The 70882-nt window shown below is 49.9% G+C and overlaps 1 protein-coding gene across 6 annotated transcripts; it reads right to left on the reverse strand.

Annotated features, from left to right (window-relative positions):
* Positions 1-12280: 12280 nt before the first annotated feature.
* Positions 12281-52230, reverse strand: SIRPA (signal regulatory protein alpha). 6 transcript variants are annotated; one of them, XM_084777260.1, is made up of 9 exons: positions 51609-51908; positions 50904-50994; positions 33314-33670; positions 29143-29460; positions 28381-28713; positions 26230-26343; positions 23386-23410; positions 16591-16642; positions 12281-14631 (listed from the first exon to the last, which is right to left on the reverse strand). In XM_084777260.1, the coding sequence occupies exons 2-9, from the start codon at positions 50983-50985 to the stop codon at positions 14383-14385; spliced, it is 1530 nt and encodes a 509-aa protein (XP_084633386.1). In that variant the 5' UTR covers positions 50986-50994; positions 51609-51908; the 3' UTR covers positions 12281-14382. The 6 variants fall into 6 exon arrangements, with proteins under 6 accessions (XP_084633386.1, XP_084633385.1, XP_084633387.1 ...); XM_084777259.1 differs by having other exon boundaries at positions 51536-51907; XM_084777261.1 differs by having other exon boundaries at positions 16603-16642; positions 51536-51903.
* Positions 52231-70882: the final 18652 nt, after the last annotated feature.

The following is a 70882-nucleotide window of genomic DNA, read 5'->3' on the forward strand; positions in this document are numbered from 1 at the left end:
ATGTCTCTAGACCCTATTTCTGAAGCACGTGGTGTCTTCTGCGATAGGGACTTACCTTCTACCTCTGGAGGGCAACTAAGGTTATTAGCAATAGGCTGACTGTTTTGGGAATCCTTTGGTGAGCCCTGATGAGTATCTCAAACAAGAGCTTCCCATGTCTGTTACTGGGGACTTACTTAGCAGTCTTCATTTTGCCTTTGGAGGGAGTATTGCCAAGGCAGATAAGAAAAGTTTAGTTGAATTATATATTTATATTCACACACAGACTTATGGATATTGTAGGGTCTTGTTTTAGATAGTTAATAATGATTCCTCGTGACCTTTTAAGACAGACATCCTTAATGTTATTTCTCCCTCTTCCCTTCCTAAAGAGCCTGCCCTTGTCCCATTTCCGCCATCAGATGGCTCTGTCCAGATGTTTCTCTTTACAGTCCTGCTTTCTGCTGTATTTACCTCATCCACCTCTCTCACTGAAGAGCCCTCCCTTCCATCCACCCGAGCAGATCATGTGCACCCTGATGGTCCCCTCTCTACTGTTTCCCAACCTCCTCCAAGCCTAGGAATGCCCCCCCTTTCACTCTCCTGCTTTCTTCAGTTACTCTAAACATGTACTCACATCTGAGGATTGGGAACAAGGAGCCTCCAACAAAAGGGAGCGTGTGATGCTTGTCTGTCTGACCTTTTCCAGTTCCATCCCTTTATCTGCAAAGTCCGCGTGACTTTAGTTTTCTTTATGGCTGAATAATATTTCATACTGTGTATTATCACGTTACATCGTCAATTCATAGGTTGTAGGACATTTACTTTGTTTCTATTTTTTCCTATTGCAAACAGAGCAAGAGTGGACATGACTAAGCAAGTATGCGTCCGACAGGATGTGAAGTATTTTGGGCATATGCCAAGGAGTGACATAGCGGTGCGATATGGTAGGTTTATTTTAGCCCTTTGAGAATTCTCACCACCGATTTCCACAGTGGCTGTATCAGCTTGCAATCCCATCGACAGTGAATAAAGATTCTCTTTCCCCCCTCCCCCCCACATTCCCTCCCAGTACTTGTTGCAAGTGGTTTTGTTGATCTCCATTCTGACTGGGATGAGATGAAATCTCAAAACTTGCATTGCCCCAATTGCTAAGAATGATGAGGGTTTTTTATTTGTTTGTTTTTGTTTGCTTGGTTTTTAGCTATTCCTTAGCTTTTTTTTTTTTTCCTTTTGACAAGTCTTGTTCAGATTACAGGCCCATTTTTGGAATAGGTCCTTTTTCCTGATTCTTTGTTGTTTGGTTGGTTTCTTTTTGAGTCCATTATGTATTCTGGATACTAACCCTCTGTCAGATGTACAGCTGGCAAAGATTGTCTCCTATTCTGTGGGGTTTCTCTTTGCCCAATCGATTGGTGTTTTGTTGCTGTTGTTGTTGTTTATTTGTTTGTTTTGTTTTGTTTAGCTATGAAGAAGCTTTTTAGTTTTAGGAAGTTCTACTTGTCAACTGCTGGCCTTAATCTTGGGCAAATGGAGTCTTATTCAGAAAACCATTTCCCACACCTCTGTCACACACAGTGCCATCTATGTTTTCTTCTAGCATTTTTCAGTGTTTTAGGAATGCGAACCTGTACAACCACTATGGAAATCAATATTGCGTTTTCTCAAAAACTGGGAATAGTTCTACTTCAAGACCCAGCTAATCCACTTCTGGGAATAAACCCAAAAGATGCTCCACCATACCACAAGGACACTTGATCAACTATGCTCATAGGAACTTTATTTGTAATAGCCAGAACCTGGCAATAGCCTAGATGTCCCGCGACCACTGGAATACTATTCAGCTATTAACAACCAAGACATATGCAACTTACAGGAAAATGGGTGAAACCAGAAAAGATCATTCTGAGCGAGGTAACCCAGACCCAGAAAGACATGCATAGTATGTCTTTATAAGTGGATAGCCATGCTACAATCCACAGACCCAAAGAAGCTAAGGAGGGCGCAAGGGAGGATGCTTGAATCTCATTTAGAACAGGAAATAAAAAAGACATCTGAAGTAAATGGAGGGAGGGAACTATGTGGGAGAGGGAATAGGCAGAGTAATGGGGTCGGGGTGGGGATCAGGTGTGGGGAGAGCAGGGTGGGGCTTGGGGAAGGACTGGACCTGGAAAGAAAACAGTGGTTGTGGGGATCATCTCTGGGGCAGGGGAGGTTCCTGGGAGTCCCTGGGGGTGATCCTTGCTGAGACACCTAGCAGCAGGGGATATGGGGCCTGAAGTTGCCACCTCCCTGTAGGGTGGATTTCCAATGGAGGGAGTGGAGACACCAACCCACCCATAAAACCTTCAACCCAAACTTCATGTTGGCTACAAGGAATGTAGGGATAAAGATGGAGCAGAGATTGAGAGAATGGCAACCCAATGACTGGCCCAACTTGAGACATGTCACATGAGAGAGAGCTAACCCCTAACACTATTAATGAAACTCTGCTATGCTTGCAGTCTGGAACCTAACACAATTCCTCTGAGAGGCTTCATCCAGAAGCTGATGGAAACAGATGCAGAGACCCACAGTCAAACAATAGGCTGAGCTCAGGGAGTTTTGTGGAAGAGTGGGAAAAGGCTAGAGGGAGCCGGAGGGGTCAAGGTCACCACAAGATGACCAACAGAGTAAACTAACCTGGGCCTATGAGAGCCCACAGAGAATCAATCATCAACCAAAGAGCATGCAGTGGCTGGACCTAGACCCTCTACACATATGTAGCATATATGCAGCTTGGTCATCATGTGGATCCCCTAACAATGGGAGTAGGAGCTGTCTCTGACTCTGTTGTCTGCCTTTGCATTCCTTTTCCCTAGCTGGGCTGACTTATCTGGCCTCAGAGGGAGAGGATGCACTTGCTTCCGCTGTGACTTGAGGTGCCAGGGTGGGTTGGTAGCCCTTGAGGGCCTCCCCTTCTGTGAGGAGAGGAGAAATGGGGAAAGGGGGCATGAGGGTGGAGCTGGGAGGAGAAGAGGGAGGGGATGGGGATCAGGCTTTAAAGTGGTTAAATAAATAAATGGGAAAAGATTCAAATTTAGAACTTTGATCCATTAGTCTTCACGCAAGGTGATAAATACGGGTCTTATTTCATTCTCCTATTTGTACACATCCCATTTCCCCAGGACCATTTGTTTATGGTGTTTATTTATACCGGCGTGTGTTTTTGGCATCTTTATCAAATATTAAGTGGGTGAAGTTACTTGTACTTCTGTTGGGTCTTTGATGTTGTCCCATTGGTCTACATGTCTGTCTTTGTACCAGTACCAAAGTGCTTTTCTTACTATAGCTCTTTAATACACCTCAAGTCCCAGGATGCTCACCCCTTCAACACTGCTTTTTTTCCTCAGGATCATTTCAGCTCTCCGTGGTGTTTTGTTGTTCCATTTGAACTTTAGAATATTTTTTTCCTGTTTCTGTGGGGAATGAGATGGGGCTTGGGATTGTGTTGAGCTCTTCACTAGCTTTTGTCAAGATGGCCACTTTTCACAATGCTTCTACCAATCCCTGAGCATGGAGGGCTTTCCCTTCCTGGTGGCCTTCTCTCTCTGTGCAGAGGTGTCAAGTTTCTGTTGTAGATGTCCTTGCCTTCCTCAGTGGGGGTGTATGCCTAGGTAGTTGATTTTCTTAGAGGCTGTTGTGAAAGGGAGTGTGCCCGTGATCTCCTTCTCTGTATGTCTGTTGTTGGTGTATAGAAAAGCTATGGATTTGTGCAAGTTGCTTCTTTCTATTATATCACATTGCTAAATTGGCTCATCCTTTCTAGAAGTTTTCTGGTAGAATTTCAGGGCTCTCTAATGCTAGGATCATGCCGTCTGCAAATAGGGATACTTTGACTTTTTATTTCCCCTTTTCTCTCCCTTTTCTTTTCTTTGGCTTTATTGTTCCAGTACAATATTGGAAAAGAATGGAGACTGGACATTTCTATCTCATTCCAACTTCAAGGGTTTTTCCTTTAGGATGACACTGCCCGTAGGTGTCTAGTATAGAACTTTTGTTGGGTTGGGGCCCTTTAGCTCCACATTCCCTATGGTTTTCAATATGAAAGCATGGTGGATCTTATCACAAGATTCTTCTGCAGCTATTGAAATGATCATGTGTTTCCTGTCTTTAAGTTCATTTTATTTTATTTATTTACTTTTTATTTTGTTTTGTTTTGTTTTGAGACAGGGTTTCTCTGTGTAGTCTTGGCTGTCCTAGACTCTCTTTGTAGACCAGGCTGGCCTGGAACTCACGGTCAAGTTCATTTTATATGGCTTATAACATTTGTTGATTTATATATTTTTGCCCTGAATTTCAAGGATAAAGCCAACTTGGTCATGATGGATAATCTTTTTGAGGTTTGTCTGTATTCTATTTGCAAGTATTTTATTGAGGATTTTTGAGTCTGTGTTCATCAGGGCTCTTGGTCTGTAGGGGTGTGTGTGTGTGTGTGTGTGTGTGTGTGTGTGTGTGTGTGTCTTTAATTGGGTTGAGCACTAGAGTGGTAGTAGTTTGGGAATGTTCCTTTTGTTCCTACTTTTTTTTTCCCTGAAGAGTTTGATGTAGATCTGCTTTGGATGTATTTTAAAATTTTTCTGTGAATTCATCTGGTCTTGGGCTTTTGAAAGGATTTTTTAAAATTATTATTTCAATATCCTCAGTAGTTTTGGGTCTGTTCTGGTTGTTGGCTTCTTTTTGGTTTAATTTTGGTTGTTTGGCTGAATCTAGAAATCATCCATTTCTTTTAGATTTTCCAGCTTAATGGAGTACTGATTTTGAAAATATCACTTTGTAACATTATTAATTATTGTGTGTGTGTCTTTGTTGTAATGACTCCCTGATTATTTCTGACTCTACTAATTTGGATCCTTTCTTTCTTTTGTTAGTTGGGCCAATGGTCTGTCAATCTTGTTCATCTTCTCAAAAAAAAGTGCTCTTAGATTAGTTGATACTTTATAGTGTTTTCTTGTTTCTATTTTTTTATTTTTTTTCTATTTTATTATTTCTTACCATCAATTGGGCTTGAATTTATTTTCTCTAACTTTTGACTTGTGTCATAAAGACATTTACTAGTGCTCTTTCATTATTATTATTATTATTATTATTATTATTATTATCACTATTATTATTACCTTTGTTTTTGAGATAGGGTTTCTCTGCATAACCCTAGCTGTCCTGAACTCACTCTGTAGACCAGGCTGGCTTCGAATTCAGAGATCTGCCTAGCTCTGCCTCCTCAGTGCTGGGTTAAAGTCATGTGCCACCACCAAGTGTCTTTTTGTTTGTTTGTTTGTTTGCTTGTTTGTTTTTTATTTTAATGTAGGCACTTAGAGGTATACATTTACCTCCTAGAACTGCTTTCAGTGTGTTTCAGAGGTTTTGTTGTGTTGTGTTCTTACTTTCATTTAGTTGCAGAAATTTTCTTATTTCTTTCTTGATTTCTTCTTTGACCCGTTCATCATTCAGCCATGAGTTATCCCATTCCCATGAGCTGGTGTATATTACTGTTCTCTCTCTCTCTCTCTCTCTCTCTCTCTCTCTCTCTCTCTCTCTCTCTCTCTCTTGCTGTCAGTTTTATTGTACTGTGGTCAGATAGTATACAAGGAGTGGTAACGATCTTTTTGAATTTGTAAATATTTGCTTTGTGTTCCAGGATGCGGTCCATTTTTAGAAAAGCTTCTCTGTAGTGAGTAGAACGTGTGTCCTTCCATGTTTGGGTGGACCACTCTATAGATACCTGTTAAGTCCACTGATGCTTCATGGAGAACACTTCTTATGCTTCGCTAGTGTTTTTGTTCGGATGACTCTCGTATTAGAGAAAATGGGGTGTTATATCACCTACTATTAATGGATCGATGTTAATTTGTGTTTTTAAATCCAGTACCAGATTTCCTTATGAAACTACGTGCCCTAGAACCTGGTACATATATGTTTAGGCCTTTGTGGTTAACTGGTCCCTTGATTAAAACAGTGCCCCTCTTTATCTCTTTTTATTAGTTTTATTTTAAACTCTACTTTGGCAGATGCTGGGATAGCAATGCCTACTTGATTCCTGGACCCATTTGACTAGAGTGATTTTCCTCCATCCTTTGATGCTAAGGCAGTGCTTAGCTTTAAAATGAAGACATGTTTCCTTTAGATAACGGATAGATGGATTTTGTTTCTTGATCCATTCAAGTCAGCTTGTGTCTTTTGATAGGAAAATTGAGGGCATTGATATCTAAAGTTATTATTGAAGTGTGTGTGTATGTGTGTTATTATGATCATTATGTCATTGACTTTGGTCTTGTTTGTTTTCTCAATGATATTTTGTGTTTTACTAATTATGGCTTCATATTTCTTTCTGTGATTTCTTTGCTATCCTCATTTATCTCTTCAAACTGAATCAGTGTTTCCTGTATTTTCTGTAGGTATTGTTGACTATACATTTTGTTTATGTAGAAGTTTTTCTCTTCTCTTCAATCATGGCAGACAGTTTTTCTGGATGTATTAATGCATGTTGGCCACCATAGTTTTACAACTTGGAATTCATCCTCTAGGCTCTTCTAGTTTTCAAAGTATCCAATTGAGAGGTTGTTCTTATGGGTTTTCCTTTATATGTGACTTGTGCTTTTCTTCATAGCTTTAAATACAGTTTCTTTGTTATGTATTCTTATATTTTCAGGATGATATGCTGATAGGATTTTCTTTTCTGGTCTTGTCTATTTGGTGTTCTGGGCTTCTTGTATCTGCGCAAGTGTGACTTTCCTTAGTTTCGGGAGTTTTCTTCTATGATCTTGTTGAGTCTTGTCTACGGCACTGACTTGGGATCCTTCTCTTTACCTACTATTCAAAAGTTTGATTTGTTTTTCATGGTGTCTCTCATTTCCTGTATGTTCATTTCCTATGATTTAATTTTTTTCATATTCCTCATTAACTCTGTCTAGACCCTTTACTTATCTTTAAGTCCTAGTAGTTTATAATGTTTGATTCTTTCTACTTGTAAGACTTTCAGTTAAATCATTGGGTTTTTCAATTCCACCTTCATTTCAGATCAATTTTCCTTCCACATTACCATTTTTTGGTTGGTTGGTTGGTTGGTTTGGTGTGTGTGTGTGTGTGTGTGTGTGTGTGTGTGTGTGTGTGTGTGTACACATATGAAGGCAAACTCAGAGAGTCTAGTGATATTTATACAAAAGATTATGTATCTTAAGACATTACTGCCTCTGACATGAACTCGTTCCTGAGATTCAATCTCTCCCCCTTGGCGGGGCAGCCTTGCAGGAACACAGAGGAAGGGGATGCAGGGCAACCTGATGAGTCCTGATATACATGATCAGACAGAGGTCTAGGGGAGGGGAATAGGGTGGAAGAGGGAGGGAGGATGAGAACTGGAAGATAAGAGAGAGGGGATAGCAAATGGTATATAATGTGAATAAATCATAATTTCTTCAAAAAGCAACACTGTTTTAAAAAAAAAGGAAAAAAATTACTCCCCTACAACATATTGGCTTCATATGTACTTTTTTTTTTGTTGGTTGTTTTGTGTTTTGTGAGACAGGGTTTCTCTGTGTAGCCTTGGCTATCATGACTTGCTTTGTAGACCAGGCTGGCCTCGAACTCACAGCGATCCACCTGCCTCTGCCTCCCAAGTGCTGGGATTAAAGGTGTGTGCCACCACTGTGCCTGGCTCAACATTACTACCTAACCCTTAGTTGTCATTATCATTTCCATCTGCCTTATGTGTGTGTATGTTTAATTTTTCCCCATCACTCAGGTATTAATATTCATTCAGTTCTTCCTCCTTAATTTCTTTTATTTACTGAAAACTTTTTCATAGACTATATTCTAATCATGGTTTTCCCTTTCTCTAAATCAATGCTAGTGCAATAGTGGCACAAATATTGTAAGAGTGACAAACCACTCCCTGGTTGGGCTTAAGTCCCACTCCTTCCATGAGATGGAACCCATGCCTGACACTCCTTGAGTTTTTGTTGAAGTTTATGGTTGTTCTTTTAAACTCTGTCTCCTGGGGATCATCTAGAAAATCCTCATTGGAAGACACTTCCACCGCACTAGTAGGTTCTGAAGAGAAAATGTTGGCTCGCTCTTTTGTATTACTGGTATTTTGTGATAAGATCTGGGCATGTGGACTTTTTCTCCTTAGGTCATTGTCTGATATGTGCAGAACAGGTTGGGGCTGAGAAGAGGATGTTGGGTGGGCGGAGACACTGGGCCTGGAGGTTGGAAACGGCTTGGGTGGAATGAAGGCAGGTGTGTGGAGGGTACTGAGCTGGGGTACAGTATGTGCTCCCTGGTATAAGCCTGGACTGTTGGGCTAAATTCAGATGGGTGTAAAGGTTGAATAGTGCAACCTGTGGGTTGGAGAATAGGTAAGGCAGGTCTCCGCCTAAGCATAGAGATCATTTGTAGCACAGGCAGAGGTGGTCGTCAGACTAGTCCTGGGTGGCTGTGGTAAAGGTATGAATGTGGAGGTGAGGGAGACTCACTTGGCTAGATCCTAGAGAAGGAAGTGGGGTGTCTGACTGGGTAGGATGGGTGTAAGAGATGCATAGGACATCTGTGGATTGTGACAGGTAGAGAGGGCCCTGGTAGAAGCCTACACTGACTGCCCTGTAGGTAGGTTTGGTTAACCAGGCTAGGGGACTAGATGTGTGACCCAGGGTAGATACGGCAGGGTCTGGAGAAGACGTGCATAGAGAAGTCAGTGCCTTAGCAGATACATGACTTATAACTAGTTTCTTGTAGTGAATAGGTTAACTTTTTATTCTGGTAAGAGTGTCCTTTGATGAACATAAGTGGGTTTTGTTCTGTTGTTTTTTGTTTTTGTTTTTGTTTTTGTTTTTGTTTTTTTGACATAGGTAGTCCTGTAACCCACTATGTAGATCGTGATGGCCTCAAAGCCAAAGAGATCTGCTTGCCTTTGCCTCTCAGTGTTAGAATTAAAGACTTATGCCATGGCACCTAGCAAGTTGTTAATTTTGATGAAGTCTAAGGTGTGGCTTTTATTCTTGTTCTCTGAAGTCTTGACGTCATATCAAAAAATGTCCCTCTCCTAAGCAGAGTCGTTAAGCATCTCCTCCTATGTTTTCTTATAGTGTCAGCTCTTACAGCTAAGTTTTTGCCCATTTGGATTTTTGTACATGGTGTTAGCAAAGTGAAAGTCTTATTTTAATAACTATTTTCTTTAGAATCTGTTATTTATTTTCTGTGTATGGATGTCTTGTCTGCACGTGAGCATGCACTCTCCGTTCATGCCTAGCACCCACGGAGGTCAGAAGAGCACATCAAATCCTCTGGAACTGGAGCTAGAGGTGACTGGGAACTGAACCCGTGTCCTACAGAAGAACAAGTGCCCTTAACTGTGGGACTGTCTCTTCGGCCCCAACAATACGCCTTTTATTTAGTATCATGTTTAAAATAGAAATTCAAATATTTACTTGTGTGCCCTTTAAAATGTTTCCTGAGTTTATTTGAATATGCTTGTATTCTTTTATCCTGTTTTCTATATATAGCCCAGCTTCCCAAGAAGAGGCACCAAGGGCTTAGACAAGTGTCACTGGCTCCTTGACAGTTGGGGAAATATACCCAGGACCATGACAAATGACAGAGGAAACTCAATGGCAAATATCAGGGGAACTATAGCTTGAATCTAATTCTTAACCTGGCATTTAGGGGTCTTAGTATTCCTAAGATGCCAAGTAGGCTGTAAACTACTTCCTTTCTCTTTCCTCTTCCTTTCTTTCCTTTCTCCCTACCAATCCATCCATCCATCCATCCATCCATCCACCTGCCCACCCATCCACCTATCCATCCTTTCATCTAACAATCTATCTATCCATCATCCACTCATCCTTTATCTGACCATCCTTCTACACATTCTCCCATCTGTCAAACAAATATTTGTTGGATGGTCATGGGAATTACATTAGGGAACATATTCCAATACCCTACGTACAATCAGGCAGCACCCTGGGTTTCTGTAGAAGAGGGATGTCAATCAACCAACACAAAGTCCATGTGCAATTATAAACTGTTATATGGGTCCCAAAGAATTCGCTGGACAGTTATGGCATGTCTAGCAAATGAGCTAGGCCCAGGCTCCAGATTGGAGGGCAAGTCAAAAGTAAGTGTTCTGGACAGAGTGGCTAAGCACAAAGACCCTATAACCTATTTTTGAATCTGTCAGGAGGCTGATTGCCAGTGACGGAGAGAGTGATGTGAAAGGGGGTGCAGCCTTGATGGGGGCTAGGACCTGCAGGGAAGGCTGGCCTCTGCCTCGGTCTGGATGCCCTCACAACCTGACTCACCCTTACTCAACACTTAGACCTCAGCTTGGGGATTTCTGCTCAGAGAGGCTGCTTTACCTCATGTACACCTAGCAAAGCCCGTACGTCTTCATCTAATAAGGAAAAAGCACCCCAAACTTAGAAGTAAGGCAAAAGGAGGGGGTGTTTACTTCTTTTCACTGCCACAGTTGAGTGCTTGTTTAAAGGCATTTCCAAAGGATGAGTTAGTTCTGACAAGAAAGACACCCGAGTTGGCTTCAGATGTTTGATTAGGACCCAGATTTTACAAAGCTATGATCTATGCCAATTTGTAAATTTTGTCTGAGTGAGGGCCAATAGCTTATTTATCAAGAAAGCTAATTCACTAAGTCTGGTTTATCACTTTGGGGAATGGTAACCAGTGGTACCTCTAACCTGGCTTTTTTTTTTCTCACACTCCCTTCTTCAGAGCCTTAGGGCACCCATTTCCTCTTGGCAGCAGGCCTGGCCTCCTGCAGGGGGACCTTTGCACCCCAGCTGATGCTCTCATGCTGTATGCCACAGGCAGGCACAACAGCGCTCTGTTAGGGCTGCTAGTTGCTCCCACTTCCTCCTGCCCCATGAGCTCACATGGGTGGGGCCTGTCTTACGTCAACACTGCATTCTCAGAATTTTACAAAAGGCCAGATTCCAAGCAGGAGCTTGGGAAATAGTTATTAACTCAGTGGATCTTTTCGCTTTGCCTCTCTGAGCCTCGTCTTCTTTTCTGTGAAATGGACACCGCGGCAGCCACCCATCTGCCAGGGTTCCATGGACGGAAAGAGAGCAAAAGACCACGAGACTCTCAGGCACACTGTATTCCTTAAACAACATGGCTCCCCAAACGGCTCCTATGTTAAAGGCTTGGTCTCTGGGTGGCAGATGGAATCACTGGGTGGTGATGCTAACATGGGGACTGTGGTCTGACCAATGGCCTCTTCCACCGAGAGTCGTAACTTGATGGCATTAGTAGGAGGTGGTGGGGACAAAGATGTGGGGCGTGGCCAGAGGAAGTTATGTACCTAGAGGCACGTCTTTGAAGGGTATGCATTGTTCTTAGATCCTTCTTCCTGCCTGCCATGAGGTAAGGAACCTTTGTTGACATGCCGCGCCCAACTGGAATAGCGCTCTGTCTTGCTACAAGGCTTGTGGGGCCAGCTAACTACAGATAGAAATCTCTTAAACCTAGAGCCTTTTTTTTTTTTTTTTTGGTCAGGTGCTCTGTCACAGTGACAAAGAGCTAACACACATGGTGGGCCAAAGTCTCTCTTATTCTAGGGGCTGGGCACTAAATGTGGGGCATGAATTTCTAGGGTGGGGAAACACCAAGCCACAGGGGGAACTCTATGGTCTCGACATTAGTTCCTGCCTCGACTTCCTTTGATGACGGACCCGTGCTGTGGAAGTGTAAGCAAAATAAACCCTTTCCTCTCCAAGTCACTTTTGGTCATAGTGTTTTAGCACAGCAATAGAAAGCCTAAGAAGAGGTGGGGGGGGGATTGTGGTGGGGGTGGGAGGGTGATGGGGTGGGGGGAGGGGTGTCACCAATCCCCATTGTGCAGGCAGAGAGGGACAGCCCAGCACTCAGTACAAAACTGCCACGTAGCACAGTGTGTTCTTCCCTTAATCCCCAGGAAACCCTGGGAGGGGACACAATTAAACTCCATTGAACAGCCACGGTCCCCAAGGCAGCAGGTGGGTGGGCAAATTGTCCAAGTCCCCACAACACTGAAGTAGTGGAAAAAGGACAAACTCAGGGTGCCTTAATTTTCAGCACAACCAATGCTGCCATGACTCCCTCTGAGCCAACGGAGCAGAACCTTGACATCTGTAAAAACCGAGAGAGGGCCAAGTTAGACAGAGTGCTTCGTAGCCCTGGCACTGTCCATCTCAGCCCCAGCCCCAAAGGACAGGCAACTGGCAGGCTCCGAGGGCAGGGTCCCAAAGACAAAATGCAATACCCAAAGGCATCATTGTTACCCAGAAATCTTTATTACAAAAATATTTTGCAAGCCAAAAATTTTAAGTTGCAACTATGTACAAAATGGGGCCGGTTTCCTTCTCATCTGGTCTACAGATAAACTGAGATCCCCCGCCCCCCTCTCTCACAGGGTGCTTTTCGCTCCTTCCTGGTACCGGGGTTCTACACATAGGTTTGGGGGGCTCCAGGCTGCCTGGCTACAGCTATAGCTGTGTACCTTCCCTGCCTCATTCCTTCTCTCTCTCCAAAAAAACACCCTTAGACAAAATTAGGATGTCAGTGCGGGGCCATTCTAACTCATCTCTACCCCTGTGTGTAACCACACGCGCCATCTCTAGGCATAGAAGAAAGGGATGGAGGTTTACAAACCAACCCTTTGGAATTAGAAGACAGCCCAAGAAGGTGACAGGGCCAAAGACAAGTTCAGGTTTGCTGTGCCAGTGCTGCCAACACTCAGCAAGCAACTGGCTCAGCAACCCCTGGATGCCATCGCGGGAAGTATCAGGTCACCATCCTGAGAGCTGCATCCCTGCTGTGCTCCTGCCAGTCTCACCCCCCCCCCCGCCTCCACCCCCCAACCCTGTCACTGTGTCTGCACTCCAGAAACAGGCAGGTTGCCTCGGCTTCCTAACTGAACAGCCTGAGCCAGGAATCCCCTGGGATCAGAGACATTAGCGCCTCAACTTACTGAGCTACATGTTAAGACCAGAGAGCCAGGATTGCAACATCTGCTTGCCTTGGACCCAGCCAGGCCCCAGCATCCAGTGTGGAAGCGTGGAGGGCGGGACCTCTGCCCAGTTTGCTGAGCCAGTGACCAAGGGGTGGTCTGCCCTGGCTCATAGCTGTGTTGTCATAGGTATGAGCAGGTGTCCCAGCGTGATCCTGCTGAGGTTTGACAAGAATAATAGATTCCTCCTGCACTGATTAGCTCAAGAAGGCTGAAACACCGGGTACTGGCCGAGCGCCCCCTTCTCTCTGCATGCCTCTGGAGTGCCTGTGCGTGAAGGAGGCTGTCACTGACCTTCTCCCGTCAACGTGGAATGGCCAACGTTAGGTCAGCATTGGGCCAGACAAGGCTGCACTTACCACAGTAGCCACAGAGGCAAAGGGCCAGCCACATGACTCTGTAAGGACACGGCCCCATTTGTCCCAGTGATGCTGAGTGCCTGAAAGTAGCATCTGAGGGATCCTTCTTGGTCCTCAGAGTTCTGGGAATTGGAAAAAAAAAATCTGTTTCTGCTGTAAGAAAAATCCTTCCAGGACAATAAACTGTTAGACCTCAGACTTCACAAGACCCAACCATTCAACACACGACGAAAGAGCCAAGATGCTGCTGCTGTTGTCTTAAGAAAAAAAAAAAGGAAAAAAAAGAAAAAGGAAAAGGAAAAAAAAAACCAACAACAACTAAACAGCACAAATCAATTTTTCTAAGACCTTAGCTTCAAGACTGCACAGTTCACATTTCTCAATAATTTACAGGTGTCCACAGAGTGATGCTGCTGCGTTAGTGCTGGAGGAAGCAAGCTGGGACTGGAAAGAAGGTGTGGCCACACTGAACATGCCCAGGGAGTCTCTGCCGGTCTAGGAGGAGAGGGCTCCTGCTCCCCCAGGGCTAGTCAGCCTGGGAGGTGGGGAGGCCAGCACTGTCGGCTGAAAACTCGCAGTCTTCGGATGTAGTTCTTCCATGGATGGGGCAGTCTGAGCTAAAGAGATCCTTGACCAAAAGCTCAAGTTGGGTGGACAAGGCGAGCTTGTCTCCACACAGAAGACCAGGCTCTGGAGCATCGAGGAAGCAACCTGGGGTCCCCAAGACCAAGATCCGGACCCACGTGTGATGCGCTGAGCGAGGCACCACACTTGTTGGGTTGCAGGCGGCTTTCTCCAGTTCCCCCTCTGGTTCTGCCAACACCAGCCTCCAGAAGAAAGGAGCCCTGGAGGGAAGGCAAAGGCCACCCTTACGCCTGGTCCTAAGACCTGTGCCACCTGGCCTTCCGGGGACAGGACTGGCTGGCTGGTTGTCCTCATCCTGGCCACTCCACGTGGGACAAGAAAACTGGTGGGAATGGGCCCTAGAGCCGACCACAGTCCCATTCACTTCCTCTGGACCTGGACGCTGGCATACTCTGAGAAGGACGGCTCAGGCTTGGGGGCCGGCTGTGCCCGGCTAAGGTGGACCATGTCCAGGTCAGCATAGGTGAGGGTATCTTCTGGCCTAGGCCCTGTGCCTGTCTCAATGCTTGCATACTCTGTGTGATTGTTGGACTCGGGAACTCGGGGGGCAGGCTTCTTCTCTTTGGGCAGATTCAGGTCTGCATAGGTGATGTCATTGGTGTCCTGGATCTAAAAGACACGGAGAGAAGGTCATTCTGGAACGTCAGCCTGTTCACCCATCCACTAGCTACAGAGTCGGCCTGTTTCTTTCCCAAGGGGCTCAGCTTTAATTCAGGCCCTTCTCCTGCCAAGGCTATTTTTATTTCCAGCCTTTCTCCTTCCGATGCACCTTCCTCCTGTCGGGTCTTCCGAAATACCATGGTGGTTAGTTAGCCCACATCCCTGCTTCCTGGCCCCTCCTACTTTTCAGGTGGAACCTCCTGCAGCTCCTTTCTCCCCTTTTCCGTGTCTTCTCCTCCTCGGCCTGGGCTACCCACCCTCACTTCTCCTTACAAGAGACACCAACGCACCAAGTACAATTCTGCTCTGGCCCAGTTCCATCCTAAGATCTTCGTGGTCCTCAATGCCTCTGGCTGGGCCCAGAGCCCCTCTGAGCTCCTCAGCTCAGATCTCCCTATCACAGCATCTACCAACGTGATCTCCCAGGAGATAGGGAACACCTCTGCATTTACATGTTTATTCCATAGCGCTTTTTTTTTTAAAACTGGGCATTTGTTATACTGCAGACAACAAGGCTAGTACAGAGGCCTGGTCCACGGTGATGGGATGGATGGGTAAAAAGATATATAAATGGGAGGACGAGTGGATTGATGAATAGATGGATCGAGTCCCACAGTCGGAAGTCACTTCACTAGAACTCTACTCAGGGAGAATCACTGGCCCTATTTTACAGGTGACAAAGGTGACTTGGGGAACAGATGTAAACTCAATGTAATTTGGGCTAAGTCACTCGGCTGAAAAAAAAAGAAAACAAGCCTCTTGGGACCCTAACATGGTGGACTTCCCATAGGGCCGTGCCTCTACTCAGAGCCTGCAGGTACCCACTGCTGTTCGGGATACCATGTTGACTAAACTGGTGTCTGGCTCTGGCAATATCCAGAGGCTAGCACTGGGGGAACCTAAAGCAAAAGTCTGCCCGCAGGCTCCACACAAAAGAAAAGTGGCCACCTTCCTCCAGGACCCGGCACTTCAAAGTTGCAAACTCAGTAAGTCTCAGAATGTGAATTTCTATGGGCTGCGGTGACCAGTTCTCACCGTCATCTTTTGCCCAGAAGATTCCAGGAGGAAGCTCAAAAACAAAATAACAGGGGGAAAAGGATTCTTGCTGCCATGACTAGAATGTGCCTTCTATTTGCTAATTACCACTCGTCTCATGGCTAGGGCTGGTTGGGGCTGGGTTGGGAAACTGAGCTGTCTGGCCTACGGATACCACGCCTCTCCAAGACCGGCTCTGTCAACAGATTATGTCGAAAGCGGTGTCAACTGCCTTGGAAACGGCAGGAAAGCTGGTGCTTTCGTTCCAGGTTCAGGACAGGGTTTGTCCTGTTAGAAGGCTCTGAGGAACCCTGTGTCCCCAGAGGTGACACAGTTGGACAGAGACAACAGGGCTTAGGGGTCTGGGGAATAAAACAACAATGCTGCCTATAAAAATCTCCTCGGCAGTGAGATGGGGGAGAAGCCACCAGGTCAAGGAAGGTGCCCTCGTAATCCAGGTAATCAGTGACACAGGGCTTTCCTTCCTCCACAAAGGTGAGAGGGGCCATGGCTGGTAGGGGGAAAGCAGGCTACAAGGAGGCGGAAGTGATCTGCTGCTGGTGCTGCAGATGGGAGAACTGGCTAGATCACCTGCCCAGATTACAGCACCAAGGAGGCTGTAATCTGACTCGGGCTATTATTTCCTGGGCACACTCTGCTATTGGTGTCCTCTGGCATTGTGCAATGGCTACCAGTGAACCAAGGAGCCCCAGACTCTCCTGCCTGGAGCAGAAAAGGACACAGAGGGCTCATGGGTGACTGAGTGATGCGCAGATCCTCCCTACCCCCAGCGTCTTAATTTAGAACTGGATCTGCAACTCCCGGCTGAAGCAAGGAAATCACACCCCAAGTTTCCCAGGAAGGGCAGCTCACTAAAGCCTGTACCTGGGTTATTTCCCTGGCATTCTTCTCAGGCTCGTGCAACCTAAAACGGAAAGAGACATGGATAAAAATATCTATCTCAAGAGCTTATGCAAATCAATCATAATAGCGTTCAGGCCCTACTTCTTACATGGGCGGAGGAGGGACCATAACTGCTTATCAAACGTCTGGACACAGGAGTCAGTCTCACTGAGGGAATTCTAAACAGTGCAGACACGCTTTTTAAAAAGCCCCCATTGGAAGGATCTTTAAAAAACAATAGTGCTGGAAAAGGTACACGCTGAGGAATGTGGGATGTAGAGGCTGTGGAGCGGCAAGGCAGGGCAATCCTTTGGGAAGTCCTGAAGAAACCCTGAGCTGGAGACTGAGCTGGAGACTGTCCCATCTTTTGACCCAGAACTGTACCTTTCTGGAGAATTGAATACACAAAGGCATGTGCCCTGGGCAAGATGTGGAAGTAAGTTTATATCCTGGGGCTTTGCCCATGGGCAGTGGTTTTTGAAAATTAGCATAAACCGAAACCGTTTCCTGTTCAAGACCAGATGAGAAGTTTCTGTTTTATTTCTGTGGTGCTGGGGACAGGACCTGGTGCCTTGTTCATGCTAATAAAGTGGCATTTCTGAGTCATGTCCTCAGTCCTGAGAGGTTTTGTTGTGGTAGTGGTTGAGCTACAAATGCTTTCATTAATAAGTGAGAGAGCAAATCTCTGTGAGGCAATCTCAATGAAAATGTTTGGACAGCTGGAAAGAAAATGTTAACAGCAGTCGTCTTCGGAGTGTGTTTGTTTGTTTCAGTTTCCTGTATTCCCCAAATGTTCTATATTATAACTATACCTATGTATTTTTGTTGAAAAAAGAAGGAGGAGGAGGAGGAGAAGAATCAAAATGCCTTGCTTAATAAACAACAACAAACACTGTTCATGGTCCCGATTCTGCAATCAGAAGCCAGGCGTGGCTCACTGGAGGGTCACAGTGAAGGTGGCGATGAGCAAGCTGGAGCCACTGGCTCTGCAGGAGGTCTATAAATTTCCAAGCCAGAAACTTGGGGCTCTGGAGCATGAATAATGTCAGGATGAGCAACGGGGCTTGGCTGCAGGGTTTTTTGATAGAGCTGTCACGAGTGCTTGGATCATAAGGTGTCCCATGTGGCCACACAGTCCCCCAGGATCCAGGATGCAACTGATAGGAGAACGTGCCACTCTCTCCCCAGGCACCAGCTCCCACCTTCTGCCTGTTTGGTTCATATCCAGTCACCATCTTGTTCAGAAACCCCCAACATACACACACACACACACACACACACACACACACACACACACACACACACACACTGGTTGGCTGTGTCTGCTCATTTTACTACTCTTATTCTGTCCCACATCTGCCCACTGACAATGCATGAGGGCTGCTGCTGCTTTGCATTTCCTTCTTCAGCAGTAGCCTTGGGTGACATCTTAGTTACAGTTTCTATTGCCATAACAAAACACCATGACCAAAGCAACCCAGAGAGGCAAGGGTTTATTTGGCTTAGGCTTCCTCATCACTGTTATCACTGAAGGAAGTCAGGACAGGAACTCAGACAGGGCAGGAACCTGCAGGCAGGAGCTGAGGCAGAGGTCATGAAGGGTGCTGCTTACTGGCTTATTCCCCATGGCTTTCTTATAGAAGAACCCAGGACCACCAGCCCAGGGATGGCACTGCCCACAATGGGCTGGGCCCTCTCCCATCAATCACTAATTAAGAAAATGCCCCACAGGCCTGCCTACAGGCCGACCTTCTGATCAAGCGTTTTCTTATCTGAGGTTCCCTCCTCTCAGATGACTTTAGCTTGTGTCAAGTTGACATAAAACCAGCCAGCACAAACTCCTTACTACTTTTCTTTTGGCTAACTTAATATGTATCCTTTATGACTGAGCTATGGAAGGCACCACCATCAGTGCTGGATTAGTGTGGTTGCTTCTCTATGACAACCTCGCATCTTCATCTCTGTTTTCTGTTCTTCCTTGCCTTGCTGCCTTGCTGCATAGGCACAGGTGTCCAACATTGAAGCCAGTGCCTATCAAACAGCCCCAAGGCCTTTGCACAGACAGCTCTCCTTACAAATCTTTGAAATCCTATTTTAACACTTTTCTTTGGAGACGAGGGTCTCACTTTGTAGCCTGGGCTGGCCTTGAACCCACAGAGATCCACTCGTCCCTGCCTCCCAAGTGCAAGGATTAAAAGGATGTACCACTGGGCTCGGCTGCAATTCTATTTTAAACTGCCTTATCTGAACCTTCACAGAACTCCCAAACTCGTTCTCGGGAGAGCATCCCTACCTTTCAGAGCAGTATTCAATATTGTAAGCATTTGTCTGTCCTGTTTTAAGATACGGCACCACCATTCCTCATCCTGGACTCAGACCAAAGTGGGACATATGCTGGATTCTTTCCTCGCTTGTATGAGCACTACAAGGCTAACTGGCCATCTCCAAAAGCTACATCAAATTCTGCTCCTTAGTCATCTTGTCATGCTGGTCCCAGGCCCTCAGGCAGTGGAAGTTCTTGGTTTCCCTGCCTTCATTTCTTGCTTTTGTAATGCACAAGTAAAATCCAAGCATGTTGGTCCAATACCCACAATCCCAATACTCGGAAAGCTGAGCAGGGTTTCAAGCTCAAGGTCTGACTGGGTTTTGAGACTCCCATCCCCAAACGAGAGGAGGAGGAGGAAGAGTAAGAGGAGGAGGAGCTGCTCACCAGTGTAGTCCACTTCCACATCCTGACTGGTGAGGTTCTGCATAGCCTGTTCCTGTCCCTGCTCTAGGCTTCCTCCCCTGTGCTCCAGTTAATCCAGCCTCATCAACACTCCTGCCTCAGGACCTTGGAATCAGCTACTCCCCACCTAGTGTGCTCCGGCCCCTGACAGTCCCACATGGGAGCTTCATGTCTCTCTTCTAGCTCCTTCTAAATGTTGTCTACTTAGGGGAGACTTCCCTGATCACCCCTTTACTCTGCCTCATTTTACCCTTTCCACCTCTTGCTGCACATCACTTATTAAGCTTTGAGTTTTCATGACGAGCCGCCTCCCGCGGGATGATGAGAGACCCTAGCACCTAGTCCTGGGCTAGCTCATGGCTTATAACTCCCTCTGTCGATACTCGCTGAGTGGAAAGGTTGAGTGTTTTCTCACTGGAGTCCATCAGCGCCACTCAAGTCTGGCTCCTCGCTAAGCTCAGCCCAGAAAAATAAACACGCAATCAGGGTAGTCCTGGTATTCTGAGAATGAATGCAGTGAATGTTTCACATTTAAACAGTGGCCATCCAAATGAACCCCAGTGCCCAATAAAAGAGCAGACAACACTCTCGTGTGGGTGGGGATAACAGTGTTCTGCCTGTATGTCAGAAGGCTGGGCCCATGGCCAGCCAGCAGCCTGCAGGGTCCTTTGAGTTCAAAGGCGTAGGATCCCCGTCACCCTCTCTGAGGTGCTAGGCTGTCTCCTACCCCAGCACCAGTGTCTTTCAGAAAGTATTTGATCCCATGCTGGGCCAGAGCCACTGCTGCCCAGGAAACCGCCATTAAGGCTTGCTACCCACCGTCACTTTGGTCTAGAGACATGAAAGAAGCCAGTGATTTAGCTCCCTGGGTAGGCTAAGGCTGGAATGATATGAAAGGACAGAAAATGCCCTGCTTCTCTGGAGGAAGAAACAGGTGGCAGGAGGCGGCAGAGCATCAACGGGGAAATGCCGGTGTCGGCACCAGAAATCCCGCACAGGCCCGGGGCAGCTCAGCATCATGCCAACTTCTCAGATCGTGGCTGCCTCAACCACAGAAAGGGGAACTATGATAACCTACTGGGGGACAGGGAGTCCCCAAAGGGTGCCATGATATCTGAATCAGAGGCTCAGGTTCGGTTTGTGTTTGAAGAGCATCTGAGGCTTCAGCCACACTCAAGTCTGGGGACCGCTGGCCTTCAGCAAGGAGAGGGAGAGCAAGTCATGATCACCAGTGGGATGATCTAAGTAAAGGGACAGATGGGCCGTGGGGCACAGGAAGTGCTCATTGAACAGAAGCTGTGACTGCTGTTTCCATTCTCATGTTGTCACTTTTTCTTCTTCCAGAACGACATTATCTAACCAAGTAAGACAAGCGAAAAACAACAGAAGGAGGAAAAAAAAAACCAAACCAACAACAACCACCAAACTGGACAGCAACCCCCTCCCACGGGGATGGAGTTCCAGGGGCTCAGAGCACACAGGCCTTGCAACCAGGGATGACAACTATTCAGTCATTCTTTCATTTGACAAGCCTTTCTGGGGAAAAAAAAATGTATCCTACCCTAGGGAAGGCACCAAGTGCTTTAACTGCTGGCTGTGAGCAGGAAGGACACAGCCCCTGTGTTCAATAGATATGGTCCGGGAAATGCAGACAGGCCCAGAGCCCACATGCACCAGGATGTTCGTACAAAGCACCAGAGGCTCACAGGAGGCCTCCTGACCCGAGAGGGAGTAGTGGCATCAGTGGAGACGATTAAGAGGGGACCAGCTAAAAGGGCTCTAGCTACTATGGTGCACAGCTCCTGAGGTATCGTTTGCAGAACCCACCCTGTCCCTGTATCCTTTAGAGCCTCTGGATGGTACACGTGTGGAAGAGGCCAGTCTGAGTGGGCTAGGAGGAAAGCTGGAGCCCCGTGTGTGTGGCAGGAGAGAAAAGAGGGGTAGTCCAGCACAGTGTGAGGCCTCAAGGCTAGCTAGAACTAACAATGTGTAAGCACAAGGGTCGGGCCATAAGGCCTTTGAACTTGACCTTGAAGGCCTACAGAAAGCAACTCAAGGTCTCCGAGCAGAGGAGAGAGAGATGTGCTCGGCTCCTAGAAAAGACTTGTACCAGGTGACAGCTGAAGTGAGGGAGGTGGGGTAGGGATAGCACGGTGATGTGCATGTCTGGGGACAGGCACAGGCTGGGAGGTTGGGCAGGGTCAGTTCAGGGGGCTACCCGGGGAGACCGAAACAGGAAGCAAGGCTTATCCCAAGGGTCCTGTGCACCCTTTCTTGTTGGGCAAACTGGGGCAGATGAAGCTTCCCAGCGTCCCTGGAGGTAAGTGAGGTGCTCCTATGATGTGTAACCACAATGCCCATGACTCATGGTCCTCTAGCCAGGGTGGAAGCCTCACTGTCCCCAAAATGTGAGCTGTCCTTGACTTTATACCCTGTTTATGAGGAAGTCCTCTTGGCCCTATCTTTTAAAACGCAACTAGAATCCAATGACTTCTTAGCCCACATTCCACCCGGCCCAAGCCTGCATCACCTGCTTAGACCACTCCAGTCCTTTCTTCATTAGCATGTTTGCTTCTACCACACCTGTCGCCTAGCGTCTGCCCACGGAAGAAGGCGGTACTTGTAAAACAAAAGCTAGGTCACATCTCCATTGGAACCTCCCGAGTCCTTCTACAGGCAAAAGCTTTATACCACTGGATTCCACTCTGCAGCCTCCAGAAGGAAGGGAAGGAGAGAGAAGGAGGGAAGGGAGAGGGAGAGAGAACATGACAGAGGAAGGAAGGCCGGGTCCGCACAGCTCACGTGCTGACACTACCTCACCTGAACCGACATGAAGCCATTTACAATTTTATATGTCCCTGGTACATTCACATGACAGACTACAGGGTGCTCTCCTACTCCTCTGGGGAGCACCAGGGCTGGCTTTACAAGCCAGACAAGCCTTTCTCCAAAAGAGTTGAAGCTCCCATGGCTGCATGGGCTTCCTCATCTCTTGCCTTCCTGTGGCCAGTCAGTTGGGCTTTTCCATCCCAGGCTTGGTTTGACCCGTTCTCTTGTCCAGGAATGCTAAGCCTTCCCCAGAACCCCAAGCTTCAGGTCCCTGCTCACATGTCTCTTCAGAGGCCATGGCTTCCTCTGCCGGAGCCCCCTCATATAAGGCCACCCACCCCTGCTCTGTTGCAGGCACCGTGCTCTGCACACTTCCTGCCTCCCTTCCCAGCTCTGAGCCCGGGTTGTACCCCAGCTGCTAGAACAGAGCTCTGCAACAACCCCCCGCCCCTGAACATAACTGACTGCACTAGCGCATCCTGTGACGTCACCACTTGAGCTCCTGAGCAGGCTGTGACCTCAGAAGGGCCTTATCTACCACTCTAGCAGGTTCTCAGGCTCCATCCGACTGAGGTGCTTGGCAGAAGGAAGGCGGGGAATGTGGCTTAGGCCTGGGAAGGCCAGTCCAGTGGAGCATGCAGGACTTCATGGACACAGATGGCTTAAGTGGGGAGGCCACCATCTCTTTCACTGGGGAGTATGCAAAGGCCCTGAAACTTATTCTGTTAAGGCAATATTTAAAAATAGACCTGGAAAGCAGCATACAAAAGAAAGAGGAGTGAGGGTTGGTGATATGCAGTATTTGGGAGTCTGTCAGACAACTAAGTAAAAGGAGGAGGGAGATGTGGGAAGATGGCTTTGCGGGTAAAGTGCCTGCTGTGCACGCAGCCCAAGCTCAGATCTCTAGACTCCACATAAAGCCAGAGGTGGCAGCTCACATCTATCTGTCTGTAATCCCAGCGGTCCTAAGAGGAGATGGGAGACCAAGACAGGAGAATCCCCAGTTCACAGGCCAGCCAACCTGGTATGCACAGTGGAACAAAGACCCAATCTCAGCCAAGCACCGTGGCAACGACCAAGGTACTCAGTGACTTTCATCTGCATGCTTGGCAAGGACATGCCCACACTCACGCATACAAACACGTGCACACACACACAGATTTAAAACTTTAAATAAGTGACTTACGATAGTGACCAGGCCCACTTACCTTGTGGAAGAAGTTGAGCCCTTGGCTGAAAGAGAAAAAAGAAACAGTGGCTATTTAACCAGAAACAATTTTGCTGTGTAACTTTCCTTGAGCCAAGAGGTTTATGCCTCCAAGGATATGGGAGAATTAGCCCAGGGAGGGCCTAACGCCAAGTCAGTAGATGGCCCACAGTCATTCACCATCTTCCGGGTGTGGGGGGAAGGGGGGAGCGAGAGGCTAAGCTCAGAGGGACCAGGTGTCCTCCTGTTGTCTGCCAGGCCTCCTCTTCACTAAAGCACATAATTTTCTATTTTGGCAGGCCCCAATTAGGACCCACATCACTAGAGAGTGATGTGGGACCTAACAGGAATTAGAGCTGTGGGGCAGGTGTGACCCCTGGTGAGGGAGGTCACTGCCTGTTCGGTGGGGGGGAGGGGGGGGTCACTGCCTGTTCGGTGCGGGGGGGGGGTCACTGCCTGTCTCTGAACTTCTTTAACTCATGTTAAAGAAGCCACTTCGTCCATTATTTACTCGTGCTCGCTTTCCAAGAAAGCAACTGTCTGCTTCAGGGCTTTTAGGTCTGCGATGTAGGACGGGCATCCCACAGATTATCTCTGGAGGATTATATTATATCTGCAGCCATTTGATTCCCATTTTGTTATAAAATTGTAATTAAAAAAGCAACATATGCCCTGAAATAGGCTCAGCACTGCACTTTGAACAGGCCACCCAAGGACGATGAGCTTAGGCAGCTGGGTGGGGCAGGCTGGGCCTTCCCCGGATCTGGGTCTGCAGGTGCGCAGGTGTTGAGGGAGGCTGCAGGCAGCGTGCCACATCTGAATGGGTGGGTGGGGGGCCCTGGACCCAAGTGCTGTGGGCACAGACATCGCTGGGAGTTCGGGAACAGAGACTGTCCTCATTTTAAGCCAGACAATGGATATCTTCCCAGATGCATTGGCAGGTGAAATGGGACCCTTCACCCCGAATGTAGTCATGATGGGGGAGAAAGGATGGCTCTTCAGGGTACAGGAGAGAGAGATGGGATGGGATGTGCAGAGGACATCCTAATGTGCTCTCTGGCTTTGAGTTCTAGTCTACCAGCCACAAGGTTCGTTCTGAACAAGTTTCATAGGGCTCCTGTATCTCAGTCACCTCATCTGTAAAATGGGTCAGGGTGACCCCTAAGGTCTGTGGTGAGAACTGATTGCATCATTCCGTGGGCCCAGGCCAAGCACATTTTGGCTATCACTGTTGCTTGAGTCTGTGTTTGGGAGCCAGGCTCTGCACACACTCACTACTTAGGGGCTGCGTGGTCTCCTCTGATCTCTTAGGCACTGATGCTGAGCCCATAAGGAGCTTGCCTGCGCCCAGTGCTGAGCCTCTGAAAGGACAGCTGGGATTTCACCAATGTCTCAAGCATGTCCCTGGCCCAACAAGGTGCTGCTCCAGGGACATGCTTTCCTAATCGGAACAGGGGTCCCTCCTGTGCACCCCTCTCTAGGCATTCTAGAAACAGTCAGACAAAACAAACGAACTGACCAACCAACCTACTAACTAATTAATTAACTAACTAAGGACTCAAGTCCTCAGACAGAACTTGAGGTTTCAAAGGTGAGTCCTTCCAGTTGGTCCAGACGAGACAGAGAGCATGGAACAAAGACAGAGGGGTCCTAAGGGGATGGGAGCCTGGCTGGCCACTGTCCCCACTAAGCCAGACACTCAGCTAGGGATGGCAGCTTGGGATGGCAGCTTGTTTTCAGGCTGTGGTTCATGAGGGTCACAGCTGGCATTTCTTAACAGCAAAGAGAACAAACTATAACCAAAAGAAAACCTCAAGAGTTTCACATTTATACGTAAAGGGGTGCACCGAGGTGAGATATAAAATGTTGTATCTATCACTTTCAGTAAAAGAGATATTATGAAAAACTAGCTTAAAGCAGACCTCTCTGTGAGGTCCCAGAAGGTGGCAGAGCTGCTGTTTCACAGCAGTGCATCTGGGCCTCATAAGCACTCTTCAAATCAGGGCCCCTAATTAGCTGTGTGACCTCAAACGAGTCGGATGAACCGCTTGCCCCCTGCCTGTTTCCTCTAACGTGGCTGGGGCCAAAGCCAATACTAAACCAAGCTCGGGTGGGGGAAGGGGAGCTGGCGGAGGCTGTGAGGGCAGAGTATGAAAGAAGAGCCTGGAGCCCCCGTTGGCCTGACTCTAAGGCCGGAGGCTTGGCATAGCCATAACCACACACGACAAGGGAAACGTGGCCTGGCCTGCAATGCGTACCTTCCCCGGTGAACTTTAAGGCCATGCACCTTACTGCTGTGAGGGGGCTTTCGGGGGGGGGGGCTGTTTATGGAACTGCTGTTGAACACTGACTGTAGGAACTGACTTTGTTAAGCATTTGTGTGTCAGGCGCTTTCCTAACATCTTACATGGAAACTCTGCCAGCTCTCCCACTTGCATTCCCTTGGTGGTAGTTGGGAGTAACACTGGGGAACCTGCTAACATGGAACCTGGGCACATGTTAGGGATGCGGAAGGCTGTGGGCAGCTCAGGCATTTCCTCTCTGAGGCTGGCAGGATGAGTCCCCGAGACCCCGAGGCTCCCCCGCTTGCTACCCTGGCAGCTCCGTATTTCCTACCACCTTAGTAGTAGTCCCATAAAGACATGAGTCCTGGAGCAGTGAGGGTCATTTTGCCGTCAGGAGGGAAGAAAGCTGAGGAGTGACCCTCTTAGACTCCAGCGCGGTGATGCTGTTCCATCAACCTCGCAACCCTCAGGGTCTCTTGGCACTGGAAGTCACTCATGCTTAAGAACCCAGGGCCCATCCTGGAAGGACAGCCCTGTGGGAAAGCAGGCATCCCACCCACCTTTCTTCTGTTTGATCCGGAGGAGGTAGAGGGCTGCCATCAGCAGGACCACCAGCAAAGCGCACACCACGCCCACACCGATGAAGATGTGCCGGCTGGAAGAATCATTGTCACCTGAGGACCACAAAGAAGAAAGGCTTCATGCACGCAACTCAGAAACAGAAAAAAAAATAAATAAAAAATAATAAATAATAAATGGAGGCTGGGTGCCCCTTTCCCATCCTTAGCTGTGGAGCCATCCTGTGCAAGTTATAGGTCCCACCCTTGTTCTCTGTGAAAGCCAAGGGCGCATCCATCTGTGATATATTTCCATTCTCCAGACGGGTCAGCCAGAGATGTCTAGGCTTGCTCAGGTCACTCCCGAGCAGAGCAAAACACACGCTGCTGGCAAACACAGAGAAAGCAGCCGCAGGATACAGGCAGAAACTATACCCCTGATCCTGAGGAATAGAAAGCCGTCCTTCTCACCGGCCATGACAGCAGGACAGATACACTGGAAACCAAATCAGCGGCCGTCAGCTGTGGGGGCTGGGGAAGGTGGTGAAAGTGAAGGACTTGCTGCTGACACCTAAACCACAGTGTGTGTGTGTGTGTGTGTGTGTGTGTGTGTGTGTGTGTGTGTGTGTGTGTGTGTTGTGGCAGGGGACAGGCAGGTCCTAGGCTAGCAAGTCTTAACCTGTGGGTCGCGACTCCTTGAGAGACTGAATGACTTTTTCACAGGGGTCCCCCTAAGACCACGGGAAAACACAGATGTTTACATTCCGGTTCACAACAGTGGCAAAACTAAAGTTATAAAGTAGCAATGAAAATAATTTTATGGTTGGGGGGTTCACCACAGCACATTAAAGGGTCCCAGCATTAGGAAGGTTGAGAACCACTGTCTCAGACCACAGCACCGTTGTCAAGAGCAGGGCTCTATGACACAGAAATGTGAACTCAGATAGGTGCTCCAACTAGTCCTCATCGGCATCAGAAGAGCCATGGCCGCCACTGGTTTCCCGGTATTGAGGCCCATACTAATCTCTACCTCATTCAACAGTAATGAGGATGACCTGACAAACCACCTGTCCAACCTTGCACCCCCTCTCACGGTATTTATTTATTGATTCCCTCCAAGGTTGTCTGTACTCTAAAGGTAGTGTTGAGTAAGACAGTCATGACCCTTACAAACTAAGGAGTGACAAAAACCTATCCCCTTCAACATGTCCACAAGCAAGCAGAGGCTCAAAGAGGGGCACCGACTTGTCCAACACCATGGAGCAAGTCAGTGACAGAGCCATCGTGGACATGGACATATCCTGCCCACACATACTATGTATGTATCCTGTGAGAATCAGGCATGGGTAAAATGAAATGAGCACATCACAGGCCTGAGGAGTTCCTGGGGCATCTCTGAAAGATGAGGGAAGAGATAGTGCTTGCTCTCTTCCCTTCAGAGGCTCTCCTGTGTACAAAGCATCGGCTGTGGTGCTGACAAACGATGGGACAGTGCTAAAAAAGCTATTGCCATGTGGCCACTTTCCAAAGGAAGAGCTCTTGACCGACAGCACACTAGAGGGGCTGAGGTGATGCTGCTGTCATGTTGACTGTCACGGGACGGTGGAGCATGGCAGCTGTCCTAGACACACACTCTTTGGTCTAGAAACAGCCATGGGAAGACTGTCCCATGGAGATAATCACTGGGTAACAGTGGGAGGGAGGGTGTTCTTTGCAGTAATGGCTGTCCTTGAGCCAAACCACCAGCATCTATGGGAGGTAGAGGAGGCACAAGCAAGGACAGGGCAAGGAACAGAGGCCAGAAAGAGAGAGGGGGAGGGAGGGGCCATGGGGACAATTGTTAGGTGAAGAAGGCAGGGGATAGGGTGCAAGCAAAGCCTGACTCCTTCCCTTCACTCTTCTCCGGTGCATCGTGTCAACAGACCCATCGAGACGGGACCGAACTCTCACCAGTGCTGATGGTAGGGGTATGAGAGCTGGAGAAGAATGTAGAGAGATCCCACTTTAAAACTGTGCTTATGTTTATAGACTTCTAGGCTGTCCTACAATAAGCATTACATGTAACTTTAACATTAGAAAAAAAAAAAAGCAAACAGATAAAAAAAAAAGTTACAAAGGTAGCCAGGGAGTGGGAGTGGAGGCCTCACCACTCACCAGAGGGGGTATCCGTGCCTCCTTGCTCCTTCGGGTGGGCAGAGACCTGCACGGTATGGTTTTTGGTGAGGGCTGGCTGGCTGTCGTGCTCCACCTGGCAAGTGAGCAGCACGTCCTCCCTATGAGCAGATGTGTTCACCAGGTGCCAGCTGGTCAAGTTATAGGTCCCATCCTTGTTCTCCTGGAAGTCCTTGGGCGTGTCCGTCTGTGACGCGTTTCCATTCTCCAGCCAGGTCAGCTTGAGGTTCTTGGGGTAGAAGTTCCGCACTTGGCAGGTGACGTTCACCTGGCTCCCTGCCACCGCGGACCCTTGGACCTTCAAGGTGGGTGAAACTGAAATAGTACAGGCAAAAGCTCTAACCTTAAGCTGCACTCCGATCCCGAGGAGGGGCCGCAGAGCTGAGCCTCTCCTACCACACAGCAAACACAGGAGTGCTAAGCATGCATCAGGTAACTCAAACACCGCGGGTCTGAAGGTGAGTGGGACCACTAAGCACAGCACCCAGAACACAGCAGGTGCCTTATCTGGGGAAGGGTATGACGATAATGAGTGATCTCAATGCATGCAGCTTCTGGGATGGAGTGGGAATGACGTCACCACAGCAAAATAAATGAAGGTACCAGGCAAGGCCGGGGTGTGTGGCTCACACTGAGTGCCCAGCGACTGTAGCTGCTGTTGGTAACATAAATGCAACTACAGCACGGTGCTAGTTGTAAGGTAACGGTCACTGTGTGCTTGGGCTAGGAGTCAAGGACATCTACCTCGGATGATGTCAGACAAGTTAGCAGTCCCACGAAGAGAGCCTCCTTGCAAGGTGGGGTGGGATACCTCGCAGATGACCTGAGAACGAACATCCTCGGACGTCAGTGCCACCTTGGCTGTGCTGAAGACAGTGTAGGAGGCGTTCTCTCCCTCAGGGGTCACGGTGGTCTCCAATTGGGGGAGCTCAATCCCATTTTTGAACCACTTCAGGCTGATATTCCGGGGAGAGAAGTCAAAAGACTTGCAGGTGAAGTTCACTTTCTGCCCGGATGTGGCCCTGGCTTTAGGGCTGGACACCACTGGTGGGGAAGGTTTGGCTAAAGGAGCATTCATAGACAAGAGATAAGATTGTGATGGCCAAGCAAAGGGACCGGTGGTATCAACAGCCTGCCTAGACAGCACCATCATCACTGGAGAGCCAGGGGTCGGCCCTGGGGCCTCACACGCACACTAAGTACATGCTCTACCACCAAACCGCCTCTCCAGCCTGGCGACACTATTCATTAGTCTTCTCCTGATAAAACCTGGAGTGGCCATGTCCTCAGCAGAGGTTTCATGAGTCAGACGGTAAGGCAAGGCCAGCAATCCCAGGCCTGAGGTCTAAATCTCTGCTTCAGGGATTTCCGGGATTGCTGACCTGGCTCGGTTCATTGCTTCAACTACTCCTAGCTGCATTCCTGGAGAAAGAATTTGCAGGGGGTAAACTTGGGAACCAAACCACACTGTAGGAAGCATGGAGTTGGAACCCATGGCTGCTCTGAGATGCATGCACCTCCCAGAGCCACGCCCATGAGCACCTCCCAGAGCCACGCCTGTGAGATGCGCGGCAGGCAGTGTTTCTCTTTTCTGGGTGCAGTGAGGATGAAAAGAGGCCCTGGAGACTTCCTGTGTGGACAGCAGCCACACAGAGATGCTTCTCAAACAAGAAGGCACAAGGATCTGTCCTTGACCCAGGTTTTTACAAAAACTTGACTTTTTGAACGTGTCTATGTATGTGAGCAGGTTCTTTAAGAGGCCAGAGAGGGCACTGGATGCCCTGGAGTTGGACTCATAGGTAGCTGTGAGCCATCCCTCGGGGGTGCTATATAACTGAACTCTGGGGTCCTTGGTAAGTGCAGTACAGGCTCCACAGCCACTGAGCCACTCTCCAGGCCTGGGGGGGGGGGGGGAGGGGGAGAGCGCTTCTGATCCTGAAAGGACACATGTGTGACTAGGAGGAAGCAGTGTCCCTTTAATTAGGGGTTAATGCAAATTGCTTTTTATTACCCAGCAGCAAGTCACTTCCAGACAGCAAACACTACCTGCCAACACATAACTTGCTCCTAAAAATCCACCTGATATTTTGAAGGCACAGGAAGGGTGTCACTTGAAGTCCTGTCGTCAGGACACCAGCAGCTTTAAGACCCTGAAATGGTAAAGAGCCATCCTTTTGGCCCTGGGGACTCCCTGGACTTAAATCTAACTCAACTGCAGATGTAAAATTTGTTGAGAAAAGCTGCATCAGTACAGGCTTTTTCTTGTCACTATTCCCTAAACAACGCACAGAACAACTATTTACATAGCATTTGCATCATATTAAGTATTATAAGAAATCCAGAGATGATTTAAAATAGATGGCAGGATGTGTGTAGGATACACGCAAATCTCCCCCATCTCGGATGAAGGCCTTGAACAATTTTGGATTTGGGTATATCCCACGGGTATCAAGAAACAAATGAAGTCACCATCTACTGGGTTCTTGGGAGCCTGACACCGGCTGCTCCCTCTGAGCTCACAAGCCCATAAGTGGGGAGGACTCATCTTTTCCACTGAGATGCTTAACTTAGTACTTTAAAAATCCTCCAAGCATCCATCTTGTGTTTCCTCCATGCAAAGTGGATAAAAACGTCACCCTGGGAAGATGACATAAACGTGACTTCTGGCATACAGTAGGTGTCTAATAAATAACAGCTATGGCTACTATCTTTAGCTCTGAGACCACACATGTCTTCTATGGCACACACTGTGGCTCTTTCCTCCTTTGTAGTAACCCCCTCAGGACCCGAGTTAGGCCAGCAGGTCCAAAAACCCCAAAGGGGCCACAGGTGCATCATCCAGCTGAGCCATTTAGAGAGCCTGGAGCACTGAGGAAGGATCTGTGATATTTGGGGCCATCGAGGCAGGGAGGGTCGGTGCAGACACGGATGTGTATAGGTCAGGAAATTCCCACTCCTGGTGGGGGTCCGAGCAGAGCTGTCAGGGCTGTGTGGGATGCATCTCCAGGCGGCTGAGGCTCCTGGACATGTCTCTGATCATCAAGGGGACCCAGAGAGCACTTGCTATTCTGAAGCAGAAAGGGCTTTTGAGTACCAGCTTCATGGGGACCACCTTTGCCAGGGGAAAAATAAAAGTCATGGTTTTTCTTCTGAGGTTTCAGGACATCTGTCTCAGCCTGGCTGTGGTTAGACACTTCCGACACAAGCTATAGAGATGGGCCTGCAGGTCAGAGCACTTGCTGAACAAGTACGAGGACCTGAGTTCAAATCCTTAGACTCTGTAAAAAGCTGGATGCGATGGTATGTGCCTATCACCCCAGTGCTGCGGGAGTGATGCCGAGACAGGAGAATCGCTGGGGTCCGCTGGCCACCAGCTTAGCTCCAGGGTCACTAAGAGATCCTGTCTCAAACAGAAAGTAATATAATAGAACATAAACATCCGCCTCTGTCCCCTGATCACGCACAGGCAGATGTCACACATGCACACACACATACACACACAGGCACAGCACACACTCATGCACACACACACACACACACACACGACACACACATGCGTGTGCACACACTTGAACACAAACGTATGCACACACATGCACATACGCACACTCAGAAACTTCAGCTCCATGTCAGCACATTTACAGCAGCATTTCTGTGGCAGATACAGGGGTATGGTGCTTTCTAGTCTCTTAGATGAGTTATACAATCAGGTGGAAAGCCATCGATCCATCCCAGCTCCACCAACAATTGAGGCCCAAGAAGGGAAAGTGACCCATTCAAGGTCACATGGACACAGCTCAGCACAACTCCCACTGGTGGAATCCTTTCTACAAGCCGGGCACTGTTCTAAGTGTTTGATATGATGTCACTGCCTCAGCCTTGACCATAAATGCTGGGAGTGGCATGGACAGAAGAGGCCACCGAGGCTGCTATGTGGAGGGCTTGTCCCAGGACACAGGCAAGGGAGTGGTTTATCTACCATGTGATTCCAGACTTACTCTGTCCCCTGTCCTCCTGGCCACTGTCCTCCTCATACTCAGTAATGACCCTGACACCTCATCTAGGGCTTTGTTAACATCGTGATGCTGATAGAACCCGGAATGGAGCCATTAGTGTTATTATTTACACGAAGAGAAACTGGGGGCTCAACAGAAGCCAAGCCTTGCTCCAAATGGCAAGGTCTTGGTCAATTCCTCATGGCTTCCTAATGGGCTATTCAGTGTCCTAACACACCTGGAAAGGTGGACATTCACGGCTCTGGTTTGAGGAGAAAATGCTATGATGAAGATGCAGCAGGAAACCACTTGCTGGCTGTAGTGGCCCAGGCAAGTGACACACACTACCTGGGAACTTCGGTGTCTCTGTCATATCAGGATAAGCTACCTGCACTGCTTCTGTGCAGAGGTGTGGAGGAGACTTGGTGGCTGCCCGGAGGGGAAACTGGTATCACCCACACAAATTAAACCGCACACGCTATGGGATGCAGTGGGTCTCTTGCTAGACAATGAGCCAACCAGTGCAGCACTATTTTAGAAGTTCACAGTTTGGAAAAACTGAACTATCTATCAAGAGAAGACTGCAGTAACTTGTAGGCTCAGCGCCTCCTGTGTACTTGGCCAGCCTGTGGAGATGCGTAATGCCTGGGCAGCAAGGAGCCTGCTTTCCGGTACTCACTGGTATGTGACCCATGAGCAAGGAAGAGAGAGGGTTGTGGGCGGGCGGATGAGGGTACAGATGTCCTCTTACATGTTAGCCTGGAGCCTGGAGCAAACAACTGGCCTCGGCTTCCCTGATCTGTTGAAGGTTGAGCCTAGACCATGAGCGTGATCTCCCATTGCACACTCGCGGGACAGGGATGCTATTCTTTGACCTGTTGCTACACACCAGGGGGTGAAGAAGGCGCAGGCTCACTTACCAAGTACATAGAGCTCTGTTCCTCCTCCAGATTGGAGTTCCTTGCCATACTCTGACGGATCTGTCTGGAACTTCACACAGTAGTAGGTGCCGGCGTCTGCTGGGGTGACGTTACTGATATGGACGGAAAAGTCCAAGTTGTTTCTCTTAGTGGTATCTGTAACATTTGTAACTCGAGGAAAGTGTTCTCCTGTGAACTTGTAAATTAACTGCCGGTTTGGCCCTGTTCCTTTAAACCACTTAATGGGTCCTATGGGGAGCAGGGTAGTCAGAGTGCAGTTCAGAGTGGCGGTGTCCCCAGCAGCAACGGACACTGACTTCTCAGCCTGAATCACCTTCAGTTCTGCCTTTGAATTTCCTGGAAAAGAAGAGTTAGCTATTATTCACCTTAAAGGACTCTGAAAATTCAAGTTTATCAATGATTTTCACTGACTGAGTACAAACAATGGTGTTGAGTTCAGCACACTGCAAGAGCTACCATGTTTAACCCCCACATGGGCCTGTAACTCAAGACTGTAATAAGAAAACTAAGCTGGGCAGTGGTAGTGCACGCCTTTAATCCCAGCACTCGGGAGGCAGAGGCAGGTGGATCACTGTGAGTTCGAGGCTAGCCTGGTCTACAAAACGAGTCTAGGACAGCCAAGGCTACACAGAGAAATCCTGTCTCGAAAAACTAAAAACAGAATTAAAAAAAAAAAGAAAAGAAAAGAAAAAGAAAAGAAAGGAAGAAAGAAAAAAAAAGAAAACTAAGTCACAGCGTGCTAAGTTTAGTTTACTACCTGATCTGGGCTCTGAAATTTAAATCTGAATTTGTCAGTTAGAATGGGAGCTTGGATTCCCCCACAGAGGGAATAAATTCAGTAGAGATGCAGAAATAGGAGACCCCAGGATGTGTGGTACTTTTTAAAGAATTAGATTCTGTACTGGAAAGCGAGTCCTGAGCAGCCCAGCTGCTCTCAGCAGTACGAGAGCTGAGAACTCGGGCCCTGGGTGTGGCTCAGTAGCATATGGCTGCATCACTTGGAACCATCATTAGGTCATCAGAGAAGGCCCAGGTGCTCGCCCACCACCAAGTGCTGCAGGGATGTGAGCTTTTTTATGGTCCCTAGAATTTGTTTCTTCATCTCTAAAATGTTTAGCATGAGCTCATCTTGATGTCCTTCTGATAGGTACAAATAAGCTCAGGCCGGTGAGCGTGATGAAGTCCTTGTCACCCAAGCATAGTGGCCTAACTACTCTCCTGACCAATGGTTTGATGAACGTATGGATGCAGAATGTGAGCATTTGGACACAGTGACATTAGAGACACAGTGGTCCAGAGAGGAGGATGACAGGATGAGGACAGGAGATGAGGATGATAACAGCAAGGGTGGCAGAGTGCAACATGGTTTTGGTCCCCAGATGGACTGTCCACTGGCTTCTAATGTGACTCTGTCTATTAGACAGAGCTGTACCCGAATCCTTGGGCTGCCCCTCTTATGTCGGCTGGGTGAAGGAGACATGCTGTGTGTTTGTTCACTGGCCTGGCATTGCTGCACTGGCAAAGGGAGAGAGCCTAAGGCAAGAGAGGTCCATAGCTCAGCTCAGCTCTCAGTGCAGGCACCCAGAACCTGTCATTGGTTGCTCACTGACCAGCCTCATCTTCTTCCCCAGCCAGGGCTCCCCTTGATGCCCACTTTTCATGGCAGATGTGAGTGGAACCTGCAAGTACCAGCCTGGGTACAACCTGACTCTTACACTACAGGGGAAGAAATGAAATCTGCTGAAAACAGGGGCTCAGCCAGCATCAGCCAGCCTACAAGGGGTAGGACTGGTGGCTAGGCAAGTGACAGGCACAAGGAGGGGACAGGCTTGAAGAGACAGGAAGCCTCCCAAGGGCATCAGTGACATCACCAGCTGCTGCCAATAGCAGGGAGCCATGAGCATTCCAGTGGGTGTACAGTTGGCCATGGGAGACCGGTTAAACTGGAACCACCACGTGCATGAAGCACAGGCCTGGACGAGAACAGTGTTCATATCGCATTCAATGAGGCAAAAGTAGGGAACTGGTGATATCTACCCTCTGCTTTGTCATGAAGATTGCTCCAAAGCTATCCATAAGCACCTGCTGTATACCTGCTGGCTAAATTCTAGTTCTAAACCTAATCATCACATTGCTGTATTCTTTGTATATCTGACTTGCTCTCAACTGTTATTTCCCCCACCATCAGGATGGTAGATCCACTAGGAAGTGTTTCTTGTCTTCTGCCCGGCATGTGCTGTGTCCTCAATAGAAATATGCTCGAGAGGCAAGTGGGTCTCGGTGACTGTCAGCCAAGTTAGGAAGACCCTGTCCCCCAAAACATAGATATGCTGAAGGAATACACTGATGAGCTGAGAGAGAAGGGGTTTTACTTGCTCCGTGACCCTGGCAAACCCCCCCATCCCCTCCCCCCACCTCAGCCTCTTCCTTGCTTCATCTCCTCAGTGGCGCTCAGGAGCCGGTGCTGGTGCTCCGTTATTAGCCTCATCCTCAACTGCGCACAGAACTGTGAGTCAGCAGTTGACGATGAGCCGCGCTCAGGGGGAACTTGGGAATTGAGCGCTGACAAGTTGGAGCAGGGCTATTCTTGTGGTACAGCCAGAGGCCTGTAATCACACCCCAGGCAGGTGACAATAAAATCTGGGCTGGGGAGGGCTGGCTCCTCCCCTCAGCCCCCTCCCCCCCCCTTTTTTTTTTTAGCTCCTCTGGAGATCTCAACCAACTGCAAGCAGATTTAGGCAGCTTAATTAATTAGCTAGTGTTTCTAAAGCGTTTGAAGAATTTTAAAAGTGTGATGCAAGTGCCAAACATTATTTTAATCTCTGTGTGTATTTTCCAACAGGTTGTGTGTGTGTGTGTGTGTGTGTGTGTGTGTGTGTGTGTGTGTGTGTGTATGTGTGTGTGTTTCTTTTATTTTTGCTTACTTGCCTACTTTTCTTTTGCTCTGGAGGTTCAGTTGTGGGAACTGGGCTTGTTAAAAATCACTCCTGTGGGCCAGACCCAGGGTCACCACACTGACACTGCCAATGCAGCCCTTTTCTGCTCCCCTTGGCCTCCTGACAGAGAGAAAGAGAGCGAGAGAGCGAGAGAGCGAGAGAGGAGAGAGAGAGAGAGAGAGAGAGAGAGAGAGAGAGAGAGAGAGAGAGAGAGAGCGCGCGCATGCATAGCCAGCCTGGGGCCTAAAGCAGACAGTAGGTGTTTTCACATACTGCTGGTCTTGGTAGTGAGGGACAGTGTGACAGGGTGGACCAGCAGGGTAACACCTGTGTTAGGCACTTCCTTGAGGACCCATTCACAGACACAGGTGGGTCTCCTCCATAAAAACCTTGAAAATGTGGGGAAACAACCCAAAGCGCAAATGACAGGGATGAGGAAGTGGATGACCACTTATCCGGCAGGTGAGTTACAGGTAGCCATAGCAGACTGTGATAATAAGGAATATTTTTCATGGCACCATTTAAAATAACATGATGGTTATGCAAAAACAAACAGAAAACAATCGCAAAGTGTTTAAAAGAAAATTAAAAAAATATATCCAAAAGCCAAATAATAATACCAGGGCTAGAGACGGCTCAGAGATTGAGTAAGTAGGTATTCATCGTTGAGAGGGCCTAGATTTGGTTCCCGGCACCCACATGGAGGTTGACAATCACCTGTAACTCCAGGGGGTTCTGATGCCTTCTTCTGGGACCTGCACTCACATACACATACCCTCCCCTCATAAACACATAATTTAAAATAAAATAAATCTTTTTTTAAAAGCCTCAAGTAATACTATAAGAGATAATTGCAGTCAGCACTTTGATGTACTGTAGCTAAAGTAAGTGACTAAAAACGACATAAAGTCACACCTTTCTTGTGCTAACTAAGGTCATGTGCAAACACTCTGAGTTCACTTAGGCATCCTTAGAGCAATGGGAACTTTGGGGTATCACATCCGAGGAAAGAGACCATATGATCCCATGGTAAGGCCATGGGAGGGCTAAATCCACAGCCCCGAAAGACTGTACAGAATCCCAACAAACTGTGCTGACTGTCAGGGCTATCGGGTGATGCTTGGTTTGATCCCGGGGGGGGGGGGGAGGTATTATTTTAAAAGGTAAGGATTTTTTTTTAATCAGGAGCTGTAGACACAGCGATAATGGGCTGAACTCCTTCTGTGTGGCGATTTCCGTGGGGTTCGCTTCCGGTTTGTGCTGCCTCTTTGCCACTCCTGGGGGAAGCAGGAGCCTAAGAAAACCTGTAATTTCAGTGTGACTGTGGCTCTGTAAAGTGTAACTGTTGACAAAACAACCCCAAGATGCTCTCCCAAGCCTTTAGACTATAGATCTAAAACTGAGAACGCTGCCTTTTCTTCTTTAATTTCTACCCTGGATAGGTTCAGATTTTCTAGGCTGGATGAACACTGAGGACCACATACAGTGGTGTGAAGGCCTCACCCTGTGAAAGAGCACTTGCCTACGATGCCTAAGGCCCAGCGCTGGCCCCGGCACTTCGGAAAGAATGGATACAGTGTCTCATTCTGTTTAAAGAAAACTATACATGCAACAGTGTGTCTTCCTTATGTGTCCCTGCTTGAATGAACTTCTCTTAGACAACTCAGCCCATTGCCACTGTGTCCCTGATAACCGTGCTTGTGACAGAGCAGATGCTCAGGACACATCTGCTGGTAGACTGAGCCACCCCATGTCTAGAGGAAAACGCACCTCTGTGTGCTAGGTCTCCATGTGAGAGTGAGGCAGGGTGGGATGGAAAAGCCACTTTCTTATCACTTTACATTAAGTACAGCATTGACTATATTGGTCTTTTGTTTGGGTTTGGTTTTTTTGTTAACAAGTAATGCTTTGGAAAAAGACACAAAGGATGAGGAGAACATGAGTGTGTTTCTAGGGAGAGTAAGTACCCTGTGTGTTTGTTGCTGTGTGATGAGTCAGGGGATTCCCATGGACTGAGGGCTACGTGGCTGGGTTTCTGGCCCACTAGTTATGAAGTCAGATTTCGAAGGAGTCATGCAAGAGACTACTTTCAGTCACTTACAATCCATGGGCTAGAACAGCTCCCACTGGCTACTTTGATTACACCGTCTATACCCCACCCCCACTCCTGGGGAACCACTGTCCTGTCACCTGGAATTCTATTTTTCTTCTACTGTCCAAAGTGTCAAATGCTATCACCCTACGTGGTAAGGTGGGACTGAGAACTGACTAGTGGGCTTAGAAAACATTTTACTAAAAAAAAAAAAAGCAATATTCATGTATAGCTTTGAAGATGAAGAAAAATGAAAAATGATTTTATAAGAAGTGAAAGAAAATGAAACTGTGCTGTTTCTAATGAGAAGACCAAATCAACTTAGAAATGATGCGGAGGAGGAAGGCGGGGCCTAGTGACCCTGTCCTGTGAGTTCTCTCATAGCCTCATTCATGAAAGAAACCATAGCAACAGCCCAGAGCTCCACATCCCAAGAAACCCAACAGCCCTAGCCACCAGCACAGCAGCAGGACACCTCCTTCCTCACCGATGTGGTCTATCACCTGCGCTCTAGCACTTTCCAGGAGTCCATCTTCATCGTCAACTAGACTAGATTTAGAATCACCCGGGAGAGCTAGAAGGCAGACCTCCAGATTCCCACAGGAAATGATGGAGGAGCAAGAGTGATCTTAGATGTGGGGGCACTACCCCATGTGCTAGGATCTCCAAAGGAGCGAAGTGGGGGGTCACGGGGGGAAAGATAGAACCAGTCAGGAGCCAACACTCCATACCCTGCCATAAACACGATGTTCTTGCAAGGACACAGGGCCAAGTGACTGTGGACCTAATTCTCTGAAACCATTAGCCAAAATAATTCTTTGCCCCTTTTATGTTGTTCTCAGATAGTTTGCAATGGAAACTTAATCAACATATGCTTCCTCGATGTCATTGCCTATACTTTCCGGCTGTGACTTGGTGGCTGGGTTGAAAAACTTGTTGAGCCAGTACACGTTAAGTGTACATAAAGGAGTACACATATACACGAGGGCAGATACGTGTGTGTATATAATAAGTGTACAGAGCACAAACATCCACACGTTTACTGTGTATGTATACAGGGTTCTGGGTAGGAACACAGAAGGTGTCAAATGCAACAATTTAGTGTGTCTGAGCAGAGACATATCTGAGGACAGCACAGAAGTGTGTTCAAATGGGAGAGAGTTAGTGAGTAAACAGTGCATGGCAGTGTGAACCACAGGAAGGGACTGTCTGAACTATGGGTAGTCTGTTGGGCAATGTCTGAGGGTAATTGAGTGTGTACAATGGGAAGGTAACCACAAAAAGCATAGAGGTGTGGCATAGAGGAATTTTAACTCAGAACAGGGCTGCTCTGGCAAGAGAATCACATCCAAATATCTTCTGGGTCTGTGTGATCTGGCTGGAATACAAACACACCTTTTAACCCAGTTGACAGAGGCAAACAGATCTGAGTTCAAGGCCGGCCTAGTCTAAAGCAGGTTTCCGGTGAAGAAAAGCTTAGGTCCAGGTATGACGGTACACGCCTTTAATCCCAAACAGTGAAGGTAAAATTAGTTTGTAGAAGGAAGCGCCCATGTTTGAAAGTGGTGTCCAATTGAATGGCAGAAAAGGTGACGAATCAGAGAAAGATTTGACAGACGAGGATACGCCCAGCTCTCGTGAGAAGAGAGAGGAAGGAGAAGCTGTTTTAAGAGGCAGTTTTGCCAGGATAGTAATAGAGAGATGGGTTGGAGAGAGAGAGAGAGAACTCAGGTGAAGACTGGATGAGCCAGAGAATGAGGAGGAGCCAGGAGATTAGAGCAGTTTGAGGCCAAGCAGAGCAATTCTGGGTGGAGAGAGAAGCCAGATTTTATAAGTCAGCTGGGAGAAGAGCCTGAGCCAGCCCAGAGCTCAGAAAGAACAAGAAAGGGTGAGCTTGTTAAGCAGTAAGTCTCAGAGGCTGAAAACATTCTAGGCCTAGGTTAGATTGTACAGAGGCTAGAAGCTTCCAGGACTAGGCCTAGACCAGCAGGCTGAGGCAGTAACCCTCTGAGACAACAACTGAAAAAGTGGACATATGGTGCGTACACAGGTGTGTGTGTGTGTGTGTGTGTGTGCGCGCGCGCGTGCAGGTGGGCAGGTGTGCAGGAAAGGATGTGTGCATACTGCATGTGGGCAGGAGGGACACAGGGGTGACTGTTTATGAACGAGCTGTGTACCCATGTACTCATGTTTAACAGTGTGGCCGGTTGGGAACATGCCTAGCTCAGCTGTGAAATGAGATTCTTCCCAGAGTGTAATCAGAGAGGGAACAGGGGGGGTCCTGTCGTCAGCACTATCACCTCCCAGTGGGCAAAGTCCGCACAGTGCTCAGCCTAAGTTCCTGCCCTGGAGAGGAGCATTTATGGTCTGTGGCCAGCAGAGACAGAGGTTCCTGTTAATGGGTTCCAGAGGGGGCTGCCTCAGGGTACAGTTGCACGGACTCCACGGCTCCCAGGTTGGCAGCTTAGGGCTCTGAGAGCTGTGGCTGGTCCGTGGTTTTCCTCCGGATGATTCATCTATTCCCACTTACAAAGCTTCCTCAACTGGCTGGGTCCATCCTAGATGGCACAGGAAAATGAGGAAGCTGGGCCTGTCCTTCAGTAGCTTACTCTGGGGGCGCCTTGGACACGAGTAATGACTACACATCAGTAATAAATGTCATAAAAGGAAGCTGGGGGTGGGTGCCTTGGAAATGGGTTGAATCCAGGACTGTCTCTTAAAAGTGGTGGGTGGTGGCCCCCTGAGCCAGGTCAACAGAAGCCAGGCAGAAGCAGGCGTTCCAGGAGAAACCACGTGAGTAAAGATGCAGAGAGCCTTGCAGTCTGGGCCCAGAACAGAGTCTTTGGGAATCCAGCAAACTGGGGTGGGGCTGGCCTGGAGCTAGACCAACCTAGAATTCTGGAGGATGGCCTCCAATACACATCTGAGGGGCAGACACCAATGAGCTTTCTGCTGGCACCACTGGACAGGTCATTGAGTGGACCCGTCCAGATGCTGCAGTAAGACCTGCCACCCAGCCTACAGCATCAGAGTCAGAGATAGGAGGCCTGGTCAACAGGAAGAGCTTCCAATTTATCTCCACCGCAGGCAACTCCAAGCACTGGGCATTGTGCCACATCCCCGGTGGCCTCTCTGTGAAGCAGCAAACGCCTAAGGTACGCAGACAGTGCCGAGCTCTGGCTTGGGGCTAGAGGCCTGCATAGCTTATGCCCAGAAGGGTGACTTGGCAAAGCAGCTTTCCTCATCTGTAAGCAGGGATCCAGCCCTGTTCCTACTTGAAAACACATGTTCCGTGGCGGAGAGCAGAGCAGAGAACCACATGACTTCTCTCCCTCTCTCCCCGGCTGCACACTCCACCTATTAGCAAATCCTGTTGGCTCAAATCCCAAGCTAGGGATGGCCTCTGTCTTCCTCTCACCTCGCCCCACTGCGCAACCATCACCCTTCTGCACCCCTCCCTGTCTCCACCTCATGTCTCTACCAGCCATGCTCAAGGCAGCCTCCAGGCTTGACGCAGGGGCATCTCCCCTTTGTTCTCCACCCAGACCCCCACTGCAGAGACCAGGATGCTCACAGTGGTCCACAGCAGCCTGTGTCTTTGCTCCTTTACAATTATACCAGATGCTCTGGTCACCCCAGAGCCTCTTTGTGGGACATCCCATCTGTCCATTTCTCAGTCCATAGATGTCTACACACATGGCTTGTGCCCTCACACAGGTCTACACACGGCTTGTGCCCTCACACAGGTCTACTACACACATGGTTTGTGCCCTCACACAGGTCTGCACACACAGCTTGTGCCCTCACACAGGTCTACACACAAGGCTTGTGCCCTCACACAGGTCTGCACACATGGCTTGTGCCCTCACACAGTTCTACACACACGGCTTGTGCCCTCACACAGGTCTGCACACATGGCTTGTGCCCTCACACAGGTCTACACACATGGCTTGTGCCCTCACACAGGTCTACACACACGGCTTGTGCCCTCACACAGGTCTACTACACACATGGCTTGTGCCCTCACACAGGTCTGCACACATGGCTTGTGCCCTCACTCAGGCCTATCTGGAGTTCTTCCTGCCACTTGCACGAAACAGTGCTCTCCACACTTTTTGCTCTGTTTGATTTTTCTAAGTATCACCGTCCACTTAACACACTGCACATTTACTTAATGCTCTTAGTGTCTTATTCTCTCAGAGTTACTTGTCAGTACTTTGAGAGCAGGGCCTCTGCTTCATTCCTCAGGCTTAGGGCAGCACCTGGCATTTGCTAAAAGCTATGTTTTGGGTTGAATTCTCATCCTCCTACCCATGAGAACCCAGTTAGCCTCCTAACCACTGTGGACGCCCTGGCTTCTCCTCTGTAAAATGAAACTAGTGTTGATATTAGGTTTATGCAACAGATGGAAAGGGGGCAGCATGCTTAAGTAACTTTGCACTGTACCCAAGAGAGCAAGTGCTCGGTGCAGGCAGCGACTCCCAGGTATCTGGGTGTTTAAAGGTGAAGGAGAGGATTGATAATAATGTCCTTCAGCTGGAGGGGCTACAGAGTCTCTGTCTACACACACACACACCACTGTGCAGATTGCACACACAGGGCCAGTGGCCTGATGGGCAGCAGCTGGGTGACACAAAACCTGAAGGCGACAAAGTAATGCTTGTAGCTTGCCCATATTTGCCTAGGGTTGAGGGGTAGGGAAGAGGGGACAGAAACTGCAAACACATGAGTACTCTGAATGCCCTTTGAACTGTAACGGATCTCTGTGAACCAGCAGTGGCTGAGAGAAGTTCAAGTCCCAACTGCCACATTCACTGGTGTGATGCCTCCGCAACTTAAGGGCCTTCTTCCCCACCGGAAGTGAGGGTGGAGGTCAGGAACCCTTTGGCCTCCTCTCAACTTCCAGTCCTGACTTGCACTGAGGCAAGCACCATGCTGCCCGACCCATTCCTAGAGCAATGGGCAGCCTAGATGGTCCCATAAGGTGACAGCTGCTGCGACCATGTGAGGCCACGGAGCTCTCAAGCCTGGGAGCTGGCACCACCCTATGCTGGCACTTCTCTCAAGATGGGGCCTCCAGCTCAGGCTTCTTGGGCTGCCAAGGATATGCATGCATGCATTTCCCCAGCCAGGCTAAAGGCCTTTTGAACACATACCTATTAAACATCATGTGCCGTGGTTACCATGCACCGAGCCAGCAGAGGACGGTCTCCGGGTGGGATTTCTTCCCAGCTAAGCTGATGTGATTCACTGATTCCTTTCATAGAGCTTTTCCAGCTCAGCTAGTATTTCCCTTAACCCCTACAGTCTCTGTGCAGGAAAGAACAGTGGGAATGGCTTCCAAGTTGCACAGGGGGAAATCAGGGCACACAGCAGGAGAGAAGACGTGTGTCCCCGTGTCAGCCAGGAACTTGGGAATGAGGGCACAGAGGGTGCCTGCCACATGATATCTCCTGTGCCAAAGAAGCTGGCCGGAGTGTCACAGCTGGACAGACCCCAGCATATGCTGGAGCCTTCAGCTTCCCTTCAAAGGGGAAACTGAGGCTCAGTAGAGTGGGGGACCCTACCTGCCCCCTTTGGAGCCCAAAAGCACACGATCAGTCTAGCATACAACAGGACCATAAAGGCACCTAAAGACTACCGATGCTGAACAGATCAGAGCAGGCCTTAAGTATGGAGCCTCTGCATGGACCTGGCAGGCCAGAGCCATCACCACCTGACTCCCGAGTACCATGGGGACAGGGAGAACAAAACCACGGTCAAGACCACTCGGTGACTGAAGGGTCTCACCCACCCTTTCTAGCCATCTTCACTATGCCTCACCACAATGACTAACCGGATGCCTTTGCGAAGTCAGACAGGAACGGGATCCTCCTAGCCATGCCTGGCTTGGAATGCAGCACACATCCCACACCACGGCCATGGCAGCATCTGTGAGGTCACCGTCACTGTGGAGTCTGAGGTGGGAGGGTGTGTGCCGTGGCATCTGATCACCAGTTCTGGGGCGACTCAGCTGCCTCTGAATCAGGCACTGACATGAGCTGCCTGGGATTTCAGCATGTTGGGCGAGGTTTGTAGCACAGTCATGGCCTGAGCCCTACAGGAGAGACTTGGTGGCAACTGGGGACACGGCGTCTTGGCCCTGTGCAACTTCATCTTTAAATCCTCTCTTTAAAAGGAGGTTTTTATACTCATGTTATCCCTCTACTCCTCCAAGGCAGATTAACCCATTCACTGAGGGCCAGGTCCTGGGCTAAGGTCCCAGGGAGGCCCAGCATCATTGTGTCTACCCTCACATAGCCTGTATCCTAGTTGGAGGGAGACAGGGCTGACAGAATGAAACCAGCAAGCATAGAAGGAAAAGGCCTAGAAATAACACATCATTTGTTTACTTGGGTTCTTTTTCTCTCTCTCTCTCATTAGAATGTCAGCTCCATGAGAGCAGGGATGCGCCTTCCTTGTTCACAGTTCTATCTCCAGGCACATGAAGCACACAGCAGCCGTTCAATCTACAGGCACCTATCGCATGCTTGACAACACCACACAAACATCTGTAAGTAAAGTGACCCTAGTAAGCGCAGCGCAGCAGTCAAGAGTAGACAGACCCTGGCCTTGGTTCTAGTCTCAATTCTCTCTGGCTGAGTGGCTTGTAAGGAGCCCCGGTCGGTTTTCGGGAGCCTCAGTCTCCTCGTCTATAAAATGGGTAAGATCTATGTTTTTATGACTCTCGGTGAGGACCAGATAAGAAGACATGCAATCTGAGCATTCATGAGGAATGGCTGTGTCCAGCATCCACTGTGCCAGGCTCCTTGTGCTTGCTCACGTCAGCCAGGTAGGCTGAGAAACAAGAACGGCAGAAAAGCCATTCGGTATCAAAGCCGGGGCCATGACATCATTCCTTCTCATCTTTGCATATGCCTCAAGTTTCCAAAAATGGAAGAAGATTATGGGAAGACGACATGTGTTCGGTGCCAAGGACAGGTACACTGAGCAGTCTCTGCCACCGTACGTTTCCATTTCTGGAAGTCATGGGTGGTTGGCTTGGAGAATGGGGCGACGACGGCTCGTGGTCCTGGTATGGTCATCACCTCTTCTGGCCATTTTCCCCAGCAGCTCACTCCAGAGTCCAATATCCTCTGACCCCAGCACCGCATGCTCTCAGCTGCGGATCTGATCTGCAGAGTTGGAGACCCAAATGGATGTGCCAGGAAGCCCTGCTGGCACAGAAGATGACACTGTATGTGTTTTCACTTCTGCCTCTGCTGTTCCCCCATCTTTCTGGACCAAAAAGCATAGCCAGCCCCTCGGGTGGGGAGGACCCATCCTGCCAGGGTTCCAGGAAGCCTGCATGAACCGGAAGCCAGTATCAGCCACCATAACAGACCCTCTCCAGCAAGTGGATGGAAGCACAGTTTGGAAACATCTGCTGTCCTCATCTCCTGGAGGATGCACTGATCAACAGCAACCATAGAAGAGATGTCCCAGGAGAGCAGGGTGCCAGAAGGCCTGGTCTTCAGCCTCCCTACTCATCCAGCAAAGCAAGGAGATGTCTAAAGCCTGGTGCAGCACAGGCTTTGAAGCTCAGGTCGATTGATCTGGGTGGCCATCCGATGCAGACACCTTGCTGAGCCATCATCCCCTCGGTGGTCAAGCGGGTTACACGATCAGTCATCAATGGTGCATACTCCAGGGTGGCTCCGAGTCCCACTAGGATCACACACAGTAGCACCAAGGCCAGGACTGTGATGATTATTTTTAGCATTTTCTCACAGAATTCAGGATCCTGTCAGAACTCTGGCTTTCACAGTAGAAATGTCCGGCCCCGTTTTAAAAGGGTCCACATAGGAGGCCTGCCGACTCCCTCACTGGCCTGGCCTGGCCTGGCTTGAGATCTGGAGACCAGTGCTAAGCCCTCTATCCTATTGTACAGGAGGCAGCTCCCAAAGCCCTTCCAGATTAGATTTCCAGGGCCCGGAAGCCACAATTCCAGACGTGTGAGTCCAGAGGGAGACACCTAGAGTCAGGTTGGGTCCACAGCTCATTGGCACTAACAAGGCAATTAGATCACTGTGCTGGTTTTCCTACAACCTGTCCATGCCCCAGGAGAAAGCTTCAGGGGGAAAGAGCTCACTGAGTCACAGTGACATTTAGTCATCATGGCCCTTGTTTTCTGAGTGCCCACTATGGGCAGGGGCCATGCTAGGTCGATTGCTTTATGAAAGTCCATCCCGGTTTTAGGTTCGAGTGAGTCAAAGCATATAAAACCATGACAGCGTGATAGCTAACAGATACCAGGATGAGCAAGTGAAAAAGAATAAAGCAGGGACTGCAGTAAAAGCTTACAGATACCAGGCATGCTTGGAGCATCATCTGAATTTGCATTAATTGACTTACTCCTTGAGAAGGAGCTATTAATGATATCTTTAGTTTATAGACTAGGGGGGGGCGGAGAAAAGAAAAGGGGACCCAGAGAAGTTCAGCAAATTGCTTAAGTAGGTGGCAGAACCAGGTGGGCAGACCCAGGGGTGGGGTCCTGGCACTGTTGTGTGTACACGGTAAGGCTAATAGTCATCGAGGCTGCAGAAGCAGATCTGAGAGTTAAAACCCACGATGCACACAGAGCCACAAAGCAAAGAAGAAGTAGTAGGCAGCCTCAAAGAGGAACAGATAAAATCATGGGAAAGGGTCAGAGAGAGAAGCTGCTCGGATAGGGAGGCATGTAAAGCAAACCTGGGAGGATGAGGATTCAGACAGAGGGAGGCCAGGAAAGTGCAGGAAAGGACACTTCTGGTGAGACAGTGGGGACAAAAGTAGAGAGAGAAAAGGCTAGCTGAGGGCATCGATTTGTCTAAGAGCCAAACTGGGGTAGGTTGCATATTAACAGATACTGTACAGATCAAATGCCTCTTGTTCATAGCACACTGGAAGAGGTTGGTGGTCTCCCACATAGGATTCCCCTGGTTTTGTGTGTGTGTGTGTGTGTGTGTGTGTGTGTGTGTGTGTGTGTGTGTGTGTGTGAGCAGCCAATCAGGTTTCAGTCTGCAATGAAGAAGCCCTGTTACCTCAGAGCATATGAGCATGTAATGCCTGTTGGAAAACATGTAGGAACTGAGATCTGGTGGGGGCCACCCGGGACCTGCTGTCACCTTATTTATTTATTTATTTGTTTGTTTGTTTGTTTATTTTAAGGAAACTTGGTCCAAGGGATCACCAGCTTTGAGCTGGGCCGTGGCATAGTGACACAGTCCGAGCTGTGTCCACAACCAGGAGTCTGAACACACTTAAAAAGGGTCCTCTTCCATCAGGACCCATGATGACAAATACAAAATAACCTGTCACACGCAGGCACTGCAAGCAGCGAGGTGGTGCATGTGGGACCCGCTCGGCACTTTTAGACTCCTTTCCTTTCGCCCACTGTTCTCCATCTGTTGCAAAGGGCAAGACGCAGGGAGGAGCATTCCAGTGCTAGGGAATCCAAGCTCCCCAGCCCAGATGGGGCCTCCTGTATGAGCCACATCACTCCCCCCGGCCCCAAGTATTGTCATCTTTGAAGCCACACTCAGTGGGCTTCGGGGAGACCCAACCAAAAGCTTTGGCTTACAAGAGCCTTCCCATGGTTCTCTGCTAAGCCTCGGGTGGCTCTTCTTACCCCAACACCATGGACTGCACACTCCTAAGTCATTTGTTCCTCCCACCAGAGGCTGTATCCAGAATTCTGGCTCCTTTACCGCTTACTCCTGGGACATGTTTTGGACTCAGTTTTCCTCATCTGTAGATTACTAGTAAGAGCCAAATGGCACACCGCTGGTAGACGAGACCGTGCAGACAACACAGCAGGCCCTGGAGTGCCTCAGGTACTTTATAAACATGGCTTCTCCTCCCTCTCTCAACACATAGTTTGAATCTACACTTCTTACGGACTGAAAGACTACAAGAAAAACAAACAAACAAACAAAAACAAAGCCAGACTAAATACGTCCCCCCAAGGGATGGGGACAGGGATAATTAATGACCACAAAGCACCCAGAGAACACCAGAGCCTTCAGTGAGCCTTCCAAAGGCCTCTGGACGTCAGGCATAGCAGCTAGCCCCCACCCCATCCCTTTTTTTTCCTATGAAAGAGGAAGTGAGAACAGCTATAGTGCTGAGGAAAGCACAGAGGCGCCACTAGCATGCCATCATCTACCCAAGGGCCACAGGCTCCCTGGAAGGGCCCACTACCCCTCTAAGCTGGAACCTCGATTTCCCTCAGTCACCTCCTACTACAGTAAAAGAATCTATCCAATGGCAGGTCCAGCTAGGACCAAGAAAGCATCCTGAAGTTAACTGTGAGGCCTGCCTGCATCGAGCTCTTTCGTTCCAAATAGCAGGGTCAGCCCCTACACTGGCTGCAAGAACCCACAGTGGTGACTTCATCAGAATCTTTTTAGAAATTTCCTTTGGCATCATTTGTGTCAAGTGCAATCTTTAGAAACTTCCTCTCCTGCCTCCCGGAGGCAATAAGGCACATGACCATCTCCCTACACCCAAGCAGTGATCTGGTGAAGCCCAGCGATCACATGACACCTCCCAGGATGACAGCTCTGCCAGAGACAGCAGTCGCTCACTTCGAAGCTGTCTTTTCTAAGCTGACACGTGGGGGTTCTTGCTCAAACAAGCCCATTTTCCTAGAAAACTGGACAGCTGCCTTCTACCTGTCTGTCCCTCTACCCTACCCCTTCTGCTTTGCTGTAAATTGCACACCCTTGATGAGGGAGGCTGGCTGCCTGTGTCCATTGGAGGCTGAAGTCCCCTCCAGTGGCAGAGATGTAAGGCTTGGATGCTGAGCCCCAGGGGACTAAGTGCAGGTTTCTGGGAGGCTGGAGCTCAAAGGCCACAGAGAGCATCCCTTCCTCACGGGGAGAATCTCATTCTTACCCCCCCCCCCCACCAAGACTTACTTTAAAGTTAATCTCTGCCCCTCCGCTGCTCCCACTTTTTCAGGTTACTGATGCTGAATGGATTGGGACAGAAGGTACGATCTTTGCCATTTTATAGACTGTTTTTATAGGCGACAGTGGAGGGGGGGGGGAATAAATGCGTTAAGAAAGGTGCTGTCATTCCCCGCAGCCAGGAAGAGCAGGCAGACTGCTGGTTTGAGCACTTGTTAACTACTCATTTGCCAGGGACTGAACCACAGAGGCCCTAGTCTGAAAAAGAGCTAGAGCAAACATTTAGATATTAATCTAGGCCCAGCTTTTTGTGGTTCGGAGGGCAGGGGGAGGGGGAGGGAGACGCCTGTGGATTCCCAAGCCCTGGAGGATGGCAGGGTAGGGATGGAACTTTGGCAAGGCAGGAGGAAGCAGATCAGACCCCCGGAGCCACTCAGAGTAGAGGGATGAAATACATCACCTGCCCCCGCCCCTCCCGAAAGGACCCAACAGTAACTGAAAACTACGAATGGAATCGGAGGGGGGGGCACTTGGTGGGTTCCTGGGATTCAGGGGAAACCGGAGACCAGAGGGAGCTCCTGGCTACCCTACCTCTTCCACTCTGCTTGTTCTCTCTCCCCTGGGGCTGGGTCTCTCGCCCTCTTTTAATGCTGCTATCAGATGCCAGGCTCTAGGCAAACGTAGGTAAGGAGAGGGTGCTGAGACCATTTACCTCCCTGCAAAAGGAAGGTGGTACAGAGACTCCTAAGTCCCTAACAGGGATCCAAGAAGGCACGAAATACCGCTCCCTTCTTTCCCTCCCCAGCTGTGTCTCTGGCCTTCCTTGCTGGAGAGACCTGGGATTTTTGTAAAACCCCTTTAAGATGCAGGACGCCTGAATGGTGACCTCACTCCTTGGCCAACCGGCCTTCAGAGCCCTCCTGCTGGAGACAGCCAGGTGTTTGATGTAGGCCAACAAAGAAGACAAGCTCGGAGCCACAGGTACATGCTGGAACTGCAGGGAGCTTCTGGAAGCCTGCCTAAGGAAGGCAGGGGGGTAAGCAGGGAGGAGACCATCCAGGGAGAGGCTGTGCAGCCACAGGCAAATCCACCACCGTGTCTCCCAAGGGTCTGTTGATTACTCAGGCCTCCCTTGCTGTTTCCCACACCTCCGTACACTAACAGTGCTTGCTCTGGTACTAAGCCTAAGAGCTCACTCTTCCCTTATCCCAACAGCCCAGCAGCTCGATAGGACCTCTGCCCTTACCCTCTCTCCAATCAAGTCTAGCAAGGAACCTACTGGGGAAGCCAGGCGCCTCACTGCCTAAAGCAATTGCCAGCCTGCCTCCCCATTCAGGTTGGGCAAGGGGTACGGTAAACCAACTCATTCCTATACCCTGCTGCCCAGCGCAGGGCTACACAGTCTAGTCCACAGGGCAGATCCGTATAAGAAGAGTTCTACCCTGGCTTCTAGCCTGGGCTATGTGACCTTGGGCAAGTGGCTGACCCTCTCTGGGCCTCACTTCTGCATCTGTAACCCCGGTTACAGGCATCTGTCGACATTAGCGGCAGCGTGCGGGGCCTGAGCCCGCAGCTTGGGAAGGGTGGCAGTGGGAGCTGAGGGTGCTTACCTGCCCCGGAACAGGACGCGGAGAAGAGCAGGCAGAGCAGCAGCGGCCCTAGGCGGCCAGGGGCCGGGCCGGCGGGCTCCATGGGCCGCGGCTGCAGAGCAAGGAGGGAGAGCGGCGGTGAGCGCGCTCGGCAGGCGGGCGGGCGGGCGGGCGGCGCGGGCGAACGACTAAGGCCCCTCCCCCTCCGCTGCCCCCCAGCGCCACCGCCCGGCGGGGTGATCTGACCCCCCTCCCACAATGAGACGCCGAACCGGGAGACTCCGGGAGCGTGACGCCGGGCCAGGCCGGCGGGAAAGGGGAGCGGACCCGAGGGAGCCAGGCGCAGAGCCAGAGGCACGGGGGCGGGGGAGCGGGTAGCAAGGGAGAGGGAGAGAGGGGGAGAGGAAGAGGGAGAGGGAGCGGGGACAGAGCTCGGAGAGCGAGCGCGAGCGCGAGCGGGGACAGCTTGCAGAGCGAATGCGGGCTGCGTGGAGCCGTCGCGAGGCCAGCGCGAGGGCGGCCCGGCCGAGCGCCCCCGCCCCGCGCCCGCACCTTCCCGCCCGCGCCCCCAGTGCGCCCCGCGAGCTGCGCCGCCCGCCTCGGCTCTGCGCGAGCCCGCTCTGCCCGTGCGGGTCCCCGCCAGCCGCTCGGACCTGCGCCGCCGCGCGCAGGGCTGCCAGGCGGTGGAAGCACCGCTCCCTCTCTGCCCAGAGGCTGGCCGCGCACCACTTTGCGCAAACTTGTTTTTCTGAGGTCGGCGCCGCGGGCTGGCTACTTCGTCCTCTTTAACGTAGACCGGGGAAGTGGCGGCCGAAGCCCCTCGCCTCTGCCTCTCACCGGGCCAGTCTTAGTCTCCAGTGGGCAAGAGGCTGCCCCGCGGCGCGCTGGCCCAGGGTGAAGAGTGGAGGGGGGCGGGGAGGTTTGCTTTCTGCTCCTCCCCAAGAGGCCCTGCCTGTGTGCCCCAAAGCCGAAGGTCGGCCTCCGGGTGGGCGTGGGTCCTAGGGGCCCAAATCTTTCCAAACTGGCCTGAGGTAAAGCAAAAGCAGGAAGTAAATGCAGGGGGAAGGGGGAGAGGAAGGAGAGAGTGATGGTACAAAAATAGCGTGTGTGTAGGAAGGACTTCAGTGCCTCTTGGTAAAGACGCGCTGGGGGAGAAGAACAGCAAGAAAGCTGTGGCAGGGAAAGGAGATGGGTAGGGCTGGGCCAAAGGGAAGAGACTGACCCGAGAGTAGATTGAGGATAGAGAGGGCTCAGGCAGAACTGTGCTGAGAGAGGCTTGGGCTGCCAAAATAGTGACCTTAATGAGAAAGATGAGAGAAAGGAGAGCCGATCCCAAAGTACAGAGCCTCTGGATGCAAAATGCATCCTAGCTCTCAGTTTCCTTGAAGGAACACCAAAACAGTTAGGTCAGGTGCTTGGTCATCAGGCAGAAGGCTGGGCACCAAGGCAGGGGAGAGGACTCAAGCCCCTCTGTTAATTGGAGAGTCTCCGAGTTGGAGCTAAGTTCTGAGATAGCCAATTTTGCTTTCCACGATGGCAGCTGAGGGCATTAATGAAGCGAGGCGAGCCCTGCTGGCCCAGCGTCTTAGTAAAGAGGATGTTTGGGCTCAGAGAAGGTAGCCCGATTGCCTCAGAGCAGACCTCCGGTAGAAAGCCCCTTATGCAATGGCACCCCTCTGTCTTCCGCACCCCTGGCCAAAAGCCTGTTTCTGGTTGTTTTGTTTGTTTGTTTGTTTTGTTTTGTTCTTCCAGAGAGGCAGGCAGGGTGCAGCAGCTGTTGAGCGCGCAGGGACCAGCTTCCAAGCTTTAGATCTTTTTCTCCCTGTCTCCAAGCGGCGGGTTTGGAGAAAGACCCTGTGTCTGTCTGTGACTCAGCTTCCTTTAAAGCACACCAGGCCAGCATGAGCAGCGACCCAGAACTGCCATTGAGAGTTCCATGGGCTGGTATTTGCACTGCATTTTAAGAAGAGCCTACCATGTACCAAGGGCAAGGACAGTGTTTGGGAAGTGTTGGGCGGCAGTCCTTGAGGGACCGCAGGCCAGCCCTAGGAGGGGAGATTGGTTGTATTTCTTTGGGCCTTGGGGATGGCAACAGGAACCCATTTGCAGTCTGGTAGAAGATGCAGGTATAGGTAAGTGAAAAGAACAAACAGAAAGTCTTGTAGGGAGTGTATGTGCACACATGCACATGTGTGTTAGCTCGTCCAGATAAGGACAAGAGTATGTGGCCAGCATGTCTGAAGGGTGGTCCAGAAGACCAAGAGAATTGATTCTGCAGATGGGAACACTGCAGGCAGGACCAAGGAGGGACTACAGTGCTTGATGTACAGGCTCAAGGGGCCACTGTCCTTGGAAAAAGAGAGGGCTGGAAGGAACAGAGTGTGGAGTCAGGGGACTAGGCAAGAAAGAGAACCTGGGTCTAGCATCCCAGGTGGGCTGCTGGGAGCATCGCCAGCTTTTTAGATTATGCCTGGCACGACCATGAAAGTGCTCAGTGAAGCCTTGTGAAACTTCTCCTCCAAAATCCACCTGGGGTGAGAGGCGGGAGGGCCTACCACTAGAGTCAGAGATGCTGCTGCCTTGTGTGCACACACACCCCCTGTCCCCAGGCTGCTCATAGTTCTGGGGCAGGCACACACAGACACAGACCTGCCTGGGATTAAGAACTGAGGGATTAGGAAGAGTAATAAGTGTACCACCTGCTATTTATACACAGTATCTTTGACAAAGGCGCTCAGCAGAGCTTCCAAACTAACCCCCTTCGCTCTCACATCCAAGTGTGAGGGAGTTGACATTTGTCCACATAAAAGTCACTTGTGCTCACCCATCAGTTACTAAGCGTGCACTGAGATTCGTGGGCAAACGTGGAAACTAAGTGGGCAGGGTTCAGCCCACCTGGGGTCACACACAGGTTATCACAGATAATTAATATGAGCCAGCCATCGCGGCAGCCAGCCTGGGTGCCTTAATCCAGATGTTATTCGGTGATGCACTTACCAGTATGCGTTAAGTGTCTACTATGTGCTTGGCAGTGCACTGGGCAGTAGAGATGGGGCAGCTGGCAAGAACAAACCAGGAGCTGACAGATTAACCTGTAATGCTTTACATGTGAGGCGGGCATTAGTGCTCCAGGGAGGAATAAGTAGTGAGGGGCAGTGTAGTTCCCAAAGGCAAGATGGGGAGGATATGTGTGCCCTATCACATGGTGCCCGTTTCTCACTCAGCAGCCAGGGAAACCTTTTATATGCTTGGGGTGGAGGGCATGTGTGTGTTTATATGTGTGCTGTGCTTGACTCGAGGCGGGGCGTGGGTATATGTTTATGTGTGTGCGTTGCAGTGTGGTGCTGGTAGGGGGGTTGGTGCCAGAGAGGAGTCTGAATGAGCAGGAGGAGGAGAAGTGGGAACTTCAAAGCTAAGACAGCAAGCGGTTTGACTTAAGCAATTAAGGCCTTTACTATGAGTGGCTACCAGTGGCCAGGATGTAAATGCACTCTCAGGAGGTTTTGGCCTCTGTAAGACTGACAGAGGCATCCTGGTGTGTGCCAGGCCCTGAGGAGATCCATGTTCTCTCCTTGAGACCCCAACCACCCCCTCTGTGTTCCTAGCTTCAGGGAACAAGGCCAGACAGACATTGACTTGACCAGGGCCATGCTGCCAGGCTTGCTGGGGCCTGCAGAGACGCAGTGCTGCTGACACAGCCTAGCCCATGCTTGCTGCTGATTCCCACAGCCCTGGGCTGCCATCAGCAGGCCGGCCTGCCTGGCTGCCTTTGTGTGGGACCTGTCAGGAGGCTCAAGCTGCCAACGACCTATTTTTTACAGAGCAAGAGGAGCTGTTTAGAGTTAGAGGCCTCAGCTCTGAAGCCAGAACAATTAAAAAATAAAAGTACTACAGACCCCTGGGCAGCTTGGACCACAGGCCAGCTGTGCTGGAGAGAAGCCACTGAGCAGGCAGGAAACAGGGAGTGGAGGGAGGGACTGGCTCTGATGTGCTTTCTGGCCCCCAGGTGGGCCACTGTGAGTCTCATGGCAAGCCCCTTCTGGAGGCTGATGCCATTATTCTCATTTTGTATCTGTAGAAACGCAGGCTAAGAGGGTGCCGTGACTTACCTAGGACAAAGCTGTTAGGTGCCCAAGTAGTCAAGACTTGGACTTTGAATTCAATTCTTAATAATAATAATAATAATAATAATAATAATAATAATAATAATAATAATAATAAACTTCTATTTGTTCAGCATCTACTATGCTTTGCAGTCTTATTCTTTTTTAAAGTAATTTATTTTTATTTCCTGTGCATTGGTGTTTTGCCTGCATATATGTCTGTGTGAAGTGTAGATTCTCTGGAACTGGAGTTATAGGCCGTTATGAGCTGTCCTGTAGGTGCTGGGACTTGAAGCTGGGCCCTTTGAAAGAGCAGACAGTGCTCTTGACCACTGAGCCATCTCTCCAGCCCCTGCAGTCTTGCTATTGTGACATACTCAGGTCACACCGGGTAGGGGTGCTGGCCACCATTTCATTTTACAGCAGAGAAAGGCAAAAGTTGAAACCACCTCTTCTACTAGGCCTCCCTGAGTGGTCTTGCCTGAGCTCCGGTCGGTTGTGACACTGTGTCCCCGTGCCCCTCCCCCCCACACCCCTTCACCCAGATGCCCTGTCCTCATCCTAATTTTATTTTACCTTTATAGCATGTGCTGCTGTGTGCCAGTTTTGTGATTCTTATTGCATTTCATTCCACCTCCCTACAGATTGGCTCAGCCCAGAGGCTCAGTGGTTGTCTCCGGGGACAGATCCAATGGCTCAAAGCATAGCGGCTGAGATTGGGTACAGAGTACGTTATCTCCCTGATCATCTCACTTGTGTAGACCCTACCCAAAAATGTTTCCTGTAAGGGTTAAATGAGTTCATGTCGGCTATTATAATTGTTTCCCTTAGAACCGAGGCCTCCGACTTTCAACAGTAAACAGTAGGTTGTATATCAGACTGTGTTAGATTTATACAGTGGCCTGTCCCAGCTCACAGAGTGAGGAAATCAGTAGAGCTCCCATTTCAAGGCAGGTATTTAGCAGTCACCACACTTGACAATTACCCCTTCAGCTACAACCCCCCCACATCTGGGATTTTTCCAGTGTGGGAGAACTTCAGATCCACCCCCCCCCAAAAGACTGTTAAACATAGGTTCCAAAACCCCACCCCAGATTCAGCAGGTGTCAGGTGGTCTGAGAATCTGCGTTCTTAGCAAGGGCCCCAGGAAGTTGATGCTGCTGTGGGTCTGAGGACCACACTTTGAGCTAAGATAGGAAGGTAGGAATGGTTTGAGCCTGCCCCTGCCCCCTGCCCTGTTGCTGGTCAGTTTGTTCTGGCCCTCTGGATTCTGTCTTCTTACCAGGGAGGCAGAGGTCAGAACAGCACCTTCTCAGATATGGCTACTGCGCTCCCAGCCTGGGGTGGGGGGTGGGGGGCTGTGACAGATCACTTAGCCAGATCCCTGGGGAGCCACGAGGTAATTAGTGCTTTCCTAGGAAAATCAGAGACTGAGCCACTCAGCAGGCAAGCACACAGGCAGCTAGCTAGCTCGCCAGCTTGCCTAAGCTCATCAGGGGTGGGGTGCACTGTCAGGCCCTAAACACTGTTCTCAGGCTCTGGGGATCTGGTTCTACCCAGAGCCAGCCCAGCTGTGCTGAGGAGCTGAGCCTTCCCCACTGCAAGCTCAAGGAGAGTGTTGATTACATCCTTGAATATCAAAAGCCTTAGGTTCCCCAGCTGAGTGCCTGGTAAAAACTGCTCATCAGAGCCCCTTTGTAGAGAAGCCCACAGTAAGCCCCATCCAGGGATAACCCAGTGTTCCTCTTACTTGGACCCCTGGATACAATCTTATCCCCACTGCACAGGTGAGAAAAGTGAGGCAGAAAGTAAGGTGCTTGTCCAAGGCACAAAACTTGAAAGCTCCAGGGACCACCCCTCCTCTGCCATACTGGCTTGGGACACCCCATAATCCTTTCTCTGGATCTCCCTGCCCACTAAGATGATGGTCACATGGTACACACGGCCTTCTTTTGGTCCCAGCACCGAACCTGCTGATAGGTCAGGACGCACATGTTCTGGTCAATGAAACAAGAAATGGCACACAGCTTTAATCCCGTTGATGGCCCACACAGTAGCTGAGGGGCTAAAGAGACCTGTGTTTGTTCCAGAGTCTGCCCTCCCTAGCTGTGTGACCCTGAATGGAAGAAAGCCATGTTGAAATCAGGATTATTGTGTGTGTGGCGAGGAAGGGAGGGAGGGAAGAAAAGAGACAGATTGCTAAAATCAGTAGAGTGTGACATGAGACACCTACTCCAGCCCCTTCTCCACTTTGGCTCTGGTCAAGGGATATCTCAGGAGCTTGGGGTCCCTTTACACATCTCTTTCTCCTCGTCCCCATACATGGCCCCATTAGCTCTATCTTAGCTCTATCTTCACAATAAATGAAAAATCACACTCTCTGCACCTGACACCTGCCTTTCTCACATCCTCTCTGTCTCCGTTCTCCTCAGACCATCCACCCACCATGCTCTTCATTAAGTCAAACCTCCCAGAAGCCTTCCTTGACACTTTTGAAAGAAAATCAGAAATTCTTATCTACCTCAAAAGGACTCGCATGATATGCCATGCCTCTGCATAATTCACCCCATTTTAACTATGTGTCCTCTTAGTGTCCTTTGAATATGCTCAGTGGGCGCCTGCCCCAGGGCCGCTGCATTTATTGTTGGCTGGAACAGCAATCCTCTGTCCCCAGTTAGCTGCCTTGCTTGTATGATGTTCCTGCTCTTCCTGCTCTACTCAAATGTAGTCTCCTCAGGAGAGCCTGCCTCAGCCACGCTGTCTAAAATTGTGCCCTTGCTTTCCATTACCCTGTTCCTCTTTTTTTTTCCCCCCTTGAGTGCACGAATATCTCCTGATGGCATAGACGCTCCCTGTGGTAGGCTGGGGTGACTCTGCACTCGCACTGTGGGCTACATGTAGGCTCTGCCTCTCTTCCCAAGGATCTGAGCTGAGCCTCTACACAGGAGAGCCTCAAGAAGCAGCCGATGGGAACGGAAGGAGTCGAGCAGAAAGCAGAAGGGCTTTGCCTCAGAGAACAGGTGTGTTTGTCGGACTCTCGATGCCTTCCCAGACAGGGAGCCCACGCCTCCCTCTGGCGTCACTCCTCTTTTACAGCTGGAGCGCTGGTCCCTTAGACAGGACCCACTTGAGTCTGAGGGAAAGCCTGAGCAACACACCACTTCCTCTGTATCAGTTTCTGATGAACTTCGACAGTGGCCTTTGAGGAACAATAGTCACGCCAGGGCTGTGCAGTGCCATTGCCCTTGGAACGGAAAGTCTCCTCAGAATATGTATATCGGCAAGAAGCTTGGCCACACTGGGTCAAAACTGTGACCATCTGTGCCTACTCACCCACTGCGTACCTGAGCTAACAGGCTGTGTGAGGAGACAGGCTGCCTGGACAGCCCAGTGGGTTGGCAGCAAATGACCCTGATCTTTTGGTACCACTCCGACCTCTAGTTTCCGCTAGGCTCTCAGCTCCTAACCTCCAGCCCCAACTGTCCTTCACGCTATTAGGCCACCCCCACCCCCACCCCCACCCCCACAGCCCCTCTCATCACAAAGAAGCAGGGCCTGTCCTTAGCAGGTTGGCATTTCATGGAGGCTGAGCTGCAATTGGAAGAGCTTACTACCTGTTGGGGGCTCTGGGAACTGTGAGGCCTGCCTGTGTTCCTGCTTCTGAGTACCCAGGGTCTGACTGAAACTGGTCGCCACTTCCTCTGTGTCACCACCCTATAGTCTCCCAAGGGCTAGTGTCAGGTAGTGTACATGGTTGCTGTGAAATAATGTCTCATGAATGAACAGGAACGGCAATTGCTGAGGAAGAGAGTAGCTCTTTCTGCCATCTGTCATCTAGAGGACTTGTAGATAGTGCGGTGCAATTGTCCTGTGTAAGTGCGGTGTGTGTGTATATAAAATTCTGCACATGTACCTATGACTCTAAACTTATATGTGTTTGCCTATGGATGTGGCCACATGTGTCTATTTGCAAATGTCCAAATGTCCTGGGCCTGTCTTTGTGGGGTTTTTTTTGTTGTTGTTTTTTGTTTTTTTGGTTTTTTTTGCATGTCACTGAGTGTTATGTGTCTATATATGGTTGTTTGTACATGTGTGAAAACTCTGCATGTATGCATATGTGCTGTCTGTGACATCTGTGTGCAACATGCCTGACTTTCGGTTGTATTTGCATGCCTGGGACATTGATGTATCTGGCTATGTGTGCTTCTGCCTTCTTCCCCTACTAGGCTCTCCTAGGGGAGCTGGGGCACTCCTGTAGCACACCCTGACTTAGAGTTACCTGACTGGCTGTAAGAAATGTTCCACACCCCTCCCCTCCAGCTAGAGGTGCTAATCACTGGGTTATATGCAGATGGCAAATGTGTAGCTGCCAGGCTTAGAGGGGGGATAGTGGAGGGGGGGTGCAGATGAGCGTGCGCGCGCACACACACACACACACACACACACACACACACACACGGAGTCGGGGAGTGAGAGAGGGGGAGGGAAGGAGGGAAGGAGAGAGAGAGGGAAGGAGGAGAGAGAGCACCCACAAGTGTGTGTGTGTGTGTGTGTGTGTGTGTGTGTGTGTGTGTGAGAGAGAGAGAGAGAGAGAGACAGAGAGAGAGAGAGAGAGAGAGAGAGAGACAGAGAGAGAGAGAGAGAGAGAGAGAGAGAGACAGAGACAGAGAGAGAGAGAGACAGAGAGAGAGAGCAGGTAGAGTGATGGAAAGGAGGAAGGTGAGAGAGAGAGAGAGAGAGAGAGACAGAGAGACAGAGAGAGAGAGAGAATTTGCATTTAGAAGAGGAATAGGTCAGCTGCCTTTGGACCCTGTGGGTGCAAGGTCTTTGGTCTTTTCCTGAAATAGGGCTTTTAGCAAGAGGAGGGGAGAGCTGTGATGTTTTCCTTTCCCTAATCACCATGGTGTTTTTAGCACCACAGGATTATAGGATGCTAAGGCATCTTAGGTCTGTGGAAATGTGGTGTCTTGGGCCAGAGCAATTCTAGGTTTTCAGAAGCACATTCAAGAACAGAACTCATCCTAGGATGGTGGTGTCTGTTAGGTCTCAAACCTGGGACAAATGACTGAGGTGCCTATTTCACATATCAAAGCAGGTTCTCCCAGCTCCCCTCAGGTCCTGCCTGTTACCTGGCCCTCCTGGCTGCCATACCCCACCCTCTACCCTCAGCTCCCAGCCCAGCAGCTGGGCTGCCCTTCCCTATATAATCTTTTGTTTGTTTGTTTGTTTGTTTGTTTGTTACCTGGTTCTTTACTCTCCCTTAGGCCTCCTAGCTGCTGCATCTGGTCCCCCTCTCTCCTCTCCCTTCCCCTCCCCCTCTGCTCATGTAACCCAGATCATTCTGGCTAAGTCCACTCTGGACTCTCCCAGATGCCCCTGCCTCTGGTTATGTCTCCCTTTTATCTATAATAAACCTTCCCCTCCACCATAACTAAGAGCATAAGCCATGCTCCTTTTCCTTTGGTTTCTTTTTTTTTTTTTTCCATTCAGCATCTTCCGCTGCATTTTTCTCTTCCTTCTCGGATTCAGCCTTTGAGTACACGTGGCCAGGGAATGCCTCTGAGAGCCCATCGGGATCGGCAGCCCCAGGCTCACACAGGGCGATAGAGTAGTCCAGCCAGCTGGGACATTCTCCAGCACGGCAAACTGGAGTCTTTGCTCATTGACTAAGGCCTCTCACCTGTATGGTCCGCAGACTCATATTACGCTCACAGGCTGTGCTTCCAGCCAAGATGAGGGTGTCTGTGTTCCCAGAGTATGTTTGCAGTGGCTTAGCCACTGCAGGTGTACAGACAATAAAGGGGTAATATTTGTCTATAGCGGAGGCTGAATAGCCCAGCCTAAGGGTGGATGGCTGCTAAGCAAGATGACCATTCATCAGAACACCTAGTGGGGGAGTCTGTCTCTGTCTCTGTCTCTGTCTCTGTCTTTGTCTTTGTCTTTGTCTCTCTGTCTCTATCTCCCTCCCTCCCTCCCTCCCTCCCTCCTTCCCTCAATCCCTCCCTGCTCCTCCTCCTCCTCTTCTTCCTCCTTTTCTTCCTCCTCCTCTTCCTCCTCCTTCTCTTCCTTCTCCTTCTCTTCCTCCTCCTCCTCTTCCTCCTCTTCCTCTCTCCTCTCTCTCCTTTTCTTTTTCTAAAAGACAGTCTCATGTAGCTTAGGCTAACTCCAAACTCATCATGAAGCCAAGAATGATCTTGAACTTTTAACTTTCCTGCCTCCACCTGCGCTGCCAAGAGCTGGGATTACAGGTGCACATCACTATACCAGATTTTATGTGTTGTTGAATAGAGACCCCAGGGCCTTTTACGTGTTAGGCAAATATTCTACCAACTGAGACATATCCCAAGATCTTCTTTCCTTAATTGTGTCTGTGGATGGCAGCTTGAAAGACAAGGTTGTGTCGCTTCTGAGGGAATCGTCCCTGAGGCCAGTCACTGCTCTAGATGTTGACCTTCTCAGGACTCAGGCAGGCTCTTGAGCTTAGTGGCCCACTGGGCTCTGGCTGCTGGCTTCCACTGCTCTGTCCAGTTCTTCCTTGCATGGAACCTTTGTTGTCTTTTGGTGCTGCAAACCCTTACTCATTGGTGGAGCGAAAGCTCCCAGTTAATTCTAAGTGCCATCAGAGAAAGAGTTTAACATATTTAATTTATAATTTCCCACAGTTTTCAACATTTGGTACACAGGAGGCATTGAATAAGCGTTTGTCGAATGACTGACTGATGGTGTGCCTTAAATTCAGTTCATTTCTTCTTTGTAGTCTCAGTCTCATAAGCCCTTGCAGGTGTTTTCCCAGGTCACACTGTCCCTAGGAGTAGCTGCTGGTGAGAATCTTTGCAGACATGAAAACTGTGTAGTTGACACTGTGCCAGATCAATCTTCCTACCTGTGGCATCCAGTTGGGGCTGCCCCCATGAGCCTCTTGTCTGATAAGGTCACCCAGAGTCTGGCACCCAGGACATGCAGGCAATTGCCAGCAGCTCAGCGTGGTGACGCAGTCCCCTGTTTATCCCGACTGTGAGTGCCAGGCAAACCCATTGGCAGCATCTGCTTCAGAGTCTAATTTGCAATTGCACGGTCCCAGGTTCTTGCCACTTAATATTTAATAGCCAGACAGCTGGCCTTCCCTGGAAGCCATTTAAGAACCTGATTACCTTTTATCCCAACTTGGCTTTAAGTGAGCCCTGCACTGCTTTTGAGATTAAACCTAAATCCGGCACACCCTAGGTCTGGGGCCGGCGCAGACCTAGATCATTAGGTGCCAGTAGAGGGGACTGACTACAGGTTTGGTGCTCCTGGGTGACCTTACAGGCAAGAGAGAGGTGGGGCAGCTCCAGATGGCCCTGCCTCTCCTCTTGTGCCACAGGTTCATTTGGGCAGGGAGGAGGAGAAAGGAAAAGTGCTACCAGGACCTTCCCTGACTCATATCCTAGCTGCATAAGGGGGGAAAGGGGGATTCCGTCTGGGCTGTTTCCCAACAGGAAAGGTGGTTCTATCCTGTGTGGGTTGGCCATCAGAAGCCAAGAGCTCGTTTGCATGGATCTATCAATGCCATGGAGTTGGGATCAGGATGCCATGGCAGTTTACCCCGGCTAAGGCTAAGGCTATGGATTCTTTTACGGAAGGTCAGGAGGCAGTGATAATGCCCTACTCCTTGATGGCCAAGCCATCCCCACCTCCACCTCCCACCCCACCCCCACCCCCACCCCCACCCCCACCCCCAGGCCTGGGGATGCTGGGGTCAGCTCTGATGCCTAAACTCTGCAGAGTTGTTGAGTCAAGATGGAGAGGTTCCAGGTGACCTGTGCAGTATTAGGAAGGCTCAGGAAGTTAGGACATCAGTCTCTGCTGTTGTCCCCCAGGGGTCTACAAGGTCAGGAAACAGATTTCAGAGTCGGTTTCTCAGCGGATGTGGATAGAGGTGCTGCTGGAATTCACCCCTGGGAACACTGCCTTCCCTGGTCCCGGGGAAATCCTCACAGGGTCGGGAGGCTCTATTGCTGGTTCTTGCTCTGTGCATAACAACTTGATTAATCTTGGCAGAGTCCCTGCCTGTGCACCGCCGCTGCTGCACATACCAGGCAGCCTCACCACCCAACCCTTTCCAGCAAAGTCTTCTTGTTTACTTCTGTTCTCCACTCATAGGTCAACTGGTCCAATAGGTGTCAGAGCCCGTTTCTTGGTAGAGTCTAGAAACGGCGCTCTCGGGGACCTGCAGGGTGATGCCTGCCAACATCACCGTGTGCTGGAACGGGTGATATTTATCAAGCACTCTCTATATGTAAAGGTGCATGCTAAGTAAACAGTTGGCCACACACATCTCATTTAGCCTGACCACTCTAGCCTTTTCTCTGTCATTCTGGCATCTTCTCTCTCACTCATGGGTGTGGTCAGCGCCATTAGAATACAGCCCTGCGCCCTCACCTTTCCCACATCTCCCTGACCTACCTTCATCGACTTCATCACCTGAGCTTCTTCTCAGCTCTTCTGCCTCTAATCCAGGCCCCCCACAATCCACCCTTCACCAGCAGCCTTCATCAGCAGGCCTTTGAACAAGAAATCAATTCATGTCCTTCCGCTGCTTTGAACAACCTAAAATTAAGACCAGATCCTACGGCCAACACTGCTTTAAAGGGCCTCCCTCTACTCCATCCTCAACTGCATGGTACAGTCTTCCATGCACACTCTGCTTCAGTCACGCTGGCCTCCTCCTCCTCAGAAGAGCCGGTGGAGGCCAACCTAGGGCTTTCCCATGACGACTGTGGGTCCCTTGAGTTCCAGTGTCACAATCCATCCTCATTCAGTCAAACACCCAGCTTCTTGCCTAGTGCCAAATTTTATAGCTCCTGTTACCTTCTGACACATTTCTTTATTTCTTTGTTTATTTACCAATCCCTATGGTAAACTTCATTTAAAGTGTAACTTTTGCTTGTTGGATCCCCAAGGACCTAGAAATTGCCTGGCACACTGCAGGGAGTGCATGGAGTTGGTTAAAGGACCATGGACGTGGCCTAGGAATAAGGGATAGGGTAACGTTATCCCAATTTACAGAGAGTCTGGCAGAGCCAAGTACAATTCACTACCCCAGAAAGAATGAAGTCAGCTTCAGCCCTTGTCTCTGTGGCTCAGCGCCCGAACTGTGATTCATCACTTTGCATCCCCCACCCCCACCCCCACCCCCGCCCCCAAAGCCGAGGTAACATCACCACAGAAGAGGGAGCAGGAAGATTATAAGAACTGGAGGGTGGCAAGGAGTTCAGTGAGACTCAGTCTTCTGTCTATAGCACAGCAATTAAAATCATGAACACACAGCAGTTCTGGGTACCAGCACAAGCCTGCACACAACAAAAAGTACAGATGAGGAGGAGGAGGAGGAGGGGCCAGTTAGAAAGAGAAAGGGGGGGCCAGTAGGAGCAGATAGGGTAATGAGGGTGAATATGATCATGACACATTTTATACAGGCATATAATTGTAAAAAATATTAAAAATTAAAAATTTCTAATAATTAAATTTAAAAGGCTCTATCAGGGGACATGCTGGTGTTGGCACATGTGATCCAAGGGATGATATACATCTTGGGTCCCTGTTCTGGGGCTGGGCCTTGGAGTCTAGGATGAGCACCCCAGCAACAACACCCCTCTGTCCCATGCCAGCTCCTCTTACCATCACCAGCTCCTGTCAAGGATGTGGGCTTCCGAAAGCCCTGGACCACTCTTAGAGGTAGTCTTTGATCTACCTCTACACAGTTAATGAAATAACAAGGCACTTTACCAGTTATCTGGTAGTGATATCTTTTGTTGCCAGGCTAGCGCTGCAGCTGGGATATTGCAGCACAGTCCCAGGCTCTCCTGAGTCCCCTCTAGGTTCCAGCCAGGGTGGGGTGCCCTCCATCCTCTTGCCTTCTGATTCCTCGCCTTTCTCATGCCCTGCATTGAGCTCAGCATCAGTTCAGCAGCGGGATTGCTGCTGGGCAGCGAAAGAGGGGTCACAGGTACTCTGCTGCATGAAGATGGGTAAAGAGTGACCCCAGATCTTACATGGAGGTATAGAGGAACACCCGGTGTCCACAGGAGTGCAGTCATTTAGCATATTCAATTGTCACACGAGTATATCCGATTTCGAGGCAGAGGTGGAAGGCACCTCCCTCTAGGTAACCTTCAAGTGGGGATCCAGCTTGCGTCTGGGACCATATCTATAACCCATCCCTAACTGGCATCTTGACACTTTGTCCCTGTGTCTCACTGAGCCTCAACTTCTCCAGCAATTCCCTGTCAGTGGGTGTATATGGAAACACAGCATGGGGAGCTCGGGAAGGCTTATGTGTAGGAGGGGGGAATCCTGGGATTCCACAGTGCCAAAATACACCTGAAACAGTGTTAACGCCAGGGCCCTGAACATGACCTGGTAGGTGGTAATATCGATGACCCAGGCAGCGGGCACATCTCCCCAACTGTGTGATGTTTAGAGGACAGCCCCTCCCCCATTTGCCTCTTAAAGATGCATAGAGAAGGAAAGATGGACATAATAGTGACGGGCAATGGGACCACTTGCTAGGGATCAAAGCTTTCTGCCTTCTGGGACCTGTCAGTAGATCACTTTGTTGTCCCTAGCCCTGAAGGTCCTGTGTTACTTCCGCAGGGACACCTCCCAGTTCCAGCAGGTCTTGCTCTATTGAGCACCCACCTTAGACCCAGACCTATGCCTACTCACTAGCTCCCCCTGCCTGCTCCTCCTTTCCCCCTGAGATTTCCCCAAGCCTATCTGCCTGCTTCCTTCTAAGCAACCCCTGCCTGTTCTGCCTCAGCAATGCCCCTCACCGCCACTGCTCAGCTGGGTCCTCGCCAGCCTCTGGAACCTGCATCTTTCTGCCTGTAGTCTCTGTTCCACATAGTCAGGCTGTGCCCCAGGCAGTTTTCCTAGTGCCAAGACTGTATTCCCCACACCTCAGTAGCTCTTCTGCTGTTCTTGGGGGAGCAAACCAGCCCTTCAGCCCTCTTGTCGCCAAGATCTGCCCTGAATCTATGCCATGTGGCGTTTCTGTGAACATAACTGTATATCTTTGCATAGCTACCCCCTTTGTGGAGAGCACCGGCCTCACGACATCTGCCCAGCTACCACTTATTTTATTCTATATACACGTATGAATATTTTGCGTGTGTGTGTGTGTGTGTGTGTGTGTGTGTGTGTGTGTGTGTGTGTGTGTGCTTGGTGTCCTTAGAGGTCAGAAAAGGGCGTTGGACTCCTGGAACTAGTTACAAATGCTCATGAGATACAATGTGGGTGTTATGAATCAAACCTCTTCCTCCGGAAGAGCAGCAAGTGTTCTAAACTGTTGGGTCATCCCAAAAGCTTCCTTTCTATTGGCTAGGGACTTCTTGTATTTCCCCAGGCCCTGTCCACGCAAAGCCCCTTCCTTGGAGTACATTTCCTTGAATGTCAATAATGTTCATTTCCCACTAGACTGGGGGCTTCAGGTTGGAGCCATAGGACAGTAAGAGGACAGGCTCTGGGGTCTTCACCTAGGTGCCTCTTCCTTCTAGCTCCTCAGCTTCCCGCAGCTGTTCTCATCCGCTAAATGGAGAAGGAAACAATGTTACCTCCTGAAGGAAATGGTGAAAACGGCCGAGAAGACTAGCTAGCACACAGTGCGTGAGGAGTAGGCTCATTTTTAAACAGTTAACTCCAGATCTCACGTGGACAACCGATGCCCCCACCCCCATCCCAAACTGTTTACTTGACGAATGAAAAGTCAGTTCTGCTGTGTCACCGTTGTCTCTGAGTGATTCTCAAACTCAGTTTATGTTTCAGAACCAGCTAGGACCATGGTTTTTTTTTTTTTTTTAAAGGTAGTTTCGCTGTGATGGCTAATGCTCATTGTCAACTACACGGGACCTGGAGTCACCTAGGAGACAGGCCTCTGGCAATGGCAATGAAGGAGCTCCCAGACTGGATTAATTGAGATGAGAAAGAACCTCGCTAGCCATGGGGGGCAGCACCATCCTACGGGTTCGACTTCCAGAATGGATGAAGAGACGAGCACAGCTATGCATCAACTTTCATCCGTCTCAGCTTCCTAACTGTAGATACAATGTGACCAGTCACCCAGGGTTCCAGCCACGCCATTTCCCTGCCATGGGAGATTGCACAGTTCACTTGCTAGCCAGAGTGTCACTCCCTACTCCCTTACTATATTTTTGTCAGAGCAACAGAACAGTGACTAATACACAGAGCAAGTCCGGTAGGATAGACCTGGGGGGAGCCTTTTCGGAAGCTTTGGCACCGTATTTTGAGACAGGTGCTCCATCCCTGGGTTTAGAGCACTGCCTTGGATGCTAAATGAATCTTCAGCATAGCAACCTCAGCTCTGAGGAACCTATCCAGGGAAACCCTACAGATGAGGGCTGGGGTGTGGCCTGGGGAATGGGGAATGGGGAATTCTCAGCCAGGCAGAAGGCCCAGGTGGTTCCCTTCGCCCTGTTTTATCTCCTTGGGATTGCTTTTAGTGAGAGCTTTATTCTGTGCTGATGGATTCTTAGCTCCTGTTCAGGGCCAACACCCGCATACAAATGCCAAGAGCAGTGGCCTGCTCTGGCTTTCCGTGGTTGCCAAGCCCCAGGCTATGAGTTCTCAGTGGGGCATGGAAAGAAATCCTGGGACTCCTACAAGGCTGGGACCACCATGCCTGTCCAGCAGGAAGCAGCCTGCCTGGGGTCCCTTTGAGAGTGAGTGTCCCCATGAGAGAGTGGACTCTGGAAGGACTTCAGGGAACTTGGGAGCACTGGGACAATTGGAGGCTGTTTTTTTTTGGGGGGGGGCGATGAAGCTGGCAGGGACCTGGCACTCAGCTCTGAGGCGTTGCCAAGCCTATGCCTAGTTTCCCATTGCCTGCCAGCTCCAGGGTGCTGAAGAAAGAAGCCCATGGAATCCAGGGCCCTTCTTGAGATCTGCTCTATAGTAGGAAGGCTTCATGGCTTTCCTCTCAGAGAGCCCATTTGTATAACTGTGAATACACTCTGCCTTGGCCTTGCTGTCTGGCTGACTGGGGAGCAGGTATGCTCATAATCAACTGGGCCACCAGATGGCTAGAGAGAGAGAGAGGGAGCACCCCTTCTGAGCTGCCAAGGGTATGCATAGGCCATGGAAGCAGAGGTCTGGCATGAGCTTCTATGGGCTGGCGAACTCCGGGTGGCCTTAGTCAAGTGCCTTGGCTGAGAAACAACAGTGAATAAAACAAAGCCTCTCCCCTCTGCTGCAAGAGGCTGGGCATAGGAGCTGGTAGAAGTGCAAGGGAGAAAAAGCACAGGCTGAGTGAGTGGCATCCAGGGTGGTGCCATAGGACCAGTATCTGCCAGGATGCCAAGGAGCTCTCTAAGCAGAGCTATGGCTATGAGGAGGGAAAGTTGCCAGGCCAAGGGAGCAGCATGTACAAAACTGCTGAGCAAGGTCAGGTCCTGCCTGTTAGAGGAGCACCGCCGCCTGCCCAGGCCAGTGTGGTTGGGCAGAAGGATGGAGAGGAAAGCAGAGGAAAAGGAGCTGGCCCAGCAGTACAGCTCCTCACAAGCACCATCACACCAGAATCACAGACAGACAGACAGACGGCCAACAACTCAGACAAGTTAGACAAAGCCACAGCTGATAACTGGGGGGTGGGGGTGGGGTGCCTGGCTGGACACTCATTCACCGTGATGTCAGGGGTCACCAATTCTGGCTTGCTAACTGTTGTGATAAAGTGAAGGATCATGGGTAAGACCAGCCCACTGGGTGCTGGTTGCTTCCCCCTGCTTGCTACCTGCAAGCATAGTTAGCAAGTGGTCACTCGACTTTTCTTGGCCTCTGTCTGTTTATCTGTGAACTAGGACTAATTCTAACCTGGCTGGCTGGCTGGGAGATGCGCCCGCCTGAGATTAGAACAGTTAGAGATAACATCACCCCTACAAATCAGGTCTCTACAGTGGTTCTCTGAGGCCAGCATGCCTTTTTGTGGACACAGGTTCAGGAGCCTCTCTGCCCCCAGGTATTGAGTCTGCAGCCCTGGAGGCTTTACAAAGGAGGTTCTGTGCAGGGCCAGGAGGACCAGCCTTAGGACTACAAAACCTCACACAGACAGGAAGCCCTGGTGTCCTGCTGTATCCCTCTTGGGGGTCTTGCTCTACTGTTCCTCTGTGGCATCCGTCATGCTTGTAATTACTTGTTTAACATCTGTCTGCTACTCTTGGCTGCACTGTTCTTATCTCAGCTGGCCTCGTTCATTCATTCCTGGGTCCCCAGCACTGAGCCGTCGCCTGGAGCATAGTGTTTGTTAAGAAAACAAACAGCCTGGGCTGGTGGAAGGAGCACACACGGATGCTCTTTGGAGCAGCTTGATGCAGTGTCTCCCGGAGGTTCTGTTCTGATCAAAGCATGCTGGCCGCCTAGCCGGTGTGATCTTGGGTGCAAGTTCTCTGTAAATTGAGGAGGATTAGTGAGGTAAAGGGGGGGGGGGATTCGTGGTGCCAGAGGAGAATAACTTAGGGACAAGGGAATCATACTAGCAAAGGCAAGAAGGTGGCAAGGTGCACAGCAGGTTTGGAGACTCCAGGCATTGGGTGGAAGAAGCTCATGGTGCGTGGTGGGGATCTGTATTACCATGGCTCTGTGTGTTGAGTCAAGCATGTTGACATTACTGTAGATAGGAGGCTGGAGCCCGGAAGGGGTAAATTTTTCACTGATGCCCCTTCAGGTCAGTGGTGGCAGTTCCTATCACTTTGAGTATCTATGCCCTTGGCCTCTGTTTTTTGTAGCCTCACAGAGAACTAAGTGGGCCAGACGCTGGGTAGTACGTGGTGGCAAAAAAAAAAATAAAAAATAAAAAATAAATAAAAAAAGATACAGCTTTTGCCTCTTGGGAAAGGCTCTCATAAATCCAGAGGTGCTGCCTGGAGGAGGGAGACGGGGCAGAGATGCTAAGGGCCTCTGAGGTCAAGCAATCGGGCTTGGACTTAGGCATCTTGAAGTGGGCAGTCTAGGGAAGCTTCCAGATGATCCTGACCATGGAGCTGCAGATGGAGTGATACTGAGAACCAGAGCTCCCTGCGTTTACTGAGCTCCCTTGTGGGTAGCCTAACTCAGCACCTGTGTGTGTGCTGCGTCAGAGTGTGTATGGTGTGTGTGTGTGTGTGTGTGTGTGTGTGTGTGTGTGTGTGTGTGTGTGAAGGGTGGACCCAGTGCCTCCGCGAGAGGGAATTCAATCACGGCAATCGTTGCCGGTCTTCCGTGGCACAGGGTCGCCCAGCAAGCTGGCACAGGAATATTTTGAGCTTGCGGTAATGAAAGAAAGCTCACAGCAATTTGGCCCATCTTCAGTCTTGAAAGCCGCAGCGCGACATTCAGTCATCGGAGGCTGGGATTATCCACCGCTAATGGGGGCTGCTGCTCCCAGGCCGGTGTGGGAAAGGAGGGTTCAGAGAGGTTAAGTGACTTGCCCAGCATCACAGGATGGGTAATGGGAGGGCAAAGTCCGAGGCGCAGTTTGGCCTCTTCCCCTCCCCCAAGGCAACCCGGCTCCCCAGAATGGATCTTTGCTGAGTTTCCTGAGCGCTGGTTTCCATAGCAGCAGGCCATTCCTGCACAATAGATTCCTCCTCTTTCCTGGGCTTCCTGGCTGTGGAGGCTGCAGGGGCGGGATGCTCCATCGTAGGAGACTGCTGGGTGCAGGCTTCCAGGAGTGAGAAGGGCCACTTCTTAGACGGTTTGGGGGGCCTCCAGCCCCCACAGAAACCACACCTCCACCCGACACCTCCTCGTTCAGGCTTACCTACCGTTTCCACTTCGAAGTTGGGTCGGCTTCAGGTGGGGAGTGAGAAAAAATGAATACAAACCCAACAGAAACAGAATGCGAAGGGCCGGCAAAAAACAATTACA

The sequence above is a fragment of the Acomys minous genome, assembly GCF_964271855.1.
Source record: "Acomys minous genome assembly, chromosome: 3".
Lineage (NCBI taxonomy): Eukaryota > Metazoa > Chordata > Mammalia > Rodentia > Muridae > Acomys > Acomys minous.

Coding starts and splice junctions, on each gene's coding strand:
- SIRPA (XM_084777260.1), bottom strand. CDS start 50,985: ATGGAGCCCGCCGGCCCGGCCCCTGGCCGCCTAGGGCCGCTGCTGCTC. Junction 29,461..33,313: donor AACAGAGCTCTATGTACTTG/GTAAGTGAGCCT, acceptor ATGCTCCTTTAG/CCAAACCTTCCCCACCAGTG. Junction 14,632..16,590: donor TAACCCAGGTACAGGCTTTA/GTGAGCTGCCCT, acceptor CGTGTCTTTTAG/ATCCAGGACACCAATGACAT.